Here is a 72,089-nt window from a genome sequence, read left to right on the forward strand (position 1 = left end):
ATAATTTATAAATACACTTATATACAATTTGTAATTGATTTGTTTTGTTCAGAAAGGGACACTGACTGGATGACTATAGTCGGCAAATGCGTCGCATGTTCCCTATAAATCATCAAGCTCTTCATGCGATGCTTGCTTATTTTACTCCTTCGAGTGGATTATATAGATAATGTTAAACGTCTGTTATCTCTCGATATTGCAGTTTTTCAAATGCAGCAATAGAGCTTCCATCTTGTTTCAGAATAATTAATAGGCCTTCAGGCATTGCTGTTGATACAGACTTATGTAACAGTCAGCGATCGTCAGAGAGAGTGTTGATACTTCTATTAGAGTATTTAGACACATTTGCATGAATCTGGAGTTTTAGCGGTATCTTAACAATAGACCTATACAAAGTATGGAGAATGCGGATGACCTTTGCTCTTCCACAATCGTAGTAAATTTAACGTCTGAGGAAGCGGCCATGAGATGGTTGTGGGGAAATACTGATAAGCTTATCATCACCGTCATATTACCATGTGTGGTTACCATTGGTGTCTTGGGCAATCTGGCCTTCCTCTTCACTGTAGTACGTCTGAAACGAATGCACACTATAACGAACTATTACCTATGTCATCTGGCAATCGCTGATATCTTGTTCCTGGTGGTATCTGCAGGACTGTACATATGGGTGTACTTTAGTTCTCCTATAACGCACGACGTGCCCTATAAATCATCTCTTGGTTGCTGTTTGACTTTCTTTCCAATTTTTCTGTGTTACTTCTCATCTGTTGGAATAGTAACTCTTGTTTCTTTAGAGCGTTATTATGCCATCTGCAACCCAATCCAACATCGGGCCATTCAAGGTATGCATCGTACGACCAAGTTTCTTGCAAGTACTTGGTTTGTAGCTATCTTACTAGCTGCACTCGCAACGCCTCGGTTTGGACTACTAAAACAAGTTTGCCTTCAATGGCCTGAAAGTGAGCCATTCAAACACTTAGCGGATAATTATCACGATTGCTTTTCAGTCGGGCCTGAATTTTCTGTCTACCCCGAAGTTATTCAAAGCCTGATCTTCGTTATCTCTTTCACAGTAAGCTTATTTTGTTACATCAAGATCGTTTTCGCGTTAACACATCGTTCAATTGAAGGTGACAACACGGCAGATAATAACGTTACACAGATGCAGAATGTCCGCAACCAGATTGCCCGTTTGCTTATTCTAAACGGAATTGTATTCTTTGTATGCCAAGCACCATATCGTGTAGCATCAGTTAATAATATCATCAGAATTATAGGAGGTGAAGTCATACTGAACAAAGATGGCGCTGGGACTCTTCTACTGGTTAGCCGCGCTTCACTTTTCCTCAACTCCGCCATTAATCCATACTTGTATGCATTAAGTAGTCCGTTTTATAGGTCTGCATTTCGTGAAGCATTGTTTGGAGAATCAAACGTCAAAACACGCAAACCAACTATGACCACACCTGTAGCATCGGTCACTGTCAGTAAGAATGACACAACTGACCAAATTGAGTGAGCTTTGCTTTATTGTCACGAGGTGTATGATGAATAATTACTCCGCACAACTCCTTTCATTTTAATCGCCGCACTTCACACTTACAGTCGGAACTGTTCAGATCGCTTTGTGCGACTTTGGCCCGATAATATGCTCCAGGCCAGGACCATTATGGTCAAGGACTGTTTAGATCAGTTATCTGCCTCAATATTGCACTTCATATGTGACCCGTTACCGCAAAAGGTACCCTAAGTCGGGTGCTACATATGTCTGATTTTGCTAGTGCCAAATGCATTCTAAATCAATCATTATTCCTATTGTTGAAGAGGATATAAATAAGCTTGTACCTGCATATAGAACTGTTTGTTATTATACTGCTCCAGTCTTTATTTGCTATGGCTAATCCCTGTTCAAGTGATGGGTTACAAAAGCATTGTATTGTATTTGTATAGGTATGTAATACCCACCCACTAACAATGAGAGGACATTCTGATCCTCGTTGACTTGGAGATGATTTGAAATGACCGCCACTTCAGATTGTCATTATTGTTTGATATTTTTCTGCCAACAATGTGGAAAAAGAGACACAAGTAGGAGCCGACATAAGGTACCTTTCGCTGTAACGGGTCACATATTTATTATTATCGTATAGCTAGTTTGCAACTTGCACTCATAATAGGGACTTTCCTTGGTAAATGATGTAAAACTATTACAATTCCCAGTGGTATAATTTAAGCCTATTGTTTTAAAGTTTACACTAATTCCGTGTTTCCAACACACGGTACTACATTTCGTAAAGCTGATCAGCGGTACTGTTTACCTACGCTATATTTGACCGGTGATTCTTACCAGTATGCTTCGATTATATTTATAAATACGATTTTATAAATACGAACGTGATCACCTCCGCGCTGCCATAACAGCTTGTAGATAGTAAGTCTCAAAGTGACCTTCTACATAGCGGGTGGCTATAGGCATACATTTGAATGCAATGGCGGAACAATATGATTGTGCAGCAAAATTGTCTATTTTTGTCTACTTTGTGATTATATTGTAAACGTTTTCGTCGTGGAATATTTTTTTTTCCGTCGTCAAATAATTTTGTTATTCAATTAATACTTGAATTTGATGATATTTATCTACAGAGTTCCTATCCTTTTCTGTAAAGTGGTCAAAGCATGAGGATTTAGTCACGCTTGCTGGTCTTGGTATGTCGTGCCCATGGGTCACGTGCGTATTTATAAATACGCATTTATGAATATAGTCGAAGCATACTGCTTACTGAGTACAGCGTATACATGACTCACAAATGTTAAGCATCTTTCGTCGCTTGACATTAAGATTTTGGAAATGCAGGCAGAGAACTTCCAGCGTATTAATGTTTCAGTAAATGAGCTAATCTATACACCTGTGCAGCAATCAGTAATTGTCAGAGCGCGTTGTTACTTCGGTCCAAGGACAGTGGCGAAGAGAATGGTTAGGCACTGAACTTTTTCCAAGAATCTAGACTTTTTAGAGCCAATTGGATACATTTTTTTACAATCCAATCTTTGCAAAGTGTCTCATAACACGCCACTAACAAACGCTATGTAAATATTTCTCTTCATTGCTAGAGAAGTGTGATGCGGTTATTCTATATCATCTATGTATGAAGACAATTTGAAATACTTCGTCATACAAGAGTTGTAATTTTAAAGTGACTTGGGCCGTTTTGGAATAACATTGCCATTTTATGGAGTGAAATTGTGTTCAAATTGTGGCCAACTTTCAAAAGCTTTGTTAGTCAGAAGGCTCACTTGTCAAAATTAAAAAGATGTTCGCCAGTGCAAAGTCAACCAATTGTGCGCTATATAGTCAGAATGTCAGCTAAAATAAAATTCACAAGTCCGAATTTAAAATAAGGTCAGCTAGTTCGAGTTTAATAGGAGGTTCCCTATTCCGAATTTGAAATAACCCGAAGTCCACTTTTTTGTTTTGCAAGATGCTCAGAGCTGCCCAACCACCTCATGTCCATTTCAAACAGGATTCATAAAAAAGTAGCGCGTTATTACCAATGACTACAAAAGCACTGATGATCAGGTAACAGGAAAACGTGCAACAAAATCATGAAAATAGACACCCTCGCCTTGATGGAATTTGAAATGGTGTTTCGTTTATTTCTATTAAAGATGAATTTATACTCATACATTGCCATAGTTACAGCTTAGTTTTATACTCACACCTTGCTATCTACTGAAGATAGCTATGTGCTAAAGGTTGTTAAATACCAACCTTGCTGGCTTCTAATTTAGCTATACTCACACCTTAATTTGCTATCTACTAAATGTACTTTTATACTTGGACCTTGCTATCTACTCAAAGCGGTTTAAATTTTATACTCTCATCTTGCTAGCTTCCGAAGGAACATACACTTATCATGCTCTGGTCCAGCGCAAACTTGGGAGCAATACAAAATAATACTGGAGCAAGATAAGGCAATAGAAACAAATTAGTTCGATCTTTCGATCGACCATCGATACTTGGTCGATCCTTATTTATTTAACTGAATATTGTTAATTGTGATAACATATGAATTGAATCTTTGCATGATATTGACCAATGTAAATTTGCCATTAATTCTGATAAATTAGTTGTTAGTTTATTAATAACAGGCATCAAAGCAGCATCGACATCGACAGTCGATCCAATGATCGGATATATTTGTTTCTGGTGCCTAGTTTTGATAAATTTTTATCATGATACTTGTCAAACATATTCTGCATACATTATACTTTCATCCGTGCACGATGTAGCATATAGCATTCCGTCTCATTAAAAACTGAATTCGGATTTCCATTAGCCATTGCGTCAACTAAACAATTATACATCTTCTCTTTCATTATACACTTTACTCTATGATTCCTTCATTTCTCACATTAGGTGACAATCCGGGGGACAATAGAGAACAATTGCAAAACATCTAATTAGTCCTCCTCTGTACTCGTGGCTATACTATTATAGTAATATTTGTTTTATTAAAAGCTTTGTGATGCTGCGCCCACCATTCTCTTGTAGCCTTGAATTTCTAAAATTTGTTATTTATTTTCCTTATCATAATTTTACGTAACCTTGTCACTGCTATAATGTAAAATTGTTAAAAAGTCTTTGCAATTTTTCCGTCATTGTTCTGTTGTTTTCTTTCTACAAATGGGGCTATTCCAGAAAAAAAATCCTTATTGACCTTTTTCCCTCTATCCCACAATGCACTATTTCAGGGGGGTATGACGTAGTTCATCAACCTCATAGATCGTGTGCATCCGATGGTCTTTGCCAGGCCTTTGCAATTATTTTGCCTTAATATGGGCATACTGATTCCATATATGCGGATTATCGTAAAGGCCATCGATGTTACTAATTATGCAATTATTGAATACACGAGTGATACAGTTACGGAGCGATGCAGAACATCTGTGTAAGAGATTGTGTTTACGTTTTATTTTCATCTCCGAAAAAAAAGTGAAACGGACGCCGACAAAATATCACTGCGTGTCCCGTCATTAGTTTTTCACCATTAGGTCTATAAAATGTATACAAAGTTATAGGTTTCAATAGCAGGAAACTTTTTTTGGTGAGGACACCATGTCCATAAGGCATAGAAATGTTGTTTTTTGCCCCCGAAAGGTATTAGTGATCGTGCGCCATTATCGTGATTATCGGGGATTCCTTTTTTGTGATGAAGGCACCAGCCGAAATGTCCGTATTCCAGAATGTAATGAACATAACTCTGTACTCCCCCGGGAGATGATGTATTTTGCGACACTCATACCCCCCTGGAATAGTGCATAATGGGAAAGAGGGAAAAAGGTCTATAGAGAAGTCCGGATTCCCGGACTTTTTGTCCAGTCATGATTGTTAGAAATCCACACTTTTAATGTGTCTAAAGGCGAAAAATGAAACAGAACAGAATTTTAAAAATTTAAAGATCCTCAATGTCAATTACATAATTTTTCATTCATTTAATTGCATTTCCAAGCTTTTCCAGCAACATTGGCAACTGGAATTCCAGTCGTTTTCAGGAAGCAAACCTGGAAATCCAGACATTTCTTTTGATTGAAAATGTACTCCTCTATAGGGGGTGTGCACTAGAATAGCACATTGCAGCTTTACGAGCTTTTACGATGTCTGTTCAATTCTTTCTGCTCTTTGTCCGCAGGCTTTGCCGTTTTGAGTACATCTTCTTTCGGTAATATTATTTTGAACTGAAAATGATATCAACGAAAGATCATATGTCCCCTCTCCAAACCAGTATCAAAACCACCTGTATCTCTCCTATTCGCCTAAGAAGTGATGATATAACAGGATTAACTACCATAGCAATACGTTAAAACAATTTGAATATATCGCCCTGCACTACAAGCAGGTTGCACTCATCACATGTTTATGTCTGCAATCATAGATTTGGATAGACGTGATGATATGAATACTCTATATAATTACAATCCAGGTCTTTATCCACCTTCTTTGATAGGCATATGGTTCAATACAGAGGTACCGTGTGAACGTACTAGAGCAGTGCGATATATTCAACAATTGTATTAACCTATATTGCTATCCTGTTACATTATCACTTCTATACGATGAACAGCATTGGCTGGAAGTTGGCGCAGACACGGCTTGCTTCTCGTGTGATATTAAACAGTTTCAATGGATTTACAAAAGAAATTGCAACTACAAAACAAAATCAAACATTTGAATCGAACCACCGCCTTATCCATCAGTGAAAGATGTCACTTGCTCCGGGCGCTTCTTAAGTATACATTTATCCAGACCTAAGAACTTAATAGAATTTTGTCGAAAATAAAGATTCATTGCGGCATACAAAAACGGGTTTATCGTACTATTACACCAAAATAAATTGCTTGTTATTTCCCATGCTAAGTCACCAACACATTCCTCGCAAAGTGTGCCGAGTAAAGATGCAATGTAAAATGATAACAAACATACGATGAAAACTCCGACTAGAACGGCCAACGTGATCGCAGCCTTACGATGTCTGTTGAATTCTTTCTGCTTATTGTCCGCAGACTTTGCCGTTTTGACTGCATTTCCTTTTGCAATATTACATTGAACTGAAACTGATATCAACGAAATATCAGAGGTTCCCTTTCCCAAACCAGTATTAGAACCATCTGTGTCGTTGGGTTGCTCTTTCTTAGCATTGGCATTTGAAGTTGATGCCACGGGCTTCTTAGTTGCTAAAGCTAATGGTTTGCTTTGTACAAAACCCTTAGACCGCTCGCGGATGTTTCGATATACAACAAAATTGAAACAGGCGATCGTCAACAATGGTACGAAAAAGAAAAGAGCTATCATAAATAGTTGACATTCAAAGTTATAAGTGGCTTCTAACTCACAGTTCCAATCATACTCGATCTCTTCTTGAAAACCAGTAACAGGTATCCAGGCAAAAGTCAACACACCAAAGAACGTGATGCAAAATGTCCACATGAAAATGATGAACACCGTTGCTTTAGTTTTAGTCGAGTGTTTGGAATATTCTAATTTCTTTGTTAGCAGCCAATATTTACAAAACAAAATCAAACATTTGAATCGAACCACCGCCTTATCCATCAGTGAAAGATGTCACTGGCTCCGTGCGCTTCTTAAATATACATTTATCTAGACCTAAGAACTTAACAAAATTTTGTCGAAAATAAAGATTCATTGCGGCATACAAAAACGGGTTTATCGTACTATTGCACCAAAATAAATTGCTTGTTATTTCCCATGCTAAGTCACCAACACATTCCTCGCAAAGTGTGCCGAGTAAAGATGCAATGTAAAAAGGTAACAAACATACGACGAACACTCCGACTAGAACGGCCAACGTGATTGCAGCCTTACGATGTCTGTTGAATTCTTTCTGCTTATTGTCCGCAGGCTTTGCCGTTTTGACTGCAGTTCCTTTTGCAATATTATTTTGAACTGAAAGGGATATCAACGAAATATCAGAGGTTCCCTTTCCCAAACCAGTATTGGAACCATCTGTGTCGTTAGGTTTAGCATTGGCGTTTGACGTTGATGCTGCGGGCTTCTTAGTTGCTAAAGCTACTGGTTTGCTCTGTACAAAACCCTTAGACCGCTCGCGAATGTTTCGATATACCACAAAATTGAAACAGGCGATCGTCAACAATGGTACGAAAAAGAAAAGAGCTATCATAAATAGTTGACATTCAAAGTTATAAGTGGCTTCTAACTCACAGTTCCAATCATACTCGATCTCTTCTTGAAAACCAGTTATGGGTATCCAGGCAAAAGTCAACACACCAAAGAACGTGATACAAAATGTCCACATAAAAATGATGAACACCGTTGCTTTAGTTTTAGTCGCGTACTTGGGATATTCTAATTTCTTTGTTAGCAGCCAATATCTATCCAGACTGATAAATATGATCGTAACCACTGGTACATTGGTAACGACATAATCGATGAACAGGTAAATCTTGCATGGGATCTCTCCAAATGGCCATCCTTCAGGATCGAATAGCCATATTAGATTTATAGTCAAACTGATCAACCCAACGGTTAAATCTGCCACGCTCAAATTGACTATGTACCAGTTTGCAATCTTGGTATTGATGCGACGGTCACGTTTGAACGCTAGAATAACAAGTAGATTGCCCACAATGGTAACAAGAATGATGCTTCCATAGATGATGCCAACGATAATGTACCATGTAAGGGTATGCCCTTCTTCTTCATCAACTGAGGAAGCATTCCAAGAGATGGAATAATCTGAAGAAGCCATTTTGATCTGATCTGGAGTGGAAATTCTGTAGTTAGCATACGCTTCAAAAGTTCACCTCTATAATTATTTGAAACTTTTAAATTAATTCACACAAGCAAAATGAAAACCCACTCGGAAATTTTTGTGACTCATCCGAGTTCACTTCTTCACTTTGAGCTGTTGTGACTGCTGGTTGACGTTAGCGGTACTAGCTTGTTGCAAGTATTGATGGCACTTCAAGCATAGGAATGATGCAGATATTGGATATTACGAAATAAGTAGAATGTTATAGGAACAGCAAACAGATGCAAAGGCAATACACGTTAGCTTTTAAGTCATCCTCCCTCGATATGTTCACTTGACGATAATAAGTAGTGACTCCAAATACGTTTCTGTTTTAAGTGCCGACTTGAAACAAGAATTGCAGTGCTCACTTGACTCGTAAAATAATTAAAAATACCCTTTCGCATTAATTTTTATCGAATACCCCATTACTATAATTCTATAAAGAATTAATTGATTGAATTATAAATTGTTGAATGACCACGCGTGAATTAAATTAATACAGATTTCAAATCTTATTCAATGATCTCTTTGAATATTGCACGCTACATTTAATTTTTTTAAGTTAAATTTTATTTCATGTCAAGAACATTATTTTATTTATTGGTTCTTTTACACTGCTAACGGGTTTCTCAGCAAGCACAAAATGTTCCAAAGAAAATATTTAAATGTCCGGTCATATAATTAGTATATAAATTATTAAGAGGGTATAAACTTTTCAAATGCTGAAAATATTTGTGAAAACTGGCTGCATAAGGGGTGAAATCAAAAGGCGGGTCAACCGGTGGTTACCGTCGGTTCCATTGTTTAGAACAAAGGAAATCGGCTCCAACCGGATGGAACAGCCCGGAACCGGCTGTCAACCAGTGGTCGAGTTTTGATTTGATCCCTAACATAATATTTTAGTTGTCCTCATTTTGGCCCATTTTAGCATTAAGATTACACATTTTTGTCTGGTAAAGTCATTTTTAGTATAGCGGAGCAGCTAGAGGACTTGAAAATTTACCCCTCCCTCTTTCTCGGTGGCCCCGGTACACGCTTCTGTTTTCAAAGTATTGATAAAAATATTTTGCAAAAGTGTTTGCCAAAAATATTTTGCAATGACACTTTCACAACCTTTTTAAAATGTTGTTGTCCACTTTTTTCATATACGTATAGGCCAAAAACAAACAGCAAAAATGGTTCCTATCATCTCCCGCGTACCCTTTTAGTTCATAGAACCATACATTATTTGATTATGCAGAGCAAGTTAACAAAACCGACATTGTTCAATTTCAAGTAGATAATGCACTGGACGATATTTCCATGGCAACGTTATACCAGAGTTTTGTTTCACAAAAACGAACGGTTGTCATGCGGCCTCTCTCATATTCATTTCTGAAGCGTATCAATCTCGGTTATATCGTTTTCAATTTTAAGGAGAGATCGTCAGAATAATTTAATAATTGTTGCATTCACTTGATAACTGTTTTGTTCCTTTCTAGCTCTTTCTGTTCTTGCTTTTAAATTAGTTCCTTTATTCTTGGTTTTTTTTTCATTGAACCGCATTTATATTCAGATGATGTACATGATACCCTGTACATTAACAGCAGCTCTAATAGAATAACATAAAACGAATTTGATTGATATCCAGATGCAGAGTATACTGCAATTGTCATGGCATTGAATTATACTATTATATCTTTAGGAAATCAAATTCAGAAACAAAATATTCTGTATATATTGTTTCCCTAAAATTGATAAAGTTAATGTATCTAAAGTTTTGCACGCAGTGCTCAACAATACCTGCAAATGTAATTTAACAATACATTGTTATCTACGTAAATATACTTTCGCCTGATTTTACATTGCACAAACAATTTCATTTTAATATTTTAAGGTATGATTTCATGAATCATTGCTTTCTATTTGAAGTAACTTACCAACGATAGTCGTATAACAGTGAGTAATGAAATCAATATCATACTGGATTATGATCAGTATAGGGCCTATGATTGTGATTATCATCATGGTCATAATTATCATCATCATGATATGATCATCATGAAAGTCATCATAATCATCATCATTGAAAAATCCTCCAGGAATATCGTACAGTTAGAGAATAAACGATAGGAGTAGTAAGTATGCCTTCCAGGACATCGCCACTTCCGGTTCCAGGTCAAAGGTCAACCGGGGTCACTTCCTGGTCACGAGGTCAAAGCAGGTCAAAGGTCAACAGGGTCACTTCCGAGTCATGGGTCATGAGGTCAACAGGAAGTGGTCAAAGGTCAACCGGAAGTGATCAAAGGTCAAACGGAAATACCGCCATTTTGAATCGACAAGTTGATTTTTCCCAGCGTTAATATTTAGGGACGTTAATATTTAGGGATGGTGAAATGAGCGAATGAGCAGAGAAATGAGCGAATGAGCAATGAAATGAGCGAATGAGCAGTGAAAAGAGCGAATGTGCAGTAAAATGAGCGAATGTGCGGGGAAATAAGCAAATGAACATGGAAATGAGCAAATGAGCATGTAAATGAGTCAATGAGCATGTAAAATGAGACAATGAGCGATGAAATGAGTCCATGAGCGGGGAAATGAGTAAATGAGCAGGAGAATGAGTAAATGAGCGGTAAAATGAGTCAATGAGGAGCGAAATGAGTTAATGAGCATGTCAATGAGTAAAATGAGCAGGGAATTTTGAGGGGTATTTACTAGTGAAGGAGGAAAAATTACCCCCGGATACATACTTTTCAAAGTTGTTGGGGGTTCCCTTAATACATTTATGGACCTCCAAACATCGTCTTTCGCGTTGCGACACATTTTTACGCTGACCCCCTAAATTTCAAATTGATGCCACGGGAAAACGAAATGAAGTATGAAGCTCAAATTTTCAGGATTTTACTTTCTCATCAATATCTACCACCACACAGAAAAAGACAAAAAATGGTGCTGCGGTGCACATCCCTGGAGTTGACATGGAATGGCTTTGCTCATTTCACTGCTCATTCGCTCATTTCACTGCTCATTGAATCATTTTACCGTCCCTAAATATTAACGTCCCTAAATATTAACGCTGGGAAAAAATCAACTTGTCGATTCAAAATGGCGGCACTTCCGTTTGACCTTTGATCACTTCCAGTTGACCTTTGACCACTTCCTGTTGACCTCATGGCCCATGACTCGAAAGTGATCCTGTTGACCTTTGACCTTGTGACCCGGAAGTGCCCCGGTTGACCTTTGACCTGAAACCGGAAGTGGCGATGTCCTGGAAGGCATGCTTATACTGATAGAATTTTTATTTTGACTATCCTCTACAGTGATAGATTTGACAGGCAGGTCCAATATTTTGAGTAATGGATGCCGGTATCCACTACGATAAAAAATATTGGACCTGCCTGTCGTCTGTCATAGGTAGAGGATAGTCAAAATAAAACTTCCTATCGTTTATTCTCATTCTTAGTCAGTTAAATATTATTTTAATAACTGTTAAATGTGTTTTAAAGCAAAAATTAAGTAACCGTCATAAAAACTCCCCTTTTTCTGAAATGAATGAAACTTGTTTACAACTTCACATCTTTTGTTGCGCGTATTGCTAGCGTGTGCGAGTATTCCGCACTGCGTCTACGCATACAATGCGATACATACGCGCACGTCTGAGAGCGTGTTACGCGTTATCAACACACATTTTTTTTATTTGATTTGTTCGGGTTTTGACAACCCTGGATAATCCAAGAAAGCCTCTATTGAAGCTTATTTCCATTGGGGTCCATTTGAACACCGGGACGGGTTGGGAACAGTCAGGGGTTAACGCGGCTGTGTACTCTAGACATTGTTTTTTTTATATGTTTGTACTTTGTAATGTTTTTTATAAATACAAGGAATGAAAATCCAGATTTATAAACTCCAACTGCAATATTTTAAGGATTTTATTTCAATATTCCACTCGTGTTTGAAATTTTAAGGAAAGAAAATCTTTGTTGTACCAGCAGGGTACACGCGCGCAACAACGCATCGCGTTGCGTATCGCGCAATTTGGTAACGCACAGATACGCTACGCATACGCGACGCTTATCTGCATGCGTGGCGTATCTTATGGAAACACCACGGAAGCACTGATTTCACAAAAACCTAGCGGTCAAATGGCTCCGTTTTAGCTGATAAAATGTGATTTTTTCAAGTTCTTTCCCCGATTTAAACATCAAGATATGAATAGATTTCGCTCAAACTTCTCAAGGGGCTGTGGATTTACCCGATGTTCACGTAATGTAAGGTAGAAAAACGAGAACTGCCGCATTCTCCTGTAAGCTACGATCAAAATGCAAAATGTGACCACTTTAAACTTCAACGGCCTTTATTTCAATGTTCACTTTCTCGGTAAAATGCCGATTTAGGTACACGATAACTCAATAAATACAGCATCTATAGGTAAGCAATTATGCTCATCATAAAAAGCATGATTGACTTAAGAAACGGTTTTCTCATTTTTTTATATTTTGGTCTATTTCCAATTTTAGGCATCATTTTGTGCAAATAGGCGGTTGTGAATTTTCAAAAGTTCATTTTGATGCCTTATATGGTCAATATCTCCAAAAATAAGGCCAATATCAAAAAACTGAAAAAACCGTTTTTGGAATGGTGCCTCAAGATTAAGAAAAAAGCAAAACAAAAATGTTTGGAAAGCGTGTTTTTTTGTTATGATGTACCGAACAAAAATTATCACTTTTTTGTGATTTTCTTCATAATTGTTGTTTTTACACCAAAACTGTACTTATATTGAGATTCATTGATGTCTTGCCTTTATAAAAATGTATACTTTTACATGTCTTGCGTGAATAATTACAAAGTTATGGCACTTTTACTACATGCGTATCTGAGAGTACACAGCTGCCTTAACACCCTACTCTTTTCGAAACTGGCTGCAAGATACACGTACAGGTATGGCTCTCTGTACACGGGACCGACGGCTTAACGTCCCCTCCGAAGGACGGAGTACTTTCATGATTCGTTTACCCAATTCTAAATGAACCATGGGGCGAGCGGAAGTCTGAATTTAATCTACAGAAGTTGCCAATTAATTTCAGACTGTTTTTTCCAAGTCAATATCCCAGCAAATCACCACCGCCGGGAATCGAACCCGGGACCTCATTCACTAAAGGCAAGTACCCTAACCATTGCGCCACGCTCTCCCTATGATCATAGGCACATGATCATAGGCTCATGATGTCGTGGGGTCGTCTAAAGCCTGATAGACGACACCCAAAATCATGCGAATGTCCAATCAGATTATGTGTCTACGAACTAGACCACTCCAACTGACTAAGAATGCTCATTAACACAAAGGTATAATGATGTATATTCATACGTAGCGGTAAACGTAAATTTTTATGCACTCGAACATTTGATGCTTTTCCAACTTAAAAAAAATGGGCATGTGCTCGATCGTCAATATTTTGACAAATTAATCATTGTGTCTTTGTTCGTCTAGAGAAATGTGCTGAATTATTGAAGTGAGTAAGTCGAACCAAAAAAATTCTACACGTGTTCTGAAGTCGATGGAATTGGAAATCTTGAGACCTTTTATAAGTAATAACTCCACTCCTGATATATTTTACGTATTCATCGATTTATTACAACTGCCAAAGATCCCCATAACCATAAGAATGAGAAAAGATTTATGTTTACGTGTATTAAAGGGTCAGTATAAATCAATCATCTCAACAGTGATCACTGACCATGACAACGGTACGGATACACCGGGCGGATATAGTCGGACGAACATCGAGGTATCGAACGTTTCCCCCGGAATCTTAGCCAAACGAGGAAATTATAGAAGAATTTGAACTTGACAATATTTATTACTAACTATATGTCCAACCCAACAGCTATGACATTTTAAGAAAACGAATCAATAGTTTGTCTTATCCACTGCGGGTATCTAGAAACTCTTGCTAAGATATCCGGATAACCGATGCGTGCGCATTCATAGCCATGACTAGTCACGCCCACTAGATGCCACTCTCCATTACCATTATTACATATCAAAGGACCGCCGCTGTCTCCCTGACACGAGCCACTTGTAGTACCAGTACTAGAGCAAATCATGTTGTCCGTTATATGTCCATAAGGCTGATTGCATTCGTTCTTGGAGATAAGATTGGTACCCAATTCTTGTAGATGATCTGCTCCGTAATCTGAGTAAGTTTAAAACAAAATCAGTCATAATAATTTTTGTCTCATTTCTCAATGGGTATGGTGAGTGATTTAAGGTGGTCGGAGGGGAGCATGATCTAGCGGCCTTAGTGCACTCCAATATTGAGACAAAAAGCTGACACACAAGAAGAATGGTACGGGCTTTATAAATGCCTACTGTCCATTATTTTTGTCGGGGGGGTTCAGTTACGCCACTGCTAATTTATAAACAGGGTATGATTTTAACACATATAGATGTTCTTTACGTCTTCTTGATATATTCAAAACGTCCATTACATTTTCTCTATTCCCTCAAATAAAAAAAGTCACGGAATTTACAACTGTCCTACACATATTCATAAACCTATGGGCACGTACCTCCATAATTAAGTGCTCCCCATCCAATTACGTAACAAGAGCCAGCAGGATAGCTTTGCTGTTCCTGGCTACTAACACCCAAGCACACAGGCTGCACATAGTCGTTATAAGTGACAGGAGTATGCAGCTTCAGGAGGCAGATGTCATTATCAACGGTATTATCATCATATTGTGGATGACAATAGAGAGTGACGGCTGACTCATGATGGGTTGAGGATGCGGATGACATGGTGATATCCCCAAGCACGATGCTATCTACAGCTCCCCTGTTCACGAACGAAGTACAGATAGAATGAGTTAACTTAATACCAGTTTTAGAAAAGCGCATTTAAATATGATCCTCTAATAATTAGATTAATTACTGGTTAAGAAATATATTTGTTATTTCTGCCGAATTTCCACTGCTAGTACTCCAAGGCCTGACTTGCTGAGCACTTAACTCGAGAACTCTTCCCTTTTCATCTCCAGATTTAGAAGCAGCAATCATTAGGGTCTCAAGTATGCTCGTTCTTTGGCTCACAATTCTCAAATCTCAATATGTTCGTTGATTTCATAAAATGACCTTTAATAGTGTTGGGTACAAAAACTCATATAACAGACGACTTGAAAGCCCAGAGTACTACAGAGAGTGTACTATCAGTTTAAGTCTCCGCATCGCCCGATAATGAGGGACGATTGTTACATGAAATGCGACAGGCGAGACTGCTACGCAATTACCGCGAATTTTCATGGTCTATCGCGAAAGCACGCAACGCTCTATCGCGTATACGCTAAGGCACGCAGCGCTGGCGTGATAGTTAGACACGGCACGATCGAACAATCGGCCCTCATGAATATGCATGCAATACACAGGGACTTTGACTGGTGGTACGTACTCTGTAGTACTCTGTGCTTGAAAGTCAAATTTTGAGGTATCCGTGTTGATTGCTGAAATGTCATGTCTAAAATCACTTCCATTTTTTAGAAAATTAGTTTTTCTCCGATTTTACTTACTGACAATGTGCAGCTGTAATAGCCCACTCATTGTTTATAAGTGCAGCGCCACATGTAAAATAACCGTCATTAGTCTTCAGATACCCAGCCCAGGGCCATTCCCCTACACTAGCGTCCTGGCCATTGACGATGCGGTTAAGAACTGGACGTGTGCCACAGCTACCAGTGTTGAGAAGATCAGGTCTGAGAACAAGGTCTGTGAGGTATAAATCATAATAGACAAGTTTAGTCTAGTCCAGTGCGGTACAAAAGGAAACACATTATTTTATCATGATTATTTGAATTCAAAAATGTTCAATTAGAGCTGATTCCTTCACACTCAGCAACAAATTTATATCATAATTCTACTGTCACATATCACTTGCTCAGTGCGGAGGGGACCCACGGTTGTTCGATGTATATAGAATTGCTTTCATTATTAAGAAAATGCAAACTATAGATGGCGCTATTTATCATAAATCATATTTCTTAATCCGATAAAGCTTTAAAAATGCTGTGAAATTGAATAATGTTGTAAATAAGGGAAATTATAGTTGAAAATGACTCAAAAGCATTTGCATACATTAGTATATGATACGGCTTTAAGCTTGTTTAAGTCTAAAAAATTGTGTTGTACATGATGTCTTTTTTGAAAAACTAATAAATGATCACATCAAACAACCGTGGACCGTGACAGGGCCTCTCTGACATTACAAAATCCATAAGCGTGCTCAAAGGCCGCTTTGCACGAACCCCCTGCTGGTCGCGAGGAACTGGAACCCGAATTGGAACCAGTCTTGTGTCACCCAAACACTTACTTGGATTTCGACACATGACAGCAGCATCTTCACTGTGTGCGCAGTTATGCGACCCTGCACGTGTGCAATCTTGAAGGCGATTCTCAGTTCCTAGGCACTGCAAATCATCTAAATGAATACTTCCAGTTCCCTGACCAAATGTTGCCAAACCATAAGAGGCGACAGCACCTCCTGGATAGCCTAACTCATTACAAGCTACGGTGGCGTCCTGTATGTCCCAGAAATCGTCACACACTGTTCCCCAAACTCCATTAACGTTGACTTCCACTCGTCCAGCGTAAGCCGTTCCGCCAATTAGACGTATATTTCCGGATCCTGTTAATTCTGCAAGTATTACATCAAGCCACAATACACAATACAACCTATTTATGATATACCTTCTCAATGTCAGACTTTTATAATAGATGTAGGCATAAGGCATTGAAATTATTCGGCAATGGCCACTTAACAGATATCTTTCATGTTACGTACCAGTTTCGTGGGACACATGATTTCCTCGTGTGCAGACCGAACAATTTATTTGTCTTCATGACTCTTTTGTCTTGCCGTCACACTGTTTTATATAATGGTGGGTGAATCAAGTGACAACCCATCCCCCTCCCCACTTTGTCCATCAAAAATGACAGCACAAAAAGAAAGTTAACTTTTCCTAACACACCTATTTTAATTCCTCGCCAGAGCTGTGTTCCGTTCCAGTACAAAAATGGCACCAAAGTGGCGTTCATAACCAAGAGATTTCCAACATTTTCTGTTCTAGCATCAAAGCCATTGGCGCAATTTAACAGAAAAACTGCATTACGAGTGTTTTTGGTAACGCCAGGAAGAAGATAGATACTAAAAATTGTTATTCAGGCAACCCACTCTAAATATGTTTAGCAATGTGAATGCTTATCCAGATATAAATTGGCTTACCATTTTCGCAACGGTCTCCATAATAACTACTTGTACACGCGCAGGAGTAACTACCCGGAAAGTTCGTACATAGGCCACCATTTTGACAAGGAATTGATGAACATTCGTCAATGTCTGAAACAAGTGAGAAAACAGGTAACTGTTAAAAACTTTAGAAACACTCATTGGAGCACATAACGCATGATTATTAGCTGTACATTTATGGTAAAGTGGTGCTACTGGTATCAATATCATACAGAACAAAATCACAGACAAGGTATTGACAAAAATTTAATGATGGTGACCGGTGCTCCATATAGGGGTATAGCCCAAGCCTAGTGGGCACACCTGACGTTGTATCAACGTTGCATTGGTACAATATTGAAATTATAACCTGTGCCCACTGGGAGAGCATCAACTTCAGTCATATGAAAGCATGGTGCTCTAAGTGGTACAGATAACTGCCATATACAAGACTTTACGTGATAATTTGTACACTTATTTTCAAACGCACTATTACCTAATTCGCATGTGTTTCCAGTCCATCCAGATCGACATGTACAAGTAAATGCATCGCCTTCTCCAGCTGCACACGTTCCATCATTCAGACAAGGCCGACTAGAACAGGCATCTGTGACTGTATACAAAGCAAAATCATTGAAGGTGGTGTCAGAAGGAGGTAGAACCGATTGACAATTCGGCAATGTGAATATTATTCCTTAGTACAGTACAGGCAAGCACATTTCCATAAGCGCAATTCGCTAAATCAAGTCACTATGGACCACAATGGCCTCATCCCAATGGCATAGTCAAATAACATCAATTACATAATCATAGTGCAAAATTTGACCTCAAGTTGCAGAATATGAGTTTTTGTACTCAAATTTTCAAAGGCAATGAATGTACAAATGTATTGGGTTTAAAAACTGTGCCCCTGATAGATGAGCATGTTGTGGATCCTAGTGAGTGGCGTTTTGAGCTAAAACAGTTTCAACATGATTTATATGTAATGAGAATAATGGAAAATCCACCTCTTGCATTTACTGTTTTATCTTTAAAATCCGGTTTCAACGGTACCTAATTCCTCAAACGTAACCACACTTTCTGGAATAATGTAGGCATAGATGTATCGTTATAGTGTTTGTCCTTGTCCAAACGTCGATGGCCCTAAAACTGTTTTATGTTTATGGCAAGGAAGATAGGGAACAGCTTTTGCTCCCGATAAACTTACGAACATCAACTGTTTGCCGGATCCACTGCGGGTAACTAGAAACTCTTGCTAAGATATCCGGATAACCAATGCGTGCGCATTCATAGCCATGACTAGTCACGCCCACCAGATGCCATTCTCCATTACCATTATCACATATCAAAGGACCGCCGCTGTCTCCCTGACACGAGCCACTTGTAGTGCCAGTATTAGAGCAAATCATGTTGTCCGTTATGTGTCCATAAGGCTGATTGCATTCGGCATTAGAGATAAGATTGGTACCTAATTCTTGTAGATGATCTGCACCGTAATCTGCCAAAGGAAAGTAATCATAAAAAAAAGTAACAATGCCTGCCGGATTTATTTACAACACAAAATGGCAGACAGGTCAATGTCTTGCACCGCAGCATAAAATATCATTTATAATCACTTTATCCAAATAATTGATATTTTTGCCATACTATATATGCCGCACGTACCTCCGTAGTTAAGAGCGCCCCATCCGATACCATTCCATGATCCGGCTGGATAAAGCTTGCAACTCCTGGTCAGTTACTCAGTTTATATCACTCGAGTCACCCCTTTTGTAATCTCGAGAACAAATTTATTGGATTGTCTAAACCACGCTTTTAAATGTAGATTGTCATGCTCGATTTCTCTGCTCGTGAATATTGCACTGCGAGATTTAAACATTTCTTTTGTATAGTTAGATCAGGTAACTTCAAACCAAGCTATTATGTTGTTCACATGGTTATGGAACAAACTGAAATGAAAGCCGAAACTCCTTGCTACATATTTTAAATTTCTAACAAAGGGTACAAACAAAGATATCGATAATGATCTCAGTCAAGGGCTTAGGCAGGATAATAGGAAACCACATGACCAAAACCAATACTAAAACTCAATATTTTAAACGACCGAATGCCGCACGTACCTCCGTAGTTAAGAGCGCCCCATCCGATAACATTGCATGATCCGGCTGGATATGCTTGCAATTCCTGATTTGTTACTCCGAGACACACAGGCTGTATATTGTCGTTGTATGTAACTGGTTGGTCCAGTTTCAAGAGGCAAATATCATTGTCAACGCTGTTTTCATCATAGTTTGGATGACAATAGAGAGTGACGGTTGACTCGTGGTGTGTTGGGGATGCGGATGACATGGTGATATCACCAAGTACAATACTGCTTACTGCACCTCTGTATACGTGTAAAAGACAAGGTAAAGCTTACCAGATGTCGTCATGGTATAGGTTTACATCTACCAGCCATAAGGTTTGTTAGTCCTAATAGTGCATTTAGTACAAAAATGTTTGCTTGTGCCTTAACCTAGCCCTAAACCAAACCTTACTGAACTTTTATTTCAGCGAACCCTTAAGTTTTGGACAAGCGAACCGCTTTTTCGGATTAGCGAACTTTTAACTAATGCCTGCAGACCATCGTCATTGTCAAAACTGAGAGCTTGATATCTAAGAATTGCTTTTGCTTTGATCTTGTGGAACATTGCAACTGGCCACTGAGTCATATCTCCTATCCAAATCGTTTACCCAAACTCCGAAGTAACCAATTTACATTATTCCCAATTCACCATATATGGTATCAAAACGAGTTTAAATGAACTTACAATGTAATTAGCCTTTGATTAAAACCTTCAACAGACCTCCTTTCTTCCAAACACGTTATATCGTTAAAAAACCCATTATGCCCAAAACATGAAGTCTCATATCAAGTTCATAGTGTAATTCATTCTCAACATTCATTGTACTTACTGGCAATGTGCAGCCGTAATAGCCCACTCATTATTAATCAGTGCAGCACCACATGTAAAATATCCGTCACTATTCTTCAAATACCCAGCCCAGGGCCATTCGCCTACATTTGCATCCTGACCATTGACAATACGATTAAGAGCAGGACGGGTACCACATCTGCCAGTGTTCAGAAGATCAGGTCTGATTGCCAGATCTAGAAACAAATTAATTAGACAATATTGAAAAGTATCTCTACTATATTGTGGACTATACTGTAGATCTGTGATGGAGAAGACTGGGAAATTACTGAAACACAGACACTTATTTCTTGTTTTAGACATCGGTCATGAGGTAAGGCGTATAAGAACTGATTGTGGATAAACATTTTATCCCATTAGCTTCATTCCACATCAATATTAAAGTTTTGGTTGAGCACCATAACCGAACCACCTTGAAAGAGTTGCTCAGTTGAGGGCATACTGGCCGTATTTCAGACCTATATCCGACCTATCTTGGAATATGCTTATGCTGTCTGGCATCCTGCAATTATAAAACATCTAAGCTGCCAGATTGAGAATTTCCAAACTCGCACTTACACTCATTAGGGGTGGTGCAATAATTATGTGTTCCCCTGGGGGGGGTGAATTCTCAAAATGGTCTGCCAAAAATCGCTTGCCCCCCTTTGGCCGTGCCAAAAATCTTTGCCCCCCCTTTCGACGTGCCAAAAACCCTTGCCCCCCCCTTTTTCACTGTCCAAAAATTCTTCGCCCCCCCCCCCTTACACATGCAAGATTTTGGGGAACCCGAATTTAAAACATTAAATTGTCTTATGCGAGCAGGAAATTTTGCATATTTGAATGTGTTCCTAATGTTTTCCTACGCCTTTTTAGGGCGTAATATAGAAACGGTACCAAAATATCTGTGCCAAAAATTGCTTGCCCCCCTTTCGACCTGCCAAAAATCGCTTGACCCCCCTTTGACCTGCCGAAAATGCTTGCCCCCCCTTCTGGCCTGCCAAAAATCTTTGCCCCCCTATAATTCACCCCCGGGGTACACATAATTATTGCACCACCCCTTATCGGTAATGAGAGCTACGAGTCTGCTCTTCGTGATCTTAACATCATTAGCCTCGCCAACCGCAGGGAGGATTTAGTCCTGAAATTTGGATAGAATTTCCTCAACTCGGAAAGACAATGGCATTTTCTGAAGAGACGTCAAATCTAAATCTCCGTCACAGCAAAAGATTTCTCCAAGTATAGAACAGATTGCGGAATTCCAGTATTCACCACTTGCCTGTTTAATATTTTATTGTATTTCACCATGCTCTTTTCAAAAACTTACTTGGATTTTGACACATGACAGCAGCATCCTCATAATGTGCGCAGTTATGTGGTCCTCCACGTGTGCAATCTTGAAGACGGCTTTCAGTTCCTAAACACTGTAAATCATCTAAATGAATACTTCCGGTTCCCTCGCCAAAATGTGCCAATCCATATGAAGCGACAGCGCCCCCTGGATAGCCTAACTCATTGCAAGCTACGGTGGCGTCCCGTATGTCCCACAAATCATCACACACTGTTCCCCAAACTCCGTCGATGAAGACCTCTATTCGTCCGGCAAAAGCTGTACCACCTACGAGCCGTATATTAATTTCTGGAGGTCCTAACGAAAACATAAAGCATTATCATGATGAAGATTTCGTTGGTTATTGCAATATTTGAAAATCAAACGTTTCCTGTGAAACTAAATTTGTGGTTTACTGGGTGCGTAAATAAACGTACTATAAAATTAATTTATAAATTCTACATTTTATAACGTAAAATGGGGTATTTACTTTTAGTGATATCTTTACATACCTTCACAATGTTCATAGGATGGGCAACATTCTCCATCAGTGTATTCGGGTTCACAATTTTCAGCACCATCGGGAGGTGGTAGACAGCTAAAAACAGCACAGACACGTTCACCATTAGAACACATGCAGTCTTCACATGGATCAGAAGATGGCAGAGATACGCCTTCGTTTATAGGGTTGCCGTTTGCATCCCTACATTCGGTAACAGCTGTAATTCAAAGCAAACAGAAGTTTTAAATTTTTAGTGCACAGTATTTGTGAAAGAAGTCTCCACAAGATCAATCACAACATTATGCCTTTTATGTTAGAAAAAAATAAAGAGATGCCGCGAATATGAAGGAAAGGGATATGGGAGCAAAAACAACCGGAGTAAACCTTCGAAGACGAGCATGGCTTGGCAACCAACCTCACATGCGGCAGCACGGGGAATTGAACAGTGGTGAGAAGCTAGTGAGAGGACCACTACACTAACCCGTCCTCCTGTTTTAGAAATGACGAGATTCTTCCACGATCACTCAGTTGATAACTAAATTACATATCTATAACTTCCAGCACATATGAAAATGAACAGACCACAATAATAATTATAAAGATCACCAAGTAAATTTGTGGTTGTATTCATCCAACAAAATATATAGTAGGTAGCATGGTTTCATTGCAACCTAAGTGAAAATTGAAGTAAAAATCAACAAGTATTTGAAATTCAAACCGTAATTCTCTTTATACGAAACTAAATACGTGGTTTACCGGGTGTGTAAATATACCTACATCCCCGGCTTACACCCTACATTTTATAACGTAAATGGAGTTTACTTTAATCTTTACATACCTTCACAATGTTCATAGGATGGGCAACATTCTCCATCAATGTATTCGGGTTCACAATTTTCAGCACCATCGGGAGGTGGTAGACAGCTAAAAACAGCACAGACACGCTCACCACTAGAGCACACGCAATCAACTTCACATGGATCAGAAGATGGCAGAGATCCACCTTCGTTTATAGGGTTGCCGTTTGCATCCCTACATTCGGTAACAGCTGTAATTCAAAGCAAACAGAAGTTTTAAATTTTTAGTGCACAGTATTTGTGAAAGAAGTCTCCACAAGATCAATCACAACATTATGCCTTTTATGTTAGAAAAATATGGTTTTACAGCCTGTATCAAAAAAAAAATTGTGCAAGTGAAAAGCGCCTTTTTTGGCGATTAAAAATACCGTTGTGACATGATGCTTACATCAACGTCAAGGGCACATCAATTTGCTCTTTTTAATCTCAAGATATGATTAGTTAAGAACGAAAGGGTAAAATCACAATTGTGCCACTTTTACTAGGGAATAGGGCTGATGTTGGTGCGTAATGCACTCCCCCCTTCGGGGCTCGTGCATTAGACGCTTCAACACCAGCGCGCGTGTATTACTTTGTCTAATTTCATTAATTTATCAAATTTCATGAACTTGTCAAAGTTCATTAACCCATAAGTGTGTAATATTTGTTTGTCTTTTAACATGTCTTGAATGACAAAAGAACAGTATTTACCATGGTAAAATCATTGACATGCACATGTATTTAATTTTACAGCAGAATGTGAAATATTTAATTATCGTTTAATTTGTCGTAAGAGGAAAAATAGAATCATTATACCTTTATCATGATAAACCATTAAAAACAATTTTGTATTGTTGTGTAATTGATGCATTCTTTTGATTTCACGAAGGAACTCTTGATAAACTTGATGCTATCATTGATTTACATGTACAGTCCTCTTCCCTAGTAAAAGTGGCACAATTGTGATTTTACCCTTTCGTTGTTAAGTAAACATATCTCGAGATTAAAACAAGCAAATTGAACAGACTAAACGGCATTTGAGAGCTAAGCCTATGCCCTTGACGTCGATGTAAGCATCATGTCACAACGGTGTTTTCTAATTGCCACAGAGGGTGCTTTTCACTTGCACAATTTTTTTTGAGACAGGCTGTATTTTAAACAAACTTATATTGACCATTAAAAAAACGAATAAAAGTCTCTTAACACGAGATATTCAAAATTCCCGCCGCCGAAATTTGCTAGTGCAATGAGGTCATGGTTATTTGTGCTCAACTGTCGCCAGCCTTCATTGTATTACTGAGACGTCATCGCACCAGACAATTTCGGCGCCCGGGAATGTGGAATAGTGTGGCTGTTTTTATTCGTTTTATGGTCAATATGAGTTTGTTTAAAATAAAACCACGTGATTCGTGCTTCCTTTAAAGGCCAATATTGGAATGTCATCTTTCCCTGGGTAAGATCTGACACCAGGCCAGCCCATGGCCAGAGGGTAACATGAGTAGGTTTGTTTCACCTTGAAGGCAAGGATGGTCTTGCAAATATGGGCCAACTTTCCCCTAGGCCATCTAATATGCCATGAATTAGTTGGACTACAACTAGTATCTACTGGTCAGTTTATACTCCTATTTCCACATCTGTTATTTTTATATGGGCCTTTAAGCTAGTATTGTATGTTGTATTCATTAGTTGACCCAAACGTTCGTGTTGGTCCGTACAAATTTACATACCTTCACAATGTTCATAGGATGGGCAACATTCTCCATCAATATATTCGGGTTCACAATTTTCAGCGCCATCGGGAGGTGGTCGACAGTCAAAAACAGCGCAGGTACGCTCACCTCTAGAGCACACGCAATTCACTTCACATGGATCAGAAGATGGCAGAGATACGCCTTCGTTTATAGGGTTGCCGTTTGCATCTCGACATTCACCTATACCAGCTGCAATTTAAAGCAAACAGAAGTTTTAAACTTTTAGTGCACAGTATTTGTGAAAAATAATATTAGCGGGATCAAAAGTAATTATAAACAGATTGTTTAGAAAAAAACATGTTTATTTTTAAAGCAGGCTTTCAGCATTATTAAGGTTAGCCGAGAGTTTTTCATGCGCTTGATTTCAGAGGGGCGAAAGTTCATAACAGAAACAGCCATGCAGAAAATGAACAAGCGTACTGGGACGTAGGCCTACTTACAATAGAATATTGATCCACGGTCAAGACATGAAACTTGGCTTAGCTCGTGCCCGGAGCTCGTGAGTCGGGGGCGGGCGGGGGTTACATGAGGGGCGACATGCCGGGTCGGATGCCGGGGGAGGGGTAGGCCTACAAGCCATTTTTGGCCATTTTCATAAGGATTTTATCAATTTTAAAATTGATTGGGGCACTTCGTCAAGCTACGCCCTGGAAAATGTGTTGATTTTGAATTTATAGCCTTGATATCTTTGATGAAATAAATCAATGCTGCTATTCCCCTGATTACAATGTAATAGGGTACAACAATAACATCAACAACAACATCAAAAAGCAATTATTTGCAAATCGAATTTGGGAAGAATATTCAAAAAGACAGACTTAGCAGGCCTACAAATTTCTGAATTAGCCTATATAAAGTGAAAAACAATCAATCACGATTCACTGCAGTCAGCGAATCAATCAAATAAAACTAAAAAGAAAGGAGCAAGAAAGAATAAAGAAATAGTGAAAAGAGAAAGAAAGAGAGAGAGAAAAGAAAAGAACGAAAAAGAAAGTAAGAAAGAAAAAGAAAGGAAGAAAGAAAGAAAGAAATGAAAAAAAAATGAAAAGAGAAAGAAAAGAGGAAAGAAAGGAAGTAAAAATGAGAAAAGAGAGAAAAAGGAAAGAAAATTCAGCCACATGGGGACTCGAACCCACAAAAATTGTTCATAACAGATTCCCAGTCCAACGCTCTATCCACTGGACCATACATCAGCTTACGCAATTTCTTATTCTCGAAGCGGATATGTAACTATAATTTGATGTAATTACTTGATTACAATCGCGTCCGCACAATGGCTCTTAGAATAAACACGCATGTCGGCGCTGAAATTTTGAACGAACTGATGGAGGAAAAACCTCGTTTTTTGCAATACTAGCTTCAATTTGGAGTGAAAATCAAATGGGATAGCAATTGGCAGAATGTTGAGAAATAATGTAGGTATTCAGATGTCTAAATTAACGCCCCGTTATCAAGATATCGATAATTTCACAAAACAGTTTTTTCTCAGACAAGATTCTCGAAAATGTTCCCCCAAAAAGGGCTTTTTAAATTTGATCGGTACTGTATTTGGTTCTTCCCCATGGCAACATTATTTCTTTAATCGATTTGTAGTACAATACAAACAAGGAGAAAACAATCACTCGGCGTGGTTTTATACGGAGCGAACATTTGAAAAAAACTGCATGGAACGTGTTTTTGATCTTGTGAACATGGCGCGTAAAAATGATTTAAACGAAGGATTTTCAAACGGATTCTAAAATTTTTTATAAACACACAAAAATAATGTAAAGATACATCCATGCACCAACATTTGACTCACTGCGATATTTGATTGCTGAGAAAACGCGGTTTTAGAGAACAACTTTATACGTCTTTTATACGTTTTTTATACGTTTCTTCGTGTAACCTTAAGTAAGTTAAGTAAAAGCTGGTATCCACTTCTTTATTTTAATCTAAAATAGTTCAAACTGACTTGGAGCACATATGAAAAGTTCGGTTCTGCTTTGTGTAAAATTCATTGGATGATAATCCTAAGAGTAGCAGTAATCTTGCCAATCTAATAACATTGGACCACTAGAATATTTATAAAAAAAATTTGGTTTAATCTTTAAAAAAATAATTGCAAATCTCTTTAACCTCCCGCGTGCGAAGAAGAAAATAATAAATATAAAAGAATTTATTTTGTTACAAAACGAGCTATATCCAATGGCAGCCATTTTAACATCGGAGATTTTTAAGGGGATAAAATGCAGTTGAAAATAGGTAGAAAATAAGCTAGAGTTACAAATATCTAACAATCACTAAATGTCATATAAGCTAAAATGTAAAAATATCCCAGAAAACTTACCAAAATCAATTGTTTGCCGGATCCACTGCGGGTATCTAGAAACTCTCGCTAATATATCTGGATATCCGATGCGTGCGCATTCATATCCATGACTAGTCACGCCCACCAGATGCCACTCTCCATTACCATTATCACATATCAAAGGACCGCCGCTGTCTCCCTGACACGAGCCACTTGTAGTGCCAGTACTAGAGCAAATCATGTTGTCCGTGATGTGTCCATAAGGCTGATTGCATTCGGCATTGGAGATAAGATTGGTACCCAATTCTTGTAGATGATCTGGACCGTAATCTGCGAAGGGACAGTAATCATGAAAAGAAATTGGTAACAATACCTGCCGGTTGTATTGCAAGACAACACAAAATGGCAGACACGTCAATGTCTTGCACCGTAGTATAGAATATCATTCGCTTTATTCGCTCTTTTTATGGACTTTATCCAAATAATTGATATTTCTGCCATACGAGCCCTCTTTTCAAATTATAAGTTTTGGTTTCTCTTTTGTAAATGATCTGGGCCGTAATCTGCGAAAGTAATCATAAAAAAACGCTAACAATGCCTGCCGGATTTATTTACCACACAAAATGGCAGACAAGTTAATGTCTTGCACCGCATCATAAAATATCATTTATAATCACTTTATCCAAATAATTGATATTATACTATGCCGCACGTACCTCCGTAGTTAAGAGCGCCCCATCCGATAACATTGCATGATCCGGCTGGATAAGATTGCAATTCTTGATTTGTTACTCCGAGACACACAGGCTGTATATTGTCGTTGTATCTAACTGGTTGTTCCAGTTTCAAGAGGCAAATGTCATTGTCAACGCTGTTTTCATCATAGTTTGGATGGCAATAGAGAGTGACAGTTGACTCATGGTGTGTTGGGGATGCGGATGACATGGTGATATCCCCAAGTACAATACTGCGTACAGCACCCCTGTATTTGTGTACATAAAGACAATGTATAGCTTAAAATAGGTCGTCATGGTATACATCTGCTATAATGAAAGACAGAGATAAAAAGACTAAATCGCATCTGACGTCAGGGCAAAGGTGCGCCGTGATTGGTTTCCGACCTGCGCAGTACGGCATTTTTTGTTTAGTTGTCAGAATTTCAGACGTAAACTAGTCTTTAGCTGTCTTTCTATCTCTGTCTTTCATTATAGCCCTAAGGTTTGCTAGTAATAATCATGCACTAGTACAAAAAAAAGTTTACTGGTACCCTAACCTAGCCTTAAACCGAACTCCAATCCCTACTCCCTACTTAACTTTTATTTCAGCGAACCCTCTTTTTCGGACTCGAGAACCGTTTTGGACTATGGTACTATACATGGTATACATCTGCTAGCCTTAAGGTTTGATAGTCCTAATCATCCACTGGTACAAAAAAGTTTGCTGGTACCCTAATCTAGCCCTAAACTGAATCCTTACTCTAATCCCTACTCCTTGCTTAATTTTCATTTCAGCTAACTTTAAACTAGTGCCTGCACATTGTAACTAGGGCTAGCCTGAATACCGTCGTCAAAAATGAGAGCTTGATATCTTAGAAATACTTTCGCTTTGATCTTGTTGAACTTGGGCGTTCATTGTCACTGGACGCTGCGTCCGATCTCCATTTATATAACCAATTACATAATTCGTAATTTACAATACATGGTATCAAAACAGTTTAATTAAACTTAACAAACCTTTTGTTAAACCTTCAAAGGTATATTATTCCAAGCGTATTTATAATTTTTGTAGTTATTCTTCTCAAAGCTGCATGTGCTCACATTATTTTAGTAACAAACCTTTTGTTAAACCTTCAAAGGTATATTATTCCAAGCGTATTTATAATTTTTGTAGTTATTCTTCTCAAAGCTGCATGTTATTTTTAGTAAAAACCATTGTGGCAAAAACACGAACTCTCTATTACAATAATTATCAATATCATAGTATAATTCGTTCTCATCATATATTGTACTTACTGACAATGTGCAGCCGTAATTGCCCACTCATTATTAATCAGTGCAGCACCACAGGTAAAATAACCGTCACTATTCTTCAGATAGCCAGCCCAGGGCCATTCACCAATATTAGCGTCCTGGCCATTGACAATACGATTAAGAGCAGGACGGGTGCCACAGCTGCCAGTGTTGAGAAGATCGGGTCTGATTATGAGATCTAGAAAATAAATTAGATAATATTGAAAAGTACCTCATATCCCCGGTGGGTTCAGTTTGTATTTAAAGGTAGGACGTATGACCGTTCCAGGATTTGAAAATGACCCCTATTTCACGGGGAATCGAGGACATTTGCAGCAATTTTACCCCCTATTTTGCGCGAAATCAAGGGAAATTTGCCCCCAAATACCTCCCCTATTTTTATCATTTTGAGGACGCATTTTCATTTCACCCCCTTATCACGAGGAATCAAGGACATTTTTCCGTAATAAATACCCCTATTTTTACCATTTCAAGGACGCTGTTGAATTTTTCCCCTATTTCACGGGGAAATGAGGACAATAACGAAAACTGTAGCGGTAAAACGCGGACAAAAGTTCTAGAAATACACCCTATTTTTCATTTCAAGGACAATTTTGCTCCAAAACACCCCTAATTTGGACAATCGCGAACAATTTTGTCCTCGAAAATTCTGCGGACATTTTTTGAAAAGTACCCTAATTGGAACCATCATGCGTACACACTGTCAGTGAAGACTGAACCCACCGGGCTCATATCCAACATCATATCAGCATTGTGATTTGTTATATAACCTACTTACTGTAGATCTGTGATATGGAGCAGACTGGAAAATTGCTGAAACACACACTCATTTGTGGGTTTGATATAGGTAAGGCGTGTTGAACTGCTTGGACAAACATTTCATCCCATTAGCTCCATTCCACGTCAAAAGTAAAGCTTTCGGTGATCATCATAACATGCCCACCTTGAGAGAGTTGACATATATAGTAAGGGTATACGAGGTATTGTTGGTCGAATCATTATCTGAATCTATATATTTCTGAAAAATAACACTTCGGTGTTTTGCAAAACTTCATTCTACAAATCATATATACTTTGAAAACTTGCTTAATTTATTGCTGTTAATGAGTTATGTACGTTTTACAAAAGTGTTGTTGTTTTAGCCCTCTTTACAATATAACTCAAGAACCACAGGACCTACAAAAGTATATCTGTGATATTTGAATTCTTCTACTACTTTTTTTCTGCTGCTTCGACCAACAATACATCGTATAACCTTAAGACGAAAGAGAAATCCCGAGTCAAATCCCTAATACGTTAGACACATGGAAAAAAATATTTGATGCATTGTCTTTAAATTGTTAGACCAGCTACTTTGAAACAATCGTGTAATTATTAAGTGCATGAGTTTCACTTATATGTGTCCAAAGCTTATAATACGATCTTAAATAAACTGGTTCAAAAGTAAAAGAACATTAAATACTTACTTGGATTTTGACACATGACAGCAGCATCCTCATAATGTGCGCAGTTATGTGGCCCTCCACGTGTGCAATCTTGAAGACGGCTCTCGGTTCCCAGACACTGTAAATCATCTAAATGAATACTTCCAGTTCCCTCGCCAAAATGTGCCAATCCATACGAGGCGACAGCGCCCCCTGGATAGCCTAACTCATTACAAGCTACGGTGGCGTCGCGTATGTCCCACAAATCATCACATACTGTTCCCCAAACTCCGTCGATGAAGACCTCTATTCGTCCGGCAAAAGGTGTACCACCTACGAGTCGTATATTGGGTCTTGGATTTTCTGATGAAAACATAAAGCATTATCATGTAAAGACCTCGTTAGTTATGTTTTATCAAAGATGACATACGATACGTTTCATTAGATGGCGGGTTAGGTGAATTAATATAATGGTATGGCGCTATTTTCTATCGCTTTATCAATTATTTAAATATATCGCTCCGCGGTATTTCGCTCTCATCGAGCTTGACTGACTACGATTCCTTGTAGTCGGCAGCCAGCTATTGAAGAAGAAACATCTCAAGCGTACGGGAAAATCATAATTTATGTTGTGAGACTTTGTCAATATTTGAGATGCGGAATAGTGAATATCTTGTTTTCTGTCTGTTTCTCTTCGTGTATTCAGCTAGTTATTCCCCTGGAAATTGTGAGATCCGTCGACCGGCTATTAGAGCTTATTAGGGTATGATTTCTTTCACCAAATAACTGGTTAACGGAACTCGTAAGTTTCGTTCACAAAAATTATATTAATCTATATAGATGAAATGATATTTTACTCGTAATAAGTCCTTAATATCCCAGCCATTACCTTCTTCAGTCTCGCAGTTGACGCCTTGGAATCCTGATGCACACTGACAACGGTAGCCGTTAACTTCGTCAATGCATTCACCTCCATTCAGGCATGGACCACTTCCGCATTCATTTCGATCTATACGAAAACAAGAATAGGTTGATTATCTTCAAGTGTAAGCAAAGTGTAAAGGTATCTTTAAAACAAATAATTAGTTTATTTATCAACAGATCTTCGATACTTATATACAAGGTGTCCCATAACAAGGTTACATGTAGAAAATGAACAGCATTTTGCGATGGTATAACAAAACAGTGTCATTTTTTCAGATATTATTTATTGATCCTTCTTGTAACTGTTTGCTAAGTTTCAATTCCGTATCTTAGAAGCAACTTAACTTATGAGCGCAAGATGACAGGGGTGTCAAGAGTGGCTAACCATCAAAATATCGCACTACGAAAGTTGAACACACGCACACCTTTGTTTTTAGATTTTTTCTTTATTACTTTTTATGTTTCTCTTATTTTTCATTGTTGAACTTATTGCACAAAAGAAACATATTGAAAAATTAAATATTGTACACTGAAAATAAATCCGTTTTAGAGCTTTTTGAAGGAAGATGGTCATTAGAGAAGAACATGTTTTTAGTGAAAGCAGTTCTGCACGCTGTATCTCCTGTCATCAACATAGTGAAATGAATAACAATCTTTTGCATTTTGGCCTTGTTTGGATTTGGCTGACTTGAAATCGCTACATTTCTGACTGAACTCATGAAATAAAACTGAACAGGTTTTATTCTTTGTTTATCAGAATAAAATACTGCATCTGCCATGCTATGGCTGGGTTACTCAAGTGCCCCGCCAAATGCACGGTGGCTGTGACGGTGGTATAATGAACATTGTGTTGCATTATGTCACATAAACAGCTTGCTCAAGCATGGCTGTGAACGTAGGTTGTGAACTTGACATTCACAGGGGTGCAAGTAGAGGGTAAATAGATTGCGTCTTGAAAAGGATATTGATATTTGTTAATATTAACTTAGATTATTTTCAAAAATCTACATGTAATTTAACCTTTTTTGGGACACCTGGTATTTATTCTGTTCTGAAACTTCAACCATGATACCTTGTAACAAATTATTTAAAACTGTTATCAATATGATCGGAATAACTTTCACGCAATTTTACGATTGACTTTTACTTGTCAAACATTATCTTTTATACATTTCCTGTACCAAATATTTTAAAATTTGCTTTTGTTTGTTTGTTTGTTTGTTTGTTTGTTTGTTTTTCTGTTATTTTTGTTGTTGTTGTTATTTTTTTGTTATTTTTTATGCATTCAACTTTTTGTTTAAAGCTATCTTGTCAAACGTGAACATCAATAGATCAATTTTGCTTACTCCAACCACATCGTCGTCCGCCCCATCCTGAAGGACATTCACACCGATATCCATTTCCATCAACGATACAAGTCCCATCATTTATACAAGGATTACTGGCACATGCGGTCATTGTCTCTGTTTGAAAGGAAAATAATGTTGATAATGTACACTAAGCCAAAAAAGAAACTTTTTTCACAAGGTCATGTCTTAAAAACCTGTTCATCAAAATTAACCAAAATTACATACAGGATTACTTCAATACTCTACTCTAAACTCATGTCAGTAACCACGCAGTTGTCCAACTGACACAACAGCAAAATGCACTGACATGGAACAGTTTCCTGAACCACATTCACAGTCCAATAATTGGCACCCAGCACAAGAAATCTGTGAGAATGTGAACAAGGTCTTGCACAGATGATAATTTCCAAAGAGTAAGTGGAGTACAGATGATAATTCCCAAAAGAGTAAGTGGAATAGTGTGGAACAAGACCTGTTTCTTAAAGAAAGTGCGTGAAACACCTAGGTTTCATTATCATTGAGGTATAGGACTTTTTATTTTTTCGGAGAAGAGCAGGTAGGGCAACTACTTGATTATATTTCTACATGTTCATTCTACATACTCTGAAAATTTTAGAAAATTCGCACGTGTCCGGTTTTTTTAAATCACATTTTTGTTCCAAAAATAGGGGTTATAGCGCCCTCAACTGCCACTCTCTCCATAGGGCTACATGTAAAGACCAGTTATAGACAAATGGCTCTAAAATAAAACGGACTCGTTCATTTTTCCTCAAATTTTGCATATGATGTAGATTTAACATCTGGAATGTAATGCAAGTGGTGTCGTTGCTGCTCTTCTAAATTTATAGCACCGTTTTGTAAATTATTATCTGTTCAACGATTCACATAGATTTCTTGCATTTTAAGATATGACCTATGACCTTGTGAAATATTATAAGTTTCTTTTTTAGCTTAGTGTATAATACGTGTCATGCATGCTGCCCCATTAGGAAGTGTATGTGTTATAGTCTGTCACCACATTGGGCGGGAACAACGGTCTTGAAGAAGAGATCTCTGCTCTTTGCTGTCCCTGATAACTACGCCTTTGTGATATAAAAGTTAACAAGTTACTTTTAATTCAAATATTTAAATTAAAGTTCATCAGGGGAAATATATCCAATGTGACTATGTTAAAATTGATATCTATTAATGGCGGTAATTCTTGACGTCCGCAACATGTTTGTTTGTTTGTTCGTCATGTTCGTTTTTAAAGTAAGGTTTTATTACCAACTCTAATGGTAACCCGCAGGTGAAATTGCTAGAATTTACATTAAACACACCTAAACAGAAACAATGCAACACTGAAACAAACAACTATACGTACAAACATCCATCCCCACCATACCCCACCGCCCGTAGGCAATGAGGATAAAGTGCCTTGCCCAAGGACACAACACGTTGACACAAGCTCGCAACCTATGGATTATGAGCCGAGCGCCTTATCCACTCGGCCACACGTGCTCCTCCTGCGTGTTTTGTTGGTTTCATTCTAGACTTACCACATTGTTGCCCAAGCCATCCGGTAGCACATCGACAGACATAGGTATCGCCTCGACTTTCACATCGACCTCCATTCTGGCAGGGCAGAGACTCGCAAGGATCTAAAACTGCAGGAACATCGAAGTAAACGTGAGTATATGCCACTCGTCGTGAATTCTGTAGACGGCCGAATCCGGATTCGCGATTCGGCTTTTGGTAAATTCATGTTACGCATGCATTATTTTTGAATTAGAGAACTAGGGATCAATGCTATACCTATAGAGGGCAGTGTATCGATTTTTAACGGTTACCGTCAATGTACAGCATTAATCCCTTGTTCTCTAATTCAAAAGTAATGCATGCGTAAAATGAATTTACCAAAAGCCGAATCCTGATTCGGCCGTCTGCCGAATTCATAACGATATAATTACAAGTACCAAATGAATTTACAAGCTGACGTTTAGTATATAAATACAATCACATACAATAATATTGATATTATTTCCTTTGACCAGTTCAAGAGATAAGAAATTCGAGACAATTGAAGATGGTTAAAAAACCATGTGTATTGATCTTGAAATAATATACTTACCAATTTCACAATTAGTGCCTTCATATCCAGTTACACATGCACAGTCTTAGCTACCAGGAAGGTTGGTACACAAGGCCCCATTCTGGCAAAGTGCTGAAGCACATTCATCAATATCTATCGTACAAGATCAATATTAGATATACCAGAGAAGATGAGAATAGATTCTCATCTTCTCTGGATATACATAATATAAGAGGATTAGCAGTTGGAACGACGTTTCAATAGCAAGTGTCTTATTTGCGCGTAACAAGTTTGACAGAAACGTTAAATTTTACTTGAAAAATATTTAAGTAATAAATGAATATTCCACTAAGGACCAACGTTCCATAAGCAACCGAAAAATGTAGTACTCTATGTGATTGAGTAATTTACACCAACGTTTGAAAGAAAGTTATTGATACAGACAGGTGATAGAAAAGTGCCACTTTTCGACACTTGAACGCTTAGTTTTACGTTTATTTGTTATCAAGCAATTTGTGATTATTGTCATAAATTCATACCTTGCCCGCATCGTTTTCCACGCCGCCCTGGTGGGCATATACATCTATAGTCAGTTTCCTCTGGTACACAGGTTCCTCCTTGGGTGCAAGGTGCACTAGCACAGGCATTAAGCATTTCGTCTGTTAAGAACAAATATAGATGGAAAGGCTGTTGGTCATGTTTATTGGCATAATCTTTGTCCTGTTCACATATTTCTTGCATATTGTGGGTTATGCTAATTGGCCAAAATTTGACCTCACAGATGAATTCATGAAGTTCATCTATACTAAAAATGTATACTTTTATATTCCTTAGACCAACAATGTAGCAGTTATGAGGCCCAAAGGTTTTCATAATTACAGGGTTAAGACCACCCTTAAGTCGATCATCGTATATACCTATTACTTTTCTTCGGTTTGAGGTGTGCACACACATAAGCAATATTGGTTATGAGGCCCAAAAGTTTCCATAATTCCAGGGTTAAGACACCACCCTTAAGTTAAATCTTACCGCAGACATTTCCTCCCCATCCATTTTGACAATGACAGATGAAGGCGGAATCGGACACGGACTCACATTCAGCACCGTTCTGACAAGGTCGTGAGTCACACGGATCTGGATTCTCTGGGGCTAAAAAAGACACAAATTGAACAAATTTAGCAAACTTAAAGAATCATCTGCACAAAATCTGCATCCATTGACCCAGACCCAAAAAATGTTATAGTGTAATGCATTATTTAATCATGTCGTTACAAGCACGAAAGTATTCTGCCTCTTTGATATCAAGTATGGATTCATAAGCCTTTTTGAAATATGCCGGGCACAAAAGGAGAGGGCGTACTTTGATTTGGGTAATCTTTTGTCAGCTAAGAAGCATACAAAAGGTTACACAAACCAAAGTACGCCCTCTCCTTTTGTGCCCGACATACTTCCAAAAGGCTTATTGCTTCACATTTTGCATTGATTTTCGTCCTTTATTCTCTTGTAGCAGAACGCGCTTGTAAAGCGAATGCACATGCAACACTGAAGTGCTTCTCGCAAACTCTAGCAAATTTCGACCATTTCGACAAGCGAATTGGCTTTTCCATTTAAAATCTACACTACCCCTGTGGAAGATTTTGGATATATTATTCACAGAGGGAGTATGAGTTTTGAATAGAATAGATAATTTGGGTATAAACTTCTATTTGAAGTACTTACTCCATTTGTGGAAGATATAGGTAAAGCATTAATACAGGGGAGTTTGGGTTTCAAAATGATTAACCGTGACCAGTTACATTTGAAAAACATACTCCCCCTGTGGAATATATTTCCGAAAGCTTCCACAGGGGGGGGGGGTGGATTTTAAATGTAATAACAAACTTACGCCAGCATCTGACACTTGCATCATCGGAGTGATCGCAATTATGTCGACCCCAGTTAGTGACACCACCTCTACGTCGACATTGGTCCAAGCTTTCTTCTGTACCGTAACATCTCAATCTATCGAACCAAATTGGGCCAGTCCCTTGACCAAATCGAGCATTTTTCCATGTAGCTCTTTTAGCGCCATATCCTAGCTGGCGACAAGCTACTTCACCGTCGTTTGCGTTCCAATAATTATCACAAACGGTTCCCCATCTGAAGCGAAGTAAATAATAGTGATATCAATTAAATGGCTTTAAACTCATACAAAGATTCTTATCATTTATCACACCCACCCCATCATACGCGTTTGACTTACTCTCCGTCATGTAGTATTTCGATTCTTCCCTCATAGACATTGTTACCCCCTACAAGTCGTATGTCCGATCCAGCCGACCTCACCGCAATTCTCCTTTCTGCGCATGAATGAAAAAAAAAAGTTTGCGATGCAAACATAAGAAAATTAAATGAAGAGGTAAGTCGTAGGATTTGGTGGTTTATGGGAGCCCTTGTGATAAAGCGCTTAAAGGGGACAAAAAGGGGGGGGGTGTGAACCAAAAAATCAAAACAAAACAAAGCAAAGGCACACAAACCAACACATCCCACAACAGGATAAGAATAAAACACAGATTTGGTCAAAATAAATAATCACTTTGAAAACCGATGTAAAGAATACCTGGCACACCCTAGACCAAATCTGCAGTCGTCTAATTTTTCCGCACGGTCGCTTCACTGTGTTTTTCGCACAGGACAAGCCCTGACGACTCACGACCTGCGCTATGCATGCATAGACGTAAATTCATCGAATTTGTTTCTATGTATTTCCAGTGGTGTACCAGGGGGACTGTCCTCATGACATCTCAAAGATAAATTATCCCTTGTTCTTTTTGTTTCTTTTCATTGACAAAAGATCCAGGAATGCCACTGTCTTTCGCTAGCTTTTGTCGATAATAGGCACTAATCTACAAGTTCGTCACCACAGATCCAAGATCTGTGATATTTCTTACCTTCCTCTGAGCTATCTTCAGTACTGCAGTCGCGATGCCTGTCATGTCTACCAAAGCCAGGACGGCGCCTCTCATGACTACCGAAATCGTCTGCACGCTGCTTCTCATGACTATCGAAGTCGTCATCAGTAAGATGACTTTCTTGCTTTCCAGAATACCCTGAACATTGCAAAGTAAATTAGTTTGATCGTTTAGTTTCAGCATGGGAAGTATCACATGGTATGATACACATTCTTGTTATTCTGTCGTCTGAAGTACAGCATATTACACAATGGGCCTTTTCAAGTTCTCAGTTTTGGTTTATCTATTGTTCAGGAACAAAACATCAAGAGGTTAACAACTGAACGGGAAACCGAAAAACAGTTTCTCAAACTTTTTGATTTGTAAAGGCAAAGTATGCAACAACGATCCGTCTACATGTAGGAGCTTAGCAACATGAGCAACGACAATGGGAAACCAGGTGACTAAAGCCAACATTAAAGGTCCGTAACCCGATCGACAGCATCATCCCCCGATTTTTTCATTGTTGATGAGGTTTTGGTATCACATAATAGATACTATTGTTCGCATTACTACCCTGAAATTTGACGCGCCAAGTCGATGTATTTCCGGAGAAATCATGAAACACAGCGGTTTTTACAGGCTACCAGTTGTTCGCATTTTACACGACACGGGAGTTTTGGGTAGTCATAGAATGAAATCGGAATAGATTCGGAAGACTTCACCCCAGTACCAATTCGTCCGCAAAAATACATCAAATAGGCCCCCTAATGTCAAACTATAGATGGCGCTATAATGATATAAAACAAAAATAAAGAAATACATAAGAGGCGAAATAAATAAGGAAACATGACCTATATTGTCAAGCATGATACGAGGAATATGAAAAAAATTATGAGAGCACCTCCCCCCATTAAAAAATTAGTTAAAAAATAAAACAAAGAAAAATCATAAATATGTGAAAATGTGCATCATATAGCTAAAAATAAAGAAATAATTAAGCGAAGTAAATACAGCATGGGCTATCTTGTCAAGAATGATAATGAGCGCAGTGATATGTAATGTTTTTTAAGATTAATCAGTATGAATAGAGGGTATAAAAGTGTACAGGGGCGAGCCGGTTTTCAGTGCCAAGGCGAACACTTCCTGTTTCCACCGGGACATGCGCTCGGCCGTTGTTTTGGGATGCCTGACCAGAATGCAATTCACGCGTACCAGTGTATTGGCTTGCTAATATGCTAATTATTCACATTTATGCTGAAATTGTTCCCGTTTTCTCACATAGATGGATAAAGGGGACAATATTTGACATTGTATGTAAGTTTGAAGAGAATCCATATCCTAAACCGATAGGGTTACCCCCCTTTAAAACTAAAACCAGGAACTTGAAAACTTGAAAATGACCGATTATTCCTAATTGACATATATTGATCGTATGTGAGAATACTAAGATTTGCTGTTAACACCAACAATACAATTATATTTAAATGTTACTACGTAAATATGCTGATTAAAGTTACATTGAAAACTGAATTTTAAACGAAGACAGTGGCTAAAAACAATGAATGACGACAATGATAAAACAGCAGCATCCGGATATTCACGACTCCATGCCTGTTGATTCAACATTTGGTCTTATTACCGATCGGTTACGGTTAGATATTCCGAGGGGTCGTTATTGACCTTTTCGGTAAATCCCATTAGCATGATTATATTAGCCTTGCGAGTACACCTGAGATGTCGTCATTTGACGTCACGTCGTCTGACGCCGATGCGCACATCGTTCAGCGAACATCGTTTCTGCGTATTGTAAGTCGGCATGACGTCAAATGACGACATCTCAGGTGTACTCGCAAAGGCTTATGGGATTTACCAAAATTAACAATTCCGAAGGTTCATTACTCCGAAGCATCGTTATTCCGAAGGGTCAATAATCCGCATATAAAAAGTTTGACAATAATATGAAAAGAAAAATGGTAGTGTGAAGAGCAACATTGTTACTGTACAACCTTGTATTCGGCAAGCATGGGATGCCGATGCGGACATCGTTTAGCGAACACCGTTTCTGCGCATTGCTAGTCGGTATGACGTCAAATGATGACATCTGAGGTGTACTCGCAAAGGCTTATGGGATTTACCGAAAAGGTCAATTCCGAAGGTTCATTACTCCGAAGCATCGTTATTCCGAATGGTCAATAATCCGAAGGCCCGTTACTCGCGTAGGATAACGAATCTTCGAAATAATGAAACTTCGGAATAACGAGGTTATCTTAAATTCAGAGTAATGTCCCTTCGGAATAACAAACCTTCGGAATAACGGTCCTTCGGAATAACGACCTTCGGAATAACGGTCCTTCGGAATAACGACCTTCGGAATAACGACCTTCGGAATAACGACCTTCGGAATAACGGTCCTTCGGAATAACGACCTTCGGAATAACGGTCCTTCGGAATAACGACCTTCGGAATAACGGTCCTTCGGAATAACGACCTTCGGAATAACGGTCCTTCGGAATAACGACCTTCGGAATAACGACTCACAGCTCTATCACGTTTTTATACTTACTGCTATTGAAGCGGCAGTAAATGGAATAACTAAGAGTAGCCAACATCAAAACCAAAACAATAATTGTGAAGATTTTGGCGATCCTCCACTTTGATAAACGTTTGGGTTTTACGGCATCGATAACAACGGCTTGTGTAGCTTCAGCTTTTATTGGTCGTGCCGATTTGGTATCATTCTTGTCGTGAATTATGTAGTTTCCATTGGAGACACAGGTCTCTCCAGATGACCTGTGATATGCAAACGAGGTTTAACAAGTTACACCAACTACATAAAATTGGCTATATGATGTTGAGTGGACCCAAAACTTTTCGGTATTTTTGAACCCCCGGAACATCCCCCACCCATTTGGTTTGGAAAACCTGACCATGGCCCGGCGACATTTGTGCCATGCTATTTTATATAGACAAAGAAACAATAAATCCTTATTAACATGGACATCCACTGAATTGCAGGTTCTTAATATGTTACTTAAATATTAATATACTTCACTTATATATTGCATATAACTGTGTCCCGTTATGTTTGCCCATCAATATTTACCACCGACTTACATCGATAGCTTAGTAAAATCGTAACGCAAATTTGACAAGAATAGGAGCCAGTCAAAAATAATAGACTCAATGGAAAGTTTTTGACTTGCTGCGATAATATTGTGACTGAATAATCAGTTGCCAGCAGCCAGATATCTAAATGTGAGCAATATTAACTATTTGGAGAAGAAAGAAAAATTTAACTTGGATAACATTTTATGTTCACAAAACTAACATATTTACAACTTTAAACTTAACATGCTTAAGTCTCAACAGCAACAGTTGAGATTGGATTAAGAATTACCGTTGGTTTTTTTTGTTTGTTTTTGTTTTGACCGAGATACTGAAATTGTTCACATGTTTAGTTGGGAGTGGCCTTATTTTCGTTGAACTTATCTTCAAATATATTTGCCATTTTTAAGTTTGCTTGACCATTTAGTTTGAACTTGGTCCCATCAAGATCCAAACGTGCCTCCGCAAGAGAGCATTTTGATATTGGCATGATTGGCATTTGTCCTAGTAAAGTCATTCTGGCAGCCGGTCAGCGGGACAACTTGGAAATTGTTCCCCATTTGGAAATTTTGCTCGGTACTCCGCTGATAAGTTTCGGAAAATAACAACATTGTATTATGCTGTGGGTCCCACCATATGATATTTGAGTTCGGAAGCAATGCTTTATATCTGTAGTCTTGGACATGTAGACAAGGAATACGAATACAATGATGGGTAGGCCTAATTGGTACGTTTGGGCAATCCCAAAATGTCACGGTCAAAGTTTATGGAGGGATTAAATTTCAAAATTGCTCAAAGTTTGTTAAAACAATTCCACATTATTCTTGGTTACAAAGATTCAGAAAATAATATATGGAGTTTATCAAAGTTTATGGAGGGATTAAATTTCAAAATTGCTCAAAGTTTGTTAAAACAATTCCACATTATTCTTGGTTACAAAGATTCAGAAAATAATATATAGTTTGGAACTATCTACGACGTATCTATCAGCAGTTATAGTGAAATGGTCGAAGATCAACATTATTTTGGGCTCACACGGGTGGGTCAAAATATTCCCCCCATTTTGATGAAAATGGTCTAAAATTTTGCGCCTTATTATAAAAATCTACAAAGAATAGTTTGCATTATCTAGGACATCTTGTTTCCCAGTCACTAGGTGGGTATTTATCCGTTTCGCTGTGCTACCTTTGTAACAGCTTGTAACGAAACATCTTTCGCTGCATTACCTATGAAACGAGAGTTATTGCAAACTATATCTTTAAATGTAATTTAAATTGATGAACATTTGGAGACCATTTATATCAAAATCTGAGGATTTTCTGTTGTGACCCGTGTAGAGTCCGTAAGTCGATAAGTCGTAGAATATGTTTTATCCAAATCGAACAATTTTGAGCGTTGTGTATGTAACTTACAGGCACAATGAAGTTCTATCTGACTAAAAGGAAAGAAGACAAAAGAATAAGTCAATCAAAATTAACTCACCTATCTCCAGTGGCTGAGATGGTCAGCTTCATGGTGCACGACGAATTAAACACTGAATTTAGATTATGTTCTGTATTAAAAAATTATCCAATGCTCTTTAATAAATCTTATTTACCTTAGAAGTACACCTCTTTAATGTGATGTATACATAATTTATGACATGTATTGGTTTTGTGTGTTTATTTCAGGCGAGTTGGGTTTTCTTGGAGTTCAGAATTCTATGAATGGAATGGGATAAGTGTAAGAAAGGCCATTCCATTATTCCACAAATAAAATAACGACAAAAGCTTTTAGGGTAAGGGGGCTATCATTTTCTTCGGATGGAGGGGTCCCAAATTTACAAAAAGTTGGCGTCAATAAAATTGCGACCCCCCCTATTTCGACAATAAAAATTTTATGACGCCCCTCCACCACCGATACACCTTTTAAGGTTAAAACCCCTAAACAGGCTAAAATTGTATTGTCTTTTTGAATAAAATAAACACACTATCTGTGGTCATCTGGTGACTCCCTCAAATTTTATTACCCCCTTATTTTTCTTTCCAAAAATGTATGACCCCCCCAAAATTTTTTATATGGGACCCCCCAGGGACCCACCCCCTTCCGAAGAAAATTAGCGTGTGATTTTTCTGTGTTGTCAAGTAAGTAGTTACCTTTTTGTTATCTATTGTATTGTATTGTATTGTATTGTATTGTATTGTATTGTATATATTGTAGTAGACGATTCAGCGATGATGGACAGAAACCCCCAACCTTTTATGTTTTTTTTTACTATGATGACAATGACATATCACAGCATTAACAGCGGATATGAGCATCTGATAGAAAACGCTGACGGGTTAGCGCCGAGCTGGCAGTTTACCTCCTTTTTAAAGCCGGTCCGTTGTTTGCTCGATTGTGTTCGGAGAGGGCATTCCAGATTTGAACAATTCAAATATTGGGGTCCCACTTGGTGTTTAGTCGTCGTATGGGTGTCGTCGGCCTCGGGCCTCCGGCGGCCTTGATATTTCTAGTGTCAATTTTCAGACATGGTTCAAGAAGGTGAGATGGCGGAGCGGTTAAGGCGCTGCGCTGTCGGTCGGAGAATACGATCGGCGGGGGTTCGAGCCTCGGCTTGCCTTAGTCCGGGGCCTTAGGTGAGAATTCTCTTCCTCTCCCAAAATGTTCCTAAAGGTCGGAAATCCTACAACTGTGTTCAGGTACTTTACAGAATAAAATTGAAGAATTTCTTCTCACCCCATACACTGCTTTAGCACGTGCTGATATTAGCTATAGGCAGAATTATGGGTTTTTACACACAAGCATGAAATTTGGCACAGTTGTACACCATGACATAGGAATGATATTTTTAGAAGGGGAGACATTGCAAAAAAGTCATAGGCCATTTTCCAAAATGGTTTCCGTCTCCGCTTTCGACAAAGGATAAGATTTACTATATTGCTATTACAATATTATTAGAGGGTACAATTCATAAAATGACAACCCAACTATAAAGAGGAAAGAAAGAAAGTATCTGAAATTGCAGAAACTTACATTTTATTTTGTGCAATCGGTGGAAAATGCTGTCTGTGGCGGTCATTTTGAAAAAGACCCAGAAAACACATTTTATGAAGGATATTATGTAAACACCACTCAAATATGAAGTACAAGGTCTGTAAGAATCAGAAATTGCAGAAAATATCATTAATTTTTTATCTTTGCGAAATTGTTGGAAAATGAGGCATGTGGTGGCCATTTTGTTTTAAATGGCCACCATCTGGACTCACATTTCTTGAGAGGCTACAATATCGCACCATGTCCTACATGTAGGTGCATCTTCAGACCGTCTGACTGAGTCCAGTTGATCAGTTTCATAATTCCATTAATATTATAGGCCTTTTATCATGTTTATACATGGATGAATGACTACCTTCATAACGTACTGCATTGTAATTAAAATCGAATTAGAAGTGCAAGCTGTTGAAAACATTACTCAAATATGACGTTCAAGGTCTGCAAGCTGTTAAAACATGATGTTCAAGGTCTGCAAAAATCTGAAATTGCTAAAATAAAAACCACATTTAACTTTTTTGAAATTGTTGGAAAATTGCCCCTGTGGCAGTTATTTTGTTTGAAATGGACTGATCGCGTATAGAGTAGGGAGCCTATACATGCGGCAATATTCTCTCCGTCTACCCATGAAAGTACTAGAGAGGTCTGCCTGTCCAAAATTGTGCACTTTTGCTTGCAGCTGAAACCCAACCCCCTCGTTTTTGCCTACTGGATACATCAAATAAACGGACATCATGTGGGTTCGGGAGAGGGAAGGAAAACGAGGACAATTTACTGTAGTGGTCTCTAAAGTGTATTAGAGCAAGAGGCTGATGGCCACTCCTATCAGGGATATGATTTGTTTCAAATCCCTGCTCCTATGTACTCCTAATACACTGGGACTTTGATTTCAAAACAGAATGTCTGGCGAGAGGCACTTTGGAAATGCTTAAGATCACTTGAAGAGTTGATGACAGCAAGCAAATTGGTGATCTCATTAAGATGTATGAGCAAACCAAATGTTTGATGATGGTAAATGGAAGACTCACGGCCTGGTGTAAAGTCCCGGGGGGTTCTCAACTTTGGTTTAGGTAGGGACGTGCCGCTGAGATTTTTTTGAAGTGGACCCATAAATATACCAATTTTTCAAGAAATTTGGACCCATTGATATACCAAAAGTCAAAATTTTCGGCTGAATTTAACCAAAATTGTCTTAGTTTTTACAAATTGTCCCAAAATTTTGGGACAATTTTGAAAATTTTGGCTAGATTAAGGAAAAATTGGGCTGTTTTCCGAAAAAATTGAGAAAGTTTTGAAAAGACCCATTCATATACCAAAATAGGCTTTGAAAAAGGGGTCATTGATATACCAGAAGGCTGAAAATGCTACCCATGTTTGCAGCACGTCCCCGTATGGTCATTTGTACTGAGTACCCCCCCCCCCCGGGTGCAAAGTATTAATTGATTTGAGATAGAGTTACCTTCAATCTCTAAGCCTCTGCAATCGCTTCCTTGAATATGTAATGACTATGGTCTGGAATCCAAAAAGGGTATATGGAAATCAACATCATTGCAGATGACCCAACTCTGATGATAATGGTCCTTAAAAAGTTACAACTACCCACAAATGAACTGGAAAAACATATTGCGCCGAATGGTGAATGAAGACCGATACAGCTAAATGTAAGATTATGTAAGAGGACCCACGAGATATCAAAAGCTATCACAATTATAATCATTTAGTCCATAACCGGCCACCCATTGCCAAAGTGAATGACATTTTGCCCATCAGTGCCATCAGTTAAAGGGCATAATTATATTGCTCGGATAACATCATATCATTGGCAAGCTAATATTATAAGCACAATGAAAATGACTCATTTTTTGAGAAAATAAGTCGTTTAAATTGATATTCCGCAAAACGAACTGTAAAGCGGTGAGTTCCTTCGAACGAGACAGATTTGACCAAAATACTTTGATTTGACCTAGAAACTACAGTGATGTCATGATATGAATATTGCCAGCTTTGAGAGAATGGACTGTCAACACTCTCTAGGCACAGAACATATACTGTTTTTGTTATCAGAAAAAACTCTGAATGAAGTATTACAAATTTAATGGTTTTCACACATAATGGATAAAATCAGGCCGCTTCTTTATTATATATTAGTAAATTGTGATATTGCAATTCATATGTATATCAACTTGATGAAAAATAACCCCTTACATCCACTTGACGAATTTTGAGAACACATCAAAAAATCATCAAAAAAATCATTGATATAAGGAGATTTTAACAAACGCAGTTTTTGGTGGGATGCTTGGGTAGGATGAGCATCCCACCAAAAACTGCTTTTGTTGCAAAACCCCATATATCAGTGATTTTTTTGATGATTTTCTGATGTGTTCTCAAAATTCGGCAAGTGGATGTAAGGGGTTTGAAACTAAGCTCTTCATATTCACACACTTGGATTCATCAAAATATAATGGTGGAAAACGGGCTCTTTGCCCAGTGATGTAGCTAGGGGCAAGGGTTTTTCTCCACATTGGTAGAAATAGTTGTCACAGGCGCCATGTTCCACAAATTTCACAAAATATAATGTGATTTTCCGCAATTTCAGATTATTATACACCTCACTCTTCATATTTGAATGACATCCTCCATCAAATGTGTTTTTGGTGCCCATTTAAAATAAAATGGCTGCCAGCATTTTTAGCAATTTTAAAGAATAAAATGCGGTTCTCTGCAATGTCAGATTCTTAATATTGCACTTCATAAAGTGGTGTTTCAACAGCTAACACCTACAATTAATTTAACTAAAATGATTTTCTCCATTTCTGCTAATTATTTTTAGTTACAATGTACATAATTTTCTTCTTCAAAATAATGTGTTTTCAGGAGCTTTTTCCAAAATGGCTGCCATCAGAGGCGGCATTTCCCGCCGATTACACAAAATCAAAGGTAATTTTCTGCAATTTCAGATTCTTTCAGACTTTCCCATTTATAGTTGGATTGTGATTTATGAATTTTTCTTTCTAATTATATATTAATAGTGATACAGTACAAGTATCCTTTGTCGAGAGTGGATTTTGGCGGCCATTTTGAAAAAATGGCCGCCGTGCGCGACCTAGGACCTTTTCACAATGTCTCCACTTCTTAAAATATTTCCCAAGTCATGATGCTCAACTGTGCCAAAATTCATGCTTTTATGTAAAAACCCTAAATTCTTTGATATTTTGGTTAATATCTGCCTAGATATATAAGCCTATAGGTAGTGTACATGTATGTGCGACGTCTCGTGGTTCGGAAGTCACGTAAAACCGTTGGTCCCGTGTACATGAAGCTTCAGAGTCAAACCCCCGGTCAAGCCCTGTGCACGTTAAGTGTCAGAGCTGGACAAATATCATTCTGTTAATAAATGTGACGAAAGCGTCTAAGCCTTTTTAGTCGGCGTTTACTTCTTAGAAAAATGCAACTGGGAGATATTACAGTTCAGCAAAAGAACTGCAAACTCAGAGGCAAGTCAACTCGCATAATTTAAACTCTAAATATTCACATTACATTATCTAATGTTTGAATTCTACTTTGACGTCATTGCTCTCATGAAAGATGATTGTTTCTCTATGGCGTGACTTAGGTACATATACTTATACTAACTTGACAAAACAATACAAAGTTCTAGTTCCTTTAACAAAGAATTTTGCAAACATTACAGAAGCTTACACAAACATTATAACAACAGTCTATCCCCAAGACAACCTTGTTTGGTAATGGATTACCTATATAGCGGGAAACATGACAGATCAATGTTATCATTTCCTATTAGCATATGAAAATCAAAACAATTTCTGATTTCAAAAGAGCAACTGAAAATCATGAAATGTCTTCAATAAATGGACAAAATGTCTGATAGCGTCGTATTAAGTTTTACCTCAAGTTTTACCATAATGTTTAGTTTTAGTTAATAAAATAAAATAACGGCAAACCGTGATTAATGCTATTTCGCACTGTTGTACGTTATTCATACGTCATTGCGTACAATTGGCTTCATGCCTTCATTGTCAAGATGTCAAATTATGATGACGTATAAACCGAAGTGTAAAATTGTAGAGTGGTAGACATTCACAAGGAAGGTGCAACATCACCATAGTTCCGATTTGATTGTCAGATTTGTCATCATTGGGTATGGTCTGTCCATGAAATGTAATCATATACTTGTTTTTTCACGGCAGTGAAATGATGCCACTTGCACCCACATCTCATATGCACAGTTTATCCCTTACATACCCTGTGTCTTGAATAGCTATATAGCCCACCAACCTTGTAGTTAAAGAGACTAGGAAATAATTCCTAATATCTCATACCTAAATTTGTATGCCTTTATCTAATCTTGCCCCACTAACAACTTACTATTTAGCCCTTGGCCGAGGAAGAGTCTGTTAAATGTAGGAATTTTTAGCCTTTTTTATAAACATGTTTGTAATTGGCTTATAGCCATCACATGGTGACAATACACATAACTGATTGGTTACCATGTCATGGCCAGGCCTGATCACAAAATAAACATCATCTGTATAGAAAACTATGCAGTAGGCGATTTACTTCAGAAAATTACTACATTGCACAAAACTAAGTCCATTATCTATAGTTAATTGAATGTTTATTGACTCTGATAACCCATGTGTATAAACCTGTATAATATTGGTGTTCAGTTCATAATAAAAATTCCTTCAAAAAAGGAATGTGGCGCCCAATGTGAGCTGGACGGGATATGGTGAATTCCATGGTGATTAGATTTGGTATTATAATGATTTTTTGGGGCGCCCTCTACGGAGGCGTCCCACAATATAGGCATGTACTTGTGAGTAGCTTCTAATTTCAGTCTTACTAGATTTACTCCGCAATTGTTGTGCTATTTTGCTAAAATTATGCCCTTGCTCAGAAATAAATCCACAATATGCTTGGATTTGATTTTATTATTGTTTTCTGTTATGCACAGGATAAAATGGTGTGCGTATATTCTTTGTTTAAAAGACAAAATTAATGGATTTGTAAAAACACCAAATAAATCGAGACCTTTGACCTTTGTAACCACTTTGACCTTTGTAACCAGTTTACCGCCTCTTAGAACCCGATAGACGGTGACCAACACTATGGATTACAATAGCCTAATCTGAATGGCATAGTCCAATAAGCTCAAATAAACAATCATAGTGCAAAATTTGACCTAACTTGCAGAGTATGAGTTTTTGTACCCAAAGTTTCAAAGTCAGGCATCTTATCAAGATCAAGATAGTGATAGTGACATAACAATTAACACGCTTATCTTACCAAGGTCTTATCTATCTGCATGGTAATTGGAAATATTATTATGGTGTAGCCTATTTGTTTTAAGGATGAAACAACTGGCTCCTTTTGCATGGAAATTACTATACAAGCTGTATCAAAAAGTTTGGTACCCAGCAGTTTTGATAGTAATTGAAAAGCCTGGTTCTTCCAAATGCAATATCGGGTCCCCCTTAAAATGATAAAATGATCAGACCATAAATCTTTTGTGACTGTTTATGACATTAACCAACAAATTATGCGGATCCTAGATGTGTCGAGGATGTTATGTTTATGAACAAAACGTTACGTTTGTATTTTCAACATTGTTAATCATTGCTACGTGTATGTTAACAAATGAAAGTTCTGTAATTATTTTAATTCTTCAATGCTAAGTTAGTAAGTATTCTTTTGGATATCATCAAATTGTAAATCTCTAGTCAGATTTTCAGTGTGTTAACAACTATGTATCAAAGATGTTACGTTCATGTACAAAACATTAACGTTCTTATCTTGTAAACATTGTATACCCATATAGCTACTTTTGAAGAATGAATGTTCTGTAATTGTCTTTTATCCTTCATCTCTATTAGATTTTCAGTGTATTAGCAAGTAGATGATGTATATGTATCACAGACGTTATGATGTATATGTATCACAGACCCGGGATCACAGACGTTATACATTCATAAAAACTTTTCTTTTGGTCAACATAGGGTAGATCCTCTTCTATACTATCCATCATATACCCCCTGCATAACGAAATTCAACAATATTCAATATCCAAAGCAATATCATCACTACAATATGCCCCAAAATTGAACTCCCCACCCCACATAATCGCAAATTGACACGACAGCTTCATTCCAATTCAATTTATTTCATCCAAAACGGTCCTGTGATACACCTTCCCCAATCAAACACATTTGTCTTGCATTTGATCATCTTCTACTCTTCCCTAGAAAAAATCATTATGATACCAAATCCCCGGGACCAAATCTAAACACCATGCCATGGAATTCACCATATCACGTCCAAGCTCACATAATTTGGGCGCCCCATTCCTTTTTTAAAGGAATTTTTATTTAGGGAAGAGTAGAAGATGATCAAATACGAGAGAAATGCTTCATGGAATGAAGCTTTCGTGTCAATTTGCGATTATGTGGGGTGGGAGTTCTGTTTTGGGGGCCGTTGTAGTGAGGATATTGCTTTGGATATTGAATATTGTTGAATTTCGTTATCAGGGCCTAGGGTATATGATGGATAACTAGAAGACACAAATAAGTAAGCTTCCCCTAGTCATCTATACACTCATTCTTGTCACACGACGAATTTCGACAAAGTCATGTAAACGTAATTTCGTTTTTCACCCGACCTCCGTCCAGAAACAATCCTGAAATGTTGAAAACTTGGGGTCGGCGCACTCATGCCAGTTTATAAGGTATAGGCTACTCTGTGTCTTTTGTAGCCAACCATGTGGCTAAGAGAGGCTAGGAAATACTTAAACTAATACAAAACAATCATACCCTCCTTTCATATCAAACAATACCAAGAAATTGACAGGCCTGTTAAATCAAGGGTAAGATCGATCGTTATTCTTCATGAAACGGGCACAGCCCATTTTTATGTTATTAATTCTGCTAAAAATTAATTAATAAATAACAAAATTACGTCATAATTATGACTTTAAGTCGGCCATAGAACTCTATTTTAAACAGACAAAATAGCCATTGGGGTTTCTTTCACTTTACCTTGCTAGGAACCCTTCCCAGCAGTTAGGCATATTACAATAAATATTATTTTTGCAAATAAACTTCTGACCTTCAACACAGTCATGTCTTCCAAATTTATTCCTTTCTCTGCTGACCAGGATTGATTTTCGTTAATTAATGTTTTGTTTTTTATCAGAGATAGTCACCACAAAGATACTGAGCTGTATTCAAGCACATAAACCATTAGTGATTTCATGTTTGGACAGTGGATGTGTTGGTCAACTATAATTAATTGGTGTTGGTTTAAGGATTAGGTGCACTGTGTGCAATCACTATATTATCAATAACCTCAATTAAACAATCATAGTGCAAAATTTGACCTTAATTTGCAAAGTATGAGTTTTTGTACTCACATTTTCAAAGGTCATTCAATGAATGCACAAATGTATTGGGGTTAAAGAACTGTGCCCTGATAGATGAGCATGTTGTAGATTCTTCACACTGTAAACAACTAGTTCATGTGCAAACATGTTCAAAACATACATAATTAGAATGGTCAAATGTCACCGTCTATCGGGTTCTAAGAGGCGGTAAACTGGTTTAAACCATACAAAGGTCACGGGTTATTTGGTGTTTTTATAAGTCCATTAATTTTGTATTTTAAACAAAGAATATACACACATCATTTTATCCCGTGCATATCAGAAAACAATAATAAAATAAAATCCTAGCATATTGTGGTTTTATTTCTGAGCTGGGCATAATTTTAGCAAAACAATTAAGGAGTAAATCTAGCAAGAGTGAAATTAGAGGCTTATAGCCAAATTTGTTTCCTGTATAGGTAGCTTAATCAAAATTCCTTTAAAAAAGGAATGGGGCGCCCAATGTGAGCTTGGTCGTGATGTGGTGAATTTCATGGTGTTTAGATTTGGTATTATTATCTCTTGCAAACCCGGTGACACCTCATTATAGAAATCAGACCTGTCGATAGGTTGTAAGAGGGGATAGCCTTTTCCAGGCACAAATTGCGCCATATAAAGAAAGTTTTGCTACTTTGCAACACAATAAAAACTTAAATGCAAAATGAGATCCTGTAGGTGGCTCCCGAGGGGGCTTAAAAACTAAATGCAAAATGAGGTTTTTAAAAAATATTGTTTTCCAGAGTCAAGACGCAGGTATCATTATTAAGCCTCATATCACTTATTTATTGTCGAATAAGTGCAGAGTAGGTTAGATATGAATATTAAATGTTAGACCAAAGTAACTCAAAGTACATGTACTATACACCTGATCCGTGAACTTGTCTTTTTTAAAGACAAATTCTTGTTCATTATAATATTGAATTATTTTCTTTACATTACCCTTGGAAAACCTAAGAAATGGAGTTTCTGTCTCTGAGAATAACTACGCATACGTATGAGAGAATGGGTGAACAGGCTCGAAAGAGAGAGGTACCAAAACACATTACCTGCTCTCGTTGAGTTACACAACTTCTTCATACGCCAGATATTGTATTTCGCGCTTGTTGCAATTTAATGATCTGCTTGTACACAATGCTGCTTGAATGCTATCAAGCTATACTATTAGAATGGTGAACATGTAAAATGTATTTAAAGTCTAATTTCGTATTAGCACATGAAAATCAAAACATTTCTGATCAGTCAAAAGAACACCTGAGAAATCATAAAAAAATGTCTTCAATGGACAAAATGTCTGGTAGCGACGTATAACTTGAAAGTTTAACAGTGTCAATGGTAAAGATATACGCTAGTTTTAGTTACCATAGGTTTAGTTAGGAAAATAAAATCACGGATAAGCGTGATAAATCATAATTAATGCTATTTCGCTCTGTTGTACGTTATTCATACGTCATTGCGTACAGTTGGCTTCATTTTGGTGAATTACAGACAACGTTACGGCTAGCCGTCACACATGTTCTGGCTGTATTGTAAATCTGTTGTGTGCGTTATATTCTTCAGGACGCGCGAAATTAATTTTGCTATTAATTTATAGTGTGCTCGGGAGCCTGCTTCTAGTGTTATTTATCTACATTAAACCAAAAATTTAATTCATGCAAAGATAAAAGAAAGAGGGTAAAACTGAATGGAATATTAACCTGTATTGATGAGAACATAATTTATGGAGAGTATAATTTATTATGCATGCCTTCATTGACAAGATGTCAAATTATGACGTATAAATTGAAGTGTAAAATTGTAGAGTGGTAGACATTCACAAGGAAGGTGCAACATCACCATAGTTCCGAATTGATTATCAGAATTGTCATCATTCTCTATGGTATGTTCGTGAAATGTAATCATATACTTGTTTTTAATTATAATATTGAATTATTTTCTTCACATTGTCCCTGGAAAACCAAAGCTATCGAGTTTCTGTCTTTGAAAATACCCACGCACACGTATGAGAGAGTGCGTGAACAGGCTAGGAGAGAGAGATACCAAAACACATTAGCTGCTCTCGCTGGGTTACACGACTTCTTTACGCCAGATATTGTATTTCGCGCTTGTTGGGGATTTTACATCTGCTTGTACGCAATGCTATCAAGCCATACCATTAGAAAGGTGAACAAGTGTTTAAGTCTAATTTCGTATTAGCACATGAAAATCAAAACAATTTCTGATTTCAAAAGAGCACCTGAAAATCATTTATGTCTTCAATGGACAAAATGTCTGGTAGCGACGTATAAATTGAAAGTTTAATAATATCAATGGTAAAGATACACGCTAGATTTACCATATGTTTAGTTAAAAGAAAGTGGGTGAAACTGTGAATGGAATATTAACCTGTTGTGATGAGAACATAGGGACAACACTATTATGCATGCCTTCATTGACAAAATGTCAGAATATGACGTATAAACTGAAGTGTAAAACAGTAGAGTGGTAGACATTCACAAGGAAGGTGCAACATCACCATAGTTCCGATTTGATTGTCAGATTTGTCATCATTGGGTATGGTGTGTCCATGAAATGTAATCATATACTTGTTTTTCATTATAATATTGAATTATTTTCTTTACATTACCCTTGGAAAACCTAAGAAATGGAGTTTCTGTCTCTGAGAATAACTACGCATACGTATGAGAGAATGGGTGAACAGGCTCGAAAGAGAGAGGTACCAAAAACACATTACCTGCTCTCGTTGAGTTACACAACTTCTTCATACGCCAGATATTGTATTTCGCGCTTGTTGCAATTTAATACATCTGCTTGTACGCAATGCTGCTTGAATGCTATCAAGCTATACTATTAGAATGGTGAACATGTAAAATGTATTTAAAGTCTAATTTCGTATTAGCACATGAAAATCAAAACATTTCTGATCAGTCAAAAGAACACCTGAGAAATCATAAAAAATGTCTTCAATGGACAAAATGTCTGGTAGCGACGTATAACTTGAAAGTTTAACAGTGTCAATGGTAAAGATATACGCTAGTTTTACCATAGGTTTAGTTAGGAAAATAAAATCACGGATAAGCGTGATAAATCATAATTAATGCTATTTCGCTCTGTTGTACGTTATTCATACGTCATTGCGTACAGTTGGTTTAATTTTGGTGAATTCCAGACAACGTTACGGCTAGCCGTCACACATGTTGTAGGCTGTATTGTTAATCTGTTGTGTGCGTCATATTCTTTAGGACGCGCGAAATTAATTTTGCTATTAATTTATAGTGTGCTCGGGAGTCTTCTTCTAGTGTTATTTATCTACATTAAACCAAAAATTTAATTTATGTAAAGATAAAAGAAAGAGGGTAAAACTGAATGGAATATTAACTTGTATTGATGAGACCATAATATGGAGAGTATAATGTATTATGCATGCCTTCATTGACAAGATGTCAAATTATGACGTATAAACTGAAGTCTAAAATTGTAGAGTGGTAGACATTCACAAGGAAGGTGCAACATCACCATAGTTCCGATTTGATTGTCAGAATTGTCATAATTCTATATGGTCTGTTCATGAAATGCATTCATATACTTGTTTTTCATTATAATATTGAATTATTATTTTTCAGATTACCCCTGCAAAATCAAAGTAATTTAGTTTCTGTCTCTGAGAATATACTACGCACACGTATGAGAGAATGAGTGAACAGGCTATGAGAGAGAGGTACCAAAAACACATAACCTGCTCTCGCTGGGTTACACGACTTCTTCATACGCCAGATATTGTATTTCGCGCTTGTATTAGTCGCAATTACATCTGTTTGTACATAATGCTAATATGCTATCAACCTATTATATTAGAAAGGTGAACATGTAAAATGTATTTAAAGTCTCATTTCGTATTAGCACATGAAAATCAAAACAATTTCTGATTTCTACAGAGCACATGAAAATCATAAAATATCTTCAATGGACGAAATATCTGGTAGCGACGTATAAATTGAAAGTTTAACAGTGTCAATGGTAAAGATATATGCTAGTTTTACCATAGGTTTAATTAAGAAAAGAAAATCACGGATAACCGTGATAAATCATGATTAATGCTATTTCGCTCTGTTGTACGTTATTCACACGTCATTGCGTACAATTGGCTTCATTTTGGTGAATTCCAGACAACGTTACGGCTAGCCGTCACACATGTTGTAGGCTGTATTGTAAATCTGTTGTGTGCGTTATATTCTTCAGGACGCGCGAAATTACTTTTGCTATTAATATAGTGTGCTCAGGAGTCTGCTTCTAGTGTTATTTATCTACATTAAACCAAAAATTTAATTTATGCAAAGATAAAAGAAAGAGGGTAAAACTGAATGGAATATTAACCTGTATTGATGAGAACATAATTTATGGAGAGTATAATTTCTTATGCATGCCTTCATTGACAAGATGTCAAATTATGACGTATAAACTGAAGTGTAAAATTGTAGAGTGGTAGACATTCACAAGGAAGGTGCAACATCACCATAGTTCCGAATTGATTATCAGAATTGTCATCATTCTATATGGTCTGTTCATGAAATGTATTCATATACTTGTTTTTCATTATAATATTGAATAATTTTTTCAGATTACCCCTGCAAAATCAAAGAAATTTAGTTTCTGTCTCTGAGAATAACTACGCACACGTATGAGAGAATGAGTGAACAGGCTATGAGAGAGAGTTACCAAAACACATGAGCTGCTCTCGCTGGGTTACACGACTTCTTTATACGCCAGATATTGTATTTCGCGCTTGTATTAGTCGCAATGATCTGTTTGTACAGTGTACACAATGCTATCAACCTATTATATTAGAAAGGTGAACATGTAAAATGTATTTAAAGTCTCATTTCGTATTAGCACATGAAAATCAAAACAATTTCTGATTTCAAAAGATCACCTGAAAATCATAAAATGTCTTCAATGGACGAAATGTCTGGTAGCGACGTATAAATTGAAAGTTAAACAGTGTCAATGGTAAAGATATATGCTAGTTTTACAAAATCACGGATAACCGTGATAAATCTTGATTAATGCTATTTAACTCTGTTGTACGTTATTCATACGTCATTGCGTACAATTGGTTTAATTTTGGTGAATTCCAGACAACGTTACGGCTAGCCGTCACACATGTTGTAGGCTGTATTGTTAATCTGTTGTGTGCGTCATATTCTTTAGGACGCGCGAAATTAATTTTGCTATTAATTTATAGTGTGCTCGGGAGTCTTCTTCTAGTGTTATTTATCTACATTAAACCAAAAATTTAATTTATGTAAAGATAAAAGAAAGAGGGTAAAACTGAATGGAATATTAACTTGTATTGATGAGACCATAATATGGAGAGTATAATGTATTATGCATGCCTTCATTGACAAGATGTCAAATTATGACGTATAAACTGAAGTCTAAAATTGTAGAGTGGTAGACATTCACAAGGAAGGTGCAACATCACCATAGTTCCGATTTGATTGTCAGAATTGTCATCATTCTATATGGTCTGTTCATGAAATGTATTTATATACTTGTTTTTCATTATAATATTGAATAATTTTTTCAGATTACCCTGCAAAATCAAAGAAATTTAGTTTCTGTCTCTGAGAATAACTACGCACACGTATGAGAGAATGAGTGAACAGGCTATGAGAGAGAGTTACCAAAACACATGAGCTGCTCTCGCTGGGTTACACGACTTCTTTATACGCCAGATATTGTATTTCGCGCTTGTATTAGTCGCAATGATCTGTTTGTACAGTGTACACAATGCTATCAACCTATTATATTAGAAAGGTGAACATGTAAAATGTATTTAAAGTCTCGTTTCGTATTAGCACATGAAAATCAAAACAATTTCTGATTTCAAAAGATCACCTGAAAATCATAAAATGTCTTCAATGGACGAAATGTCTGGTAGCGACGTATAAATTGAAAGTTAAACAGTGTCAATGGTAAAGATATATGCTAGTTTTACCATAGGTTTAGTTAAGAAAAGAAAATCACGGATAACCGTGATAAATCTTGATTAATGCTATTTAACTCTGTTGTACGTTATTCATACGTCATTGCGTACAATTGGTTTAATTTTGGTGAATTCCAGACAACGTTACGGCTAGCCGTCACACATGTTGTAGGCTGTATTGTAAATCTGTTATGTGCGTTATATTCTTTAGGACGCGCGAAATTAATTTTGCTATTAATTTATAGTGTGCTCGGGAGTCTTCTTCTAGTGTTATTTATCTACATTAAACCAAAAATTTAATTTATGTAAAGATAAAAGAAAGAGGGTAAAACTGAATGGAATATTAACTTGTATTGATGAGACCATAATATGGAGAGTATAATGTATTATGCGTGCCTTCATTGACAAGATGTCAAATTATGACGTATAAACTGAAGTGTAAAATTGTAGAGTGGTAGACATTCACAAGGAAGGTGCAACATCACCATAGTTCCGATTTGATTGTCAGAATTGTCATCATTCTATATGGTCTGTTCATGAAATGTATTTATATACTTGTTTTTCATTATAATATTGAATAATTTTTTTCAGATTACCCTGCAAAATCAAAGAAATTTAGTTTCTGTCTCTGAGAATAACTACGCACACGTATGAGAGAATGAGTGAACAGGCTATGAGAGAGAGTTACCAAAACACATGAGCTGCTCTCGCTGGGTTACGACTTCTTTATACGCCAGATATTGTATTTCGCGCTTGTATTAGTCGCAATGATCTGTTTGTACAGTGTACACAATGCTATCAACCTATTATATTAGAAAGGTGAACATGTAAAATGTATTTAAAGTCTCATTTCGTATTAGCACATGAAAATCAAAACAATTTCTGATTTCAGAAGATCACCTGAAAATCATAAAATGTCTTCAATGGACGAAATGTCTGGTAGCGACGTATAAATTGAAAGTTAAACAGTGTCAATGGTAAAGATATATGCTAGTTTTACCATAGGTTTAGTTAAGAAAATAAAATCACGGATAACCGTGATAAATCTTGATTAATGCTATTTAACTCTGTTGTACGTTATTCATACGTCATTGCGTACAATTGGTTTAATTTTGGTGAATTCAGACAACGTTACGGCTAGCCGTCACACATGTTGTAGGCTGTATTGTTAATCTGTTGTGTGCGTCATATTCTTTAGGACGCGCGAAATTAATTTTGCTATTAATTTATAGTGTGCTCGGGAGTCTTCTTCTAGTGTTATTTATCTACATTAAACCAAAAATTTAATTTATGTAAAGATAAAAGAAAGAGGGGAAAACTGAATGGAATATTAACTTGTATTGATGAGACCATAATATGGAGAGTATAATGTATTATGCATGCCTTCATTGACAAGATGTCAAATTATGACGTATAAACTGAAGTCTAAAATTGTAGAGTGGTAGACATTCACAAGGAAGGTGCAACATCACCATAGTTCCGATTTGATTGTCAGAATTGTCATCATTCTATATGGTCTGTTCATGAAATGTATTTATATACTTGTTTTTCATTATAATATTGAATAATTTTTTTTTTTTACCCCTGCAAAATCAAAGAAATTTAGTTTCTGTCTCTGAGAATAACTACGCACACGTATGAGAGAATGAGTGAACAGGCTATGAGAGAGAGTTACCAAAACACATGAGCTGCTCTCGCTGGGTTACACGACTTCTTTATACGCCAGATATTGTATTTCGCGCTTGTATTAGTCGCAATGATCTGTTTGTACAGTGTACACAATGCTATCAACCTATTATATTAGAAAGGTGAACATGTAAAATGTATTTAAAGTCTCGTTTCGTATTAGCACATGAAAATCAAAACAATTTCTGATTTCAAAAGATCACCTGAAAATCATAAAATGTCTTCAATGGACGAAATGTCTGGTAGCGACGTATAAATTGAAAGTTTAACAGTGTCAATGGTAAAGATATATGCTAGTTTTACCATAGGTTTAGTTAAGAAAATAAAATCACGGATAACCGTGATAAATCTTGATTAATGCTATTTAACTCTGTTGTACGTTATTCATACGTCATTGCGTACAATTGGTTTAATTTTGGTGAATCCCAGAGAACGTTACGGCTAGCCTTCACACATGTTGTAGGCTGTATTGTAAATCTGTTATGTGCGTTATATTCTTTAGGACGCGCGAAATTAATTTTGCTATTAATTTATAGTGGGCTCGGGAGTCTTCTTCTAGTGTTATTTATCTACATTAAACCAAAAATTTAATTTATGTAAAGATAAAAGAAAGAGGGTAAAACTGAATGGAATATTAACTTGTATTGATGAGACCATAATATGGAGAGTATAATGTATTATGCGTGCCTTCATTGACAAGATGTCAAATTATGACGTATAAACTGAAGTGTACAATTGGTTTAATTTTGGTGAATTCCAGACAACGTTACGGCTAGCCGTCACACATGTTGTAGGCTGTATTGTAAATCTGTTATGTGCGTTATATTCTTTAGGACGCGCGAAATTAATTTTGCTATTAATTTATAGTGTGCTCAGGAGTCTTCTTCTAGTGTTATTTATCTACATTAAACCAAAAATTTAATTTATGTAAAGATAAAAGAAAGAGGGTAAAACTGAATGGAATATTAACTTGTATTGATGAGACCATAATATGGAGAGTATAATGTATTATGCGTGCCTTCATTGACAAGATGTCAAATTATGACGTATAAACTGAAGTCTAAAATTGTAGAGTGGTAGACATTCACAAGGAAGGTGCAACATCACCATAGTTCCGATTTGATTGTCAGAATTGTCATCATTCTATATGGTCTGTTCATGAAATGTATTTATATACTTGTTTTTCATTATAATATTGAATAATTTTTTTCAGATTACCCCTGCAAAATCAAAGAAATTTAGTTTCTGTCTCTGAGAATAACTACGCACACGTATGAGAGAATGAGTGAACAGGCTATGAGAGAGAGTTACCAAAACACATGAGCTGCTCTCGCTGGGTTACACGACTTCTTTATACGCCAGATATTGTATTTCGCGCTTGTTGGGGATTTTACATCTGCTTCATTATTTAATTTATGGAGAGTATAATTTATTATGCATGCCTTCATTGACAAGATGTCAAATTATGACGTATAAATTGAAGTCTAAAATTGTAGAGTGGTAGACATTCACAAGGAAGGTGCAACATCACCATAGTTCCGATTTGATTGTCAGAATTGTCATCATTCTATATGGTCTGTTCATGAAATGTATTTATATACTTGTTTTTCATTATAATATTGAATAATTTTTTTTTTTTTTTTCCTGCAAAATCAAAGAAATTTAGTTTCTGTCTCTGAGAATAACTACGCACACGTATGAGAGAATGAGTGAACAGGCTATGAGAGAGAGTTACCAAAACACATGAGCTGCTCTCGCTGGGTTACACGACTTCTTTATACGCCAGATATTGTATTTCGCGCTTGTATTAGTCGCAATGATCTGTTTGTACAGTGTACACAATGCTATCAACCTATTATATTAGAAAGGTGAACATGTAAAATGTATTTAAAGTCTCATTTCGTATTAGCACATGAAAATCAAAACAATTTCTGATTTCAGAAGATCACCTGAAAATCATAAAATGTCTTCAATGGACGAAATGTCTGGTAGCGACGTATAAATTGAAAGTTAAACAGTGTCAATGGTAAAGATATATGCTAGTTTTACCATAGGTTTAGTTAAGAAAATAAAATCACGGATAACCGTGATAAATCTTGATTAATGCTATTTAACTCTGTTGTACGTTATTCATACGTCATTGCGTACAATTGGTTTAATTTTGGTGAATTCCAGACCACGTTACGGCTAGCCGTCACACATGTTGTAGGCTGTATTGTTAATCTGACGTGTGCGTCATATTCTTTAGGACGCGCGAAATTAATTTTGCTATTAATTTATAGTGTGCTCGGGAGTCTTCTTCTAGTGTTATTTATCTACATTAAACCAAAAATTTAATTTATGTAAAGATAAAAGAAAGAGGGTAAAACTGAATGGAATATTAACTTGTATTGATGAGACCATAATATGGAGAGTATAATGTATTATGCATGCCTTCATTGACAAGATGTCAAATTATGACGTATAAACTGAAGTCTAAAATTGTAGAGTGGTAGACATTCACAAGGAAGGTGCAACATCACCATAGTTCCGATTTGATTGTCAGAATTGTCATCATTCTATATGGTCTGTTCATGAAATGTATTTATATACTTGTTTTCATTATAATATTGAATAATTTTTTCAGATTACCCCTGCAAAATCAAAGAAATTTAGTTTCTGTCTCTGAGAATAACTACGCACACGTATGAGAGAATGAGTGAACAGGCTATGAGAGAGAGTTACCAAAACACATGAGCTGCTCTCGCTGGGTTACACGACTTCTTTATACGCCAGATATTGTATTTCGCGCTTGTATTAGTCGCAATGATCTGTTTGTACAGTGTACACAATGCTATCAACCTATTATATTAGAAAGGTGAACATGTAAAATGTATTTAAAGTCTCGTTTCGTATTAGCACATGAAAATCAAAACAATTTCTGATTTCAAAAGATCACCTGAAAATCATAAAATGTCTTCAATGGACGAAATGTCTGGTAGCGACGTATAAATTGAAAGTTTAACAGTGTCAATGGTAAAGATATATGCTAGTTTTACCATAGGTTTAGTTAAGAAAATAAAATCACGGATAACCGTGATAAATCTTGATTAATGCTATTTAACTCTGTTGTACGTTATTCATACGTCATTGCGTACAATTGGTTTAATTTTGGTGAATTCAGACAACGTTACGGCTAGCCGTCACACATGTTGTAGGCTGTATTGTAAATCTGTTATGTGCGTTATATTCTTTAGGACGCGCGAAATTAATTTTGCTATTAATTTATAGTGTGCTCGGGAGTCTTCTTCTAGTGTTATTTATCTACATTAAACCAAAATTTAATTTATGTAAAGATAAAAGAAAGAGGGTAAAACTGAATGGAATATTAACTTGTATTGATGAGACCATAATATGGAGAGTATAATGTATTATGCGTGCCTTCATTGACAAGATGTCAAATTATGACGTATAAACTGAAGTGTACAATTGGTTTAATTTTGGTGAATTCAGACAACGTTACGGCTAGCCGTCACACATGTTGTAGGCTGTATTGTAAATCTGTTATGTGCGTTATATTCTTTAGGACGCGCGAAATTAATTTTGCTATTAATTTATAGTGTGCTCGGGAGTCTTCTTCTAGTGTTATTTATCTACATTAAACCAAAAATTTAATTTATGTAAAGATAAAAGAAAGAGGGTAAAACTGAATGGAATATTAACTTGTATTGATGAGACCATAATATGGAGAGTATAATGTATTATGCGTGCCTTCATTGACAAGATGTCAAATTATGACGTATAAACTGAAGTCTAAAATTGTAGAGTGGTAGACATTCACAAGGAAGGTGCAACATCACCATAGTTCCGATTTGATTGTCAGAATTGTCATCATTCTATATGGTCTGTTCATGAAATGTATTTATATACTTGTTTTTCATTATAATATTGAATAATTTTTTCAGATTACCCCTGCAAAATCAAAGAAATTTAGTTTCTGTCTCTGAGAATAACTACGCACACGTATGAGAGAATGAGTGAACAGGCTATGAGAGAGAGTTACCAAAACACATGAGCTGCTCTCGCTGGGTTACACGACTTCTTTATACGCCAGATATTGTATTTCGCGCTTGTTGGGGATTTTACATCTGCTTCATTATTTAATTTATGGAGAGTATAATTTATTATGCATGCCTTCATTGACAAGATGTCAAATTATGACGTATAAATTGAAGTCTAAAATTGTAGAGTGGTAGACATTCACAAGGAAGGTGCAACATCACCATAGTTCCGATTTGATTGTCAGAATTGTCATCATTCTATATGGTCTGTTCATGAAATGTATTTATATACTTGTTTTTCATTATAATATTGAATAATTTTTTCAGATTACCCTGCAAAATCAAAGAAATTTAGTTTCTGTCTCTGAGAATAACTACGCACACGTATGAGAGAATGAGTGAACAGGCTATGAGAGAGAGTTACCAAAACACATGAGCTGCTCTCGCTGGGTTACACGACTTCTTTATACGCCAGATATTGTATTTCGCGCTTGTATTAGTCGCAATGATCTGTTTGTACAGTGTACACAATGCTATCAACCTATTATATTAGAAAGGTGAACATGTAAAATGTATTTAAAGTCTCATTTCGTATTAGCACATGAAAATCAAAACAATTTCTGATTTCAGAAGATCACCTGAAAATCATAAAATGTCTTCAATGGACGAAATGTCTGGTAGCGACGTATAAATTGAAAGTTAAACAGTGTCAATGGTAAAGATATATGCTAGTTTTACCATAGGTTTAGTTAAGAAAATAAAATCACGGATAACCGTGATAAATCTTGATTAATGCTATTTAACTCTGTTGTACGTTATTCATACGTCATTGCGTACAATTGGTTTAATTTTGGTGAATTCCAGACAACGTTACGGCTAGCCGTCACACATGTTGTAGGCTGTATTGTTAATCTGTTGTGTGCGTCATATTCTTTAGGACGCGCGAAATTAATTTTGCTATTAATTTATAGTGTGCTCGGGAGTCTTCTTCTAGTGTTATTTATCTACATTAAACCAAAAATTTAATTTATGTAAAGATAAAAGAAAGAGGGTAAAACTGAATGGAATATTAACTTGTATTGATGAGACCATAATATGGAGAGTATAATGTATTATGCATGCCTTCATTGACAAGATGTCAAATTATGACGTATAAACTGAAGTCTAAAATTGTAGAGTGGTAGACATTCACAAGGAAGGTGCAACATCACCATAGTTCCGATTTGATTGTCAGAATTGTCATCATTCTATATGGTCTGTTCATGAAATGTATTTATATACTTGTTTTTCATTATAATATTGAATAATTTTTTTTTTTTTTTTTCTGCAAAATCAAAGAAATTTAGTTTCTGTCTCTGAGAATAACTACGCACACGTATGAGAGAATGAGTGAACAGGCTATGAGAGAGAGTTACCAAAACACATGAGCTGCTCTCGCTGGGTTACACGACTTCTTTATACGCCAGATATTGTATTTCGCGCTTGTATTAGTCGCAATGATCTGTTTGTACAGTGTACACAATGCTATCAACCTATTATATTAGAAAGGTGAACATGTAAAATGTATTTAAAGTCTCGTTTCGTATTAGCACATGAAAATCAAAACAATTTCTGATTTCAAAAGATCACCTGAAAATCATAAAATGTCTTCAATGGACGAAATGTCTGGTAGCGACGTATAAATTGAAAGTTTAACAGTGTCAATGGTAAAGATATATGCTAGTTTTACCATAGGTTTAGTTAAGAAAATAAAATCACGGATAACCGTGATAAATCTTGATTAATGCTATTTAACTCTGTTGTACGTTATTCATACGTCATTGCGTACAATTGGTTTAATTTTGGTGAATTCCAGACAACGTTACGGCTAGCCGTCACACATGTTGTAGGCTGTATTGTAAATCTGTTATGTGCGTTATATTCTTTAGGACGCGCGAAATTAATTTTGCTATTAATTTATAGTGTGCTCGGGAGTCTTCTTCTAGTGTTATTTATCTACATTAAACCAAAATTTAATTTATGTAAAGATAAAAGAAAGAGGGTAAAACTGAATGGAATATTAACTTGTATTGATGAGACCATAATATGGAGAGTATAATGTATTATGCGTGCCTTCATTGACAAGAAATTATGACGTATAAACTGAAGTCTAAAATTGTAGAGTGGTAGACATTCACAAGGAAGGTGCAACATCACCATAGTTCCGATTTGATTGTCAGAATTGTCATCATTCTATATGGTCTGTTCATGAAATGTATTTATATACTTGTTTTTCATTATAATATTGAATAATTTTTTCAGATTACCCTGCAAAATCAAAGAAATTTAGTTTCTGTCTCTGAGAATAACTACGCACACGTATGAGAGAATGAGTGAACAGGCTATGAGAGAGAGTTACCAAAACACATGAGCTGCTCTCGCTGGGTTACACGACTTCTTTATACGCCAGATATTGTATTTCGCGCTTGTTGGGGATTTTACATCTGCTTCATTATTTAATTTATGGAGAGTATAATTTATTATGCATGCCTTCATTGACAAGATGTCAAATTATGACGTATAAATTGAAGTCTAAAATTGTAGAGTGGTAGACATTCACAAGGAAGGTGCAACATCACCATAGTTCCGAATTGATTATCAGAATTGTCATCATTCTCTATGGTATGTTCGTGAAATGTAACCATATACTTGTTTTTAATTATAATATTGAATTATTTTCTTCACATTGTCTTCGACATTTTTATTTTTGGTGGTGATTTCATCCCGTTTCGTCTGCACTTCGACGTTCTTTTGTTCTACCACTGCTGTTTGACTTTGCGCCTCATTTTTACTTTTGTTTTCATTCTCTTTGTTTAATGTCTGTAAGTTATTTTGCAACGTCTGGATCTCTTCGTCCTTGATAGAGGCCTCTTTTATTTTAGATTCGTAGAGTGCTTGAAGTTCGCTAAATTTCTTTTTCGCTGCTTCTAAACGGTCCTGTAAATCGCATATTTTATCGTCAACCTTTTCTTTGTCCGACACGTTCGAATTTAGGTTCAGTGGTTCGTTATTCAGGCTTTTGAAGAGTTGGTCTTTCTTTTCGTTTTCCGCGAGTAATTTGACGTTCGAATCTTTTGCCTCTTGCAATTGTGCTTTCAATGCTTTAACGTTTTCGTTGTTTCGTAATTCTTCGGTTGCTAGCGTTTCGTAACGTGTCTGAAGGAAGTTGAGTTTCTTACTTGTATCGTCTAAGCGTTTTTTAAGTTCGTGTGTTTCTTTTTGGTTGCGTGATTCCTCTTTCTGACGCTGCTCGTTTAATTCCTGCACTTTCTTTTGCAATCGATGCTTGTTTTCATCGAGCGACTTTCCTTTCTCGTTCGACGCGTAGAGTTGTTGGTTTTGTTCCTTTTCTTTATTTCGAAATTCCTGCAATTGCGATTCTAAAGAGTCCACCTCCTTCGTCTTTTGTAGCAATTGCGAGTCCAATGTTTGGTTTTGATCTTTGAAACATTCAGTAATTTCTTGGTGTCGATGTTTTTCTTTTTCAAGATTCTCTTTCAAACATTCAACTTCTTTCTCCAAATTATCTTTCAAACTTTCAAATCGTCCATCATCTTGGTTTTTACACGACTGCTGCGACTCAAGCGAGGCGATTTGTATATTTTTGCTCTTCAGTTCGAATTCCAGTTGCTCTTTATCTTTACTCAATAACTTAATCTCGTCTTTAAAATTGGTATTGCCTATCATTATTTTCCCTACTTGCAAGTTTTTGAATTTTATTTCATCCGAAAGACGACGACGATCTTCTTCGAGAGATTGGATCATGGAACTCATTTTGATATTGTCAAATTCTGATTGGATTGCGCTGCTCTGAGCATTTTCCCGAAAACGTTGCTCTAACGTTTCTGTCTGCAATCGTTGTCCTTGAATTTCGCCTTCCAACTCTTTCGTTCTTCTAAGCAATTCCATCTTTTCGGAATTTATGGTTGACACGTCATTTTGCAACTCTTCGACACTTGAATGAACGAAGGCTTTGCGATTGTATATTAGCCGTCTCTAACTCAGTTTTCTTCGAACTGAGTTCATCTTGTTGCAACTGAATTGTTTGGACATGTTGCTCTTCTTCGTTGCGGCGTTTCATTTCCATCTCTTGAACGTCGTGCAGTATTTGCGCCTCGAGTAAGCGGACCTCGTTCGTTCTCACCTCGATCTCTCGCTGGTACGTTTCGATGTTAGCCTTCAAATTGTCATTGGCTTGCCGATTACTTTCCAATTGATCAGCGAGAAGTGCGTTTTGACTTTCGACGTCACCCTTGCTCTGTTCGAGAGCGGAAAGCTGCGATTCCAATCGCTGCAGACGAACTTGAGATTCTTGTTTATCCATTAGGGCCAAGTTTATCTGAGTTTGGTAAGCGTCGTTGTTATTGCGCAAGTTATTGGCTACTTCTTCGTTTTCCTTTAGCCGCTGTTTGAGCAGCAAGTTTTCTTCTTCGATGTCATCTTTCTGCTGTTTCGCATCGGTAAGACGCGATAAGCAATCGTTTAATCGAGTATTGAGCTCAATGGTCTCACGACGTTGCACTTCGCATTTCTCTTTCAAGTTTTTTACATCTTCGGATACTTGAATATTGAGAGGTATGTGTGATGGTAACACGCGCGTCCTGTTATTACAATCGCTCGGATCTATCAAGACAAATTCGTCGTTCGACTTCAAGTCCGAATCGCTCGGATTTAACGCAACAAATTCTTCGTTGGACTTTAAGGACAAAATGCTATAACTCTCGTCTTTGTTGGATTTTGAGGACCTAAAATTGTCCTCAGCTCTTTCACCGATGCTTTCGTTTATTAAATTTGGGTTTGTCTTTGACGTTTCTTCCGATTCTACAAGTGGTGGCGTTACGAGTGACCGTAGGGGCATCGCATCGCCAGATTTAGTTTCTTCACATTCGTCTTCGAAAGGAGGTGAATACACGTTTTCTTGACACGTCGATGGATCCATCAATTCGGGTTTTGGTGTGCCTGTAGGAATCGCGAACTGAAAGTTGTCATCATCCGTCGAAGGCAAAGAAACGTGTTCCGGTGATGCTATTGACGCGTAGTCGTCGTCATCTTCATGTTGTTGGTCATCCGTCGATGGACCTAAGTTATCCCAACCCTGGAAAAATTCCTCATCGTACTCGTCCTCCGAATCTTTTTTTTTCTCTATGCCTAAATCCTTCAACAGCAATTCATCTATCATATCTTTTGTAAGACGCTCGGGCGGGGTCATCAGCGCCTCTACATTTTGAGCCGCTTCTTCTGTCTCTTTAGTCATCGATTGCGGTAGCTGTTCAAGTATGACCATGGGTTGTAAGTCCATCTTCTGCCCATTGTTATCGCTCGTATCAAACGCAAGACTAGATTCTTCCATCGTGTTTTGTTCAGCGATGACGTACGAAGGTAAACTACTATTTCCGTCGCCGTCGTCACCGACGAGATCGATCGGCGAATTTGACATATCGAAATCATCCGTCTCGAAAGTTTTCAATATTTCGTAATCGCTTTTGCTGAGCGAGTAACGATCCGTGCTACTTTTGAATTTCTTGCCGAAATTGTTGAATTTTCGCTTACCGGGTGGTTTATCCGGCGCAGAGTACACGAAAGCGTAAATGCACAAAGCGATGTTAGTTTCCGTATGTCCGAATACTAACTTTCCTGAAGAGTCGTCATCAAAATTGACGGATGCGTTGAAATGGGGGCTGTAGTCAAATTCTTCTTTGAGACTTTTCAAAAGGGATTTTTTCTCATCGGGAACCACGTGGCAAGAATTTTCACCTAGAAAGTGAAACAGGTGTTTGAAAAGCCTGTCAAAGTCTTTCGTTATAACGTTATCGTTCCATATCAAAAAATCTGAAATGATCCAATTGCACACATCTCCCAATGATCGTGTATCGTTCCATTGCTTTTCGTCAAATTCGTGCGTCGTAACGTCGTCTCTGAGTATTTTTAAACGTTCATCGTTTTGGAATCTCCCGCATTCTTCTCTCGATAACTTTAACCACTCGTCAAGGTCCGATTGCGAGATTAACTCTCTCACTTTCACGGGGTTGCAGATAATTTGATCCCAAAGATAAGGCACTTTATTCAGAAAGTTTTGGAGCTTTTGCTGGGCATTTCTAACCACCATTTGTAAGACAACTACGTGAGCGATTGCATGGAGCGTCGGCAATCTATCTCTATTTTGAAATACGTAATTCAAAAAAGCCATAAGCGTTCCGAGTTCGAAATTTTTCATTTGAAAGAGAATACCGTGCAGATCATTGAGTTCGTCCGTATTCAACAACCCCGATCGCTGAAGGTCTTCTTTTACCTTTTCGAAGTTACTGGCGTAATAGGCCGCCGTCAATTTTACGCTCGTATTACTTCCTACCTTCCAGAGCTGACCTGTTCTGTTGAAATTGAAATGATCTAAGCCCGGCACGGCGAACATTTCGGAAAAATAAATTACGGTTTTCCATACTTGAAAGTAGCTGTTATTATCGCACACCGTTCTGCAATTTTCCGATTTATCGCGCAGGATACAGTTCCCACCCGCAAACAGGGAGAACATTATCATCCGAAGGCTATTTGGAATGTTGCCATTGGGAGAGTTCCGTTTGACGTTGGAATAAATTGTCACCGCATGTTGATAGAGTTTGAGTAACTGCTTCTCTTGCATGCTGAAGGAAGACGAAGAAGAATTAAAAGCTAAGAAATTTTTCGTGAATGTGTCGTCGAAGCCGTTGACGCGACGCGATTGGTCGTCGAGCATCACGTTGCATCCTTGAGCGAACGCCGTAGCTACGATTCGAGATAACGTTTGACAGAAATGAGTGGCTTCCGATAGTTCTTGATGCAAGCGACACTTCTCGGTCCTTTTTTTCACTTTTACTTGCTGTTTGTTAGAATCACTTTCAAGGCTGCGAGACCTTTTTCGAGGGGATAAAAACGACGACGACATATCGTTAGAAGCCATTCTTGTTATTTTATCCGTGTTGTCGATAAGAATAATATCACGCTAGTAATATCGTATTAACGAAGAAATATACGCTCGAGTAACTAACTCGAAGAAATGGATCGTTATTCGTACGAAACTCTGTACGACGGAGTAGTATCCTCGCACGCGATCGAAATTAAAAATCAAAGACGACATTTCCAACGACGTTATAACGTTCCTTCAACGATCGAATATCTTACACCCATTTATCTCGTATCACAACGACCCCGCAAACGTCGTTGTCGCGACACGGCCATCGCTCGCCGTGACGATAACCGCACGAAACATGTGCCGAAAGTCAAAACAGCACCTAGTAAATCAACGACGACGGCGAAAGTTAAACGTCCTATTCTTAAACTCAAACCGCAGAGTGCAAGAAAATACGCCGGACGATCTAAATCTAATCTACTTGATGAAACTCCGACACGCCAAGCCGATTCGAAATCGAACGACGAGACCCCGGTTTCTTTCGAAAAGCCCACGGAACAGGGTACCGCCGATAGTGACGCGCCGACAGTCACGATCGACTCGGAATCGTATTACAAAACTCTGCAACTGAACGACTTTGATGTACTGCAAATTTCCGGCGCGCATCAAAATTGCCTATACAGGTGCATGGTGCTCGGATGCGATGAAAATATGTTGCGAATTTACCAAACGTCGTCTGGTAGTGGAATAAGAGGAACGTTGGACGAGAAATCACGGAACTTACGACAAAGCGTGTGCGATTTTGGTTTGAAAGAATTGAGCACATTTTCCCAATTAACATCGAACCATGGTTTTTCAGAAATATTAAAGGAAAGACGTTGCTCCACCATATCGGATGCTATCGGTCAAATCGAAGCCCAAAATGTGGCGGCAGATACGATCGATATGTTGCTTCTCGTGAATTTTCTTCGCGTTAACCTAGTTATATTTCGTTACATAAAAAATAAGAAACAGTTTCATTACCTGAGCATATTTCAACCGCAAGAAAAATACTTGAAGGGTGGAAAAGTACCAGTTGTAATGGTAAAACATAATTACAGTGACAATCTGCAAAACGAACCTGGAGATCATTTTGAACTACTGATACCAAAAACACGTTCAGGTTAATTCAAAGAAACGTCGTATGTAATTTTGTTTTTAATGATTAAATTTATTAAATGCTTCCTGTAAAATGAGAGAACAAGTAGTTATTCGATCCGTGTTAATTTCGAATGCATTCTGAAGACCTTTCTGCGTGGGCATAGGAGCTAAATCGGCAAACTCGCAACTGTTCAACACAATAACTTCACCCTTTTTGAACCCATCCAGAGTACATCGAACCACGTATACGCACGACTCGTGCGGATTACGATACACAAAATCCAGTTTTTTTGTAGTTTCGATGTTCTGCAGCGCGCTCTCCAATACTCCTTTGCATCTTTTTTCTAGCTGGAGTAGTCGAGACAAACGAACGTGTCCGAGACTCAAACGATAATTACTGCATGCTAGGATCTTCGTCAGTTTAGCTCTGATGTTCGTCTTGGAATCGTCGTTGAAAAGACAGTTGACCATCTCGACGTCGACTAGCATTTTCCGTCAAACCGTTGTACCTTTCCCTTCGTTCACGTTGAAATATGCGATGGATTACATCTCCAAGAACGCACCACAGCCGTCTCGTTTGATCCGCTCTCTGACACTGCTTCTGCGTAATCGGGACGTTGAGGTTTTGATAAAACGGGTTGGCGTTCATCCGTCTCATGTTGCCGTCGATATCGATTACGTTTTGGTCGATGATTTCGCGCCCCGATGCGCAGCAAACGACGTTCGAACCGTCGTTGGTGGGTATACAAGGGTCGCGTCCATCG

General features: G+C 37.4%; 4 protein-coding genes across 4 annotated transcripts; 1 reads left to right on the top strand and 3 right to left on the bottom strand.

Moving 5' to 3' along the window:
- Positions 1–397: 397 nt before the first annotated feature.
- On the top strand, positions 398–1,522 carry LOC140166631 (neuropeptides capa receptor-like). Its single transcript, XM_072190130.1, has one exon. It carries the CDS (start codon positions 398–400, stop codon positions 1,520–1,522), a length of 1,125 nt encoding a protein of 374 aa, XP_072046231.1.
- Positions 1,523–6,442: 4,920 nt separating this feature from the next.
- On the bottom strand, positions 6,443–8,552 carry LOC140166632 (5-hydroxytryptamine receptor 1D-like). The gene has a single exon (XM_072190131.1). The coding sequence runs from the start codon at positions 8,286–8,288 to the stop codon at positions 7,104–7,106; it is 1,185 nt and encodes a 394-aa protein (XP_072046232.1). The 5' UTR covers positions 8,289–8,552; the 3' UTR covers positions 6,443–7,103.
- Positions 8,553–14,205: 5,653 nt separating this feature from the next.
- Positions 14,206–19,967, bottom strand: LOC140165806 (neurotrypsin-like). The gene is made up of 8 exons (XM_072189128.1): positions 19,708–19,967; positions 18,795–19,085; positions 18,084–18,200; positions 17,585–17,698; positions 16,673–16,996; positions 15,876–16,071; positions 14,883–15,148; positions 14,206–14,506 (listed from the first exon to the last, which is right to left on the bottom strand). The coding sequence occupies exons 1-8, from the start codon at positions 19,934–19,936 to the stop codon at positions 14,208–14,210; spliced, it is 1,836 nt and encodes a 611-aa protein (XP_072045229.1). The 5' UTR covers positions 19,937–19,967; the 3' UTR covers positions 14,206–14,207.
- Positions 19,968–20,538: 571 nt separating this feature from the next.
- Positions 20,539–42,597, bottom strand: LOC140166633 (scavenger receptor cysteine-rich domain-containing group B protein-like). Its single transcript, XM_072190132.1, has 13 exons — positions 42,566–42,597; positions 40,542–40,768; positions 37,976–38,134; positions 37,288–37,384; positions 36,931–37,184; positions 36,075–36,194; positions 35,585–35,704; positions 34,513–34,620; positions 32,972–33,088; positions 31,591–31,710; positions 30,744–31,064; positions 21,866–22,177; positions 20,539–20,738 (listed from the first exon to the last, which is right to left on the bottom strand). The coding sequence occupies exons 1-13, from the start codon at positions 42,595–42,597 to the stop codon at positions 20,539–20,541; spliced, it is 2,187 nt and encodes a 728-aa protein (XP_072046233.1).
- Between the last annotated feature and the right edge of the window lie 29,492 nt (positions 42,598–72,089).

Source organism: Amphiura filiformis, chromosome 12 (assembly GCF_039555335.1).
Source record: "Amphiura filiformis chromosome 12, Afil_fr2py, whole genome shotgun sequence".
Lineage (NCBI taxonomy): Eukaryota > Metazoa > Echinodermata > Ophiuroidea > Amphilepidida > Amphiuridae > Amphiura > Amphiura filiformis.

Excerpts from the sequence above, each read along its gene's own strand:
- LOC140166631 (XM_072190130.1), top strand. The coding sequence starts at position 398 with ATGGAGAATGCGGATGACCTTTGCTCTTCCACAATCGTAGTAAATTTA.
- LOC140166632 (XM_072190131.1), bottom strand. The coding sequence starts at position 8,288 with ATGGCTTCTTCAGATTATTCCATCTCTTGGAATGCTTCCTCAGTTGAT.
- LOC140165806 (XM_072189128.1), bottom strand. The coding sequence starts at position 19,936 with ATGTCATCCGCATCCCCAACACACCACGAGTCAACCGTCACTCTCTAT. Across the intron at positions 16,997-17,584 it reads TGGAGACCGTTGCGAAAATG|AATTAACAGGATCCGGAAAT; the intron begins GTAAGCCAATTT and ends TAATACTTGCAG. Across the intron at positions 14,507-14,882 it reads GGGAGCACTTAATTATGGAG|ATTACGGAGCAGATCATCTA; the intron begins GTACGTGCCCAT and ends AAACTTACTCAG.
- LOC140166633 (XM_072190132.1), bottom strand. The coding sequence starts at position 42,597 with ATGAAGCTGACCATCTCAGCCACTGGAGATAG. Across the intron at positions 33,089-34,512 it reads ATGGCTTGGGCAACAATGTG|AGACAATGACCGCATGTGCC; the intron begins GTAAGTCTAGAA and ends CCTTTCAAACAG. Across the intron at positions 22,178-30,743 it reads TGTCATGTGTCAAAATCCAA|AAATTAATATACGGCTCGTA; the intron begins GTAAGTATTTAA and ends TAGGACCTCCAG.